This window comes from Somniosus microcephalus, chromosome 2 (assembly GCF_052327205.1).
Source record: "Somniosus microcephalus isolate GS21.2 chromosome 2, FLI_Smic_1.0, whole genome shotgun sequence".
In the NCBI taxonomy this organism is placed as follows: domain Eukaryota; kingdom Metazoa; phylum Chordata; class Chondrichthyes; order Squaliformes; family Somniosidae; genus Somniosus; species Somniosus microcephalus.
This window is the reverse complement of record NC_140988.1, coordinates 201689898-201761986: the sequence shown is the minus strand read 5'-3', so window position 1 is coordinate 201761986 and position 72089 is coordinate 201689898.

Here is a 72089-nt window from a genome sequence, read left to right as displayed (position 1 = left end):
ACCTGATAGGGAGTATCCCAGCATCCGCGACCACTTTCACGGTGCTGGATATTTCCAATGGGTTTTGGTCTATCTCTTTAAGGAGGGAGGATCAGTACAAGTTTGCCTTTACCTTTAAAGGGCAACAGTACACCTGGAACTGCTTGCCACAGGGTTTCCACAACAGCCCCAGCATTTTCCATCAGTGCATGGCAGGGAGTTTAAAGGAGTTCAGCCAGCCCAACCAACTAGTGCAATATGTGGACGACCTGCTCCTGTTCACGGATTTCAGAGAGGAGCACGGCCCACTATTGGCCGAGTTGTTGGAGCTGTTAGGCAGAAAGGGTTTTAAGGTGAACCCGAAGAAGGCACGGATCGGCCAGCAGGAAGTAAAATTCTTGGGTCTGACCATCCGTGCCGGCGAAAGAGCCATAGATAAAGCCAGACGGGAATCGGTGCAAGAACTACCGATCCCCACCACTGTAACAGGTGTGAGGTCCTTTCTGGGACTGACCGGGTATTGCAGAGACTTCATTGAGGACTATCCAGTCACAGCCGCCCCGCTGCTCCGACTCCTACACAAGGGAATGGAGTGGTCCTGGGATGAGGGTTGCCAGGCAGCATTTGAGAAACTCAAAAGAGACTTGCAGACCGCGCCAGCCCTGGGGGCCATAGATGGGGGAGAGGAGTTTTTCCTGGAGGTAGCGGCTAGCGGGGATAGCTTGAGCGCTGTACTGCTTCAAGAGCGACACGGCAAGCTGAGGCCAGTGGTTTATTCCTCCAGGGTGCTCACTGATGTGGAAAGGAGTTTTTCCAATTGCGAGCGGCATCTTCTGGCCATGCATTGGGCTGTGAAAAGGTCTCTGATCTTCACAGGCACCTCTCCCATCACTCTTCTCACCCATCACACACCCACCCGAATGCTTCTAGATGGAAGGATTAAGGATGGGACAGTAAGCAGTGCACGCATTGCACGCTGGACCCTCCTCCTTTCACAGATGGAGCTGAAGGTAAAGGGTCTCTGCGAGCCCAAGCTCGCGGCTAACATGGTATATCCCGGAACAGCCCATCGGTGTTCTGTAGAAGGGGTATGGGAGGTGGACGTAGGTTTACGGGCCGGGATACATCCCACGGGCCACGAGATCTACGTAGACGGTTCCAGCACGGTATCCACTGGCGAATGACTCACAGGATGTGGAGTTTATGACCCCACGGCGGACATTGCCCTGGCGATTAAGCTCCCCAGCACTGTGAGCGCCCAGCAGGCTGAACTGTCTGCAGTGGTGTACGTCGTTACACACCCCGAGATCTTTCCCACCCCATACGCAATTTGCTCGGACAGCATGTTGACATGCAACTTGTGTACGGAGTACCTAGCCATCTGGTCCCGCAGCGGATATACCTCTGCGGATGGGCGACCCTTAACTGTAAAGCCCCTGTTAGAAAAGATCTTAGCCGCGGTGGGAGAGAAAGGGGAAGTCTTTATCCACAAGGTAAAGGCCCATTCCTCCACGGAGCCCCGCGGTGAGGGTAATCAGCAAGCGGATACGCAAGCCAGGGAGGGTGCCCGCACCGGCACTTTCTGGGATCCCTATGGGTCCAAACCCGTGGCAGTGATCCAAGGCAGGAATGGGACTCAGGGAACCACAGGGGTAACACTGCCCCCAGACCTCAAGACCGTCCAAACCCTTGATCCCGCCCTAAAAACAGTCCTCAATGCCATGACTGAGGGCAAGGAAGTAGAGGGTCCATACGGTAGAGCTGCCCTCTCCATCAAGGAAGGCATGCTGTTCCGAGAGGAACAGTGGGTGGTGCCGCAGCAGCACCGGAGGGAATTCCTTCAACTGGCCCATGAGGGTCCAGGAGCAGGACACCCCAGGCCTGAGGTCACCTGGCAACGGGTGGAACAGGCGGGGTGGTGGCCAGGACTTCGGGACGATGTCCGCGAGTTCTGCGCCAATTGCCTAGTGTGCGCTGTGAACAACCCAGACCCCCAGAAAAGGAAGGTGCCTTTGGGACACATCAGGAGAGTAGAGGGACCATGGCAGTCGATACAGATCGACTACATTGGACTCCTGCCCAACTCCCAGGGAGGCTATAAGTACTGCCTTGTCCTGGTGGATGTGTTCACCAAGTGGGTAGAAGCCTTCCCATGCCGAACAGCCACGGCACTTGGTACTGCCAGGATCTTGGTCCGGGAGGTGTTCTTGCGGTGGGGACTACCACGATTTGTGGAGTCTGACCAAGGGGCTCATTTCACTGGCCAAGTGATGCAGGACACCCTCATGCTTTTAGGCACTGAAGGGAAGTGGCACGTGGCCCACAATCCGCAGTCATCTGGGATTGTGGAGCGCATGAACCGCACATTAAAGGAAAAGCTGAGGAAGGAGATGAGGGACTCACCCCAGAAATGGGCGGAGGCCTTGCCCCTAGTCCTCATGGGGATCCGGGCTAGCCAGTCTAAAAGTACGGGGTACTCCCCGCAAGAATTAATGACTGGGAGAGTCATGCGAACCCCCACCCATGTACTAGCCCCGGTGCTCACTGAGGGTCAGCTCCAAGAGGTAAATCGGGACAAGTTTGCCCGAACCCTCTTTGAGTGCCTGAAACAGATTTATGGGCAAACGGCTGGGAACATGGGAAGGCAGCATCAGGGCAACCGATTGCTGCTTGAACCCCGAAAAGCACATGAGTGGGAAGTTGGAGATCAGGTCATGGTGAGAAACTATGCCCGAAGAGGGAGTTTAGAGCCACTGTACATGGGGCCCTACAGCATTGTAGACAAGGCCAGCCCCATGGTATATGCAGTGAAGTTGCCCCGGCGCACTAAATGGTTTCACATCAATCAGTGCAAACTGTTTAAGCCAGGTGCAAGAGTACCAGCAATCGAAGCCAGGCCTGAGGGTAAAGATCCTCAGCCTGAGGCGTACACTCCTGTGAAGCATGTTGGAACATTTTACTATGTTAAAGGTGCTATATAGATGCAAGTTGTTGTTGTTGTATGTTAAAGGTGCTATATAGATGAAAGTTGTTATATGTTAAAGGTGCTATATAAATGCAAGTTGTTGCTGTTTCCAGCCGTACATCAATTCTTCCTTTGGGTGGCCAGAAGGCAACCCCATGGCGACCTTTCTATTAATTTTATCTCCCCCACAGGGAAATACTGTAGCTTTCTGCTGGCACTTTTCCCTCCTACCATGGCTCAGATGGAACTGAGTAGAGATGGGGATCAAACTGGTATTTTACTGCCTCAATGAAGTCTGTGTATTGCTCCAATGTGCATCACCACTGTAATGCTTTTACATATTAATACATTTTAAATTTCTGATTGACTGGAATATCTACTACCTTTAATGATTTGGGTTTTGTTGTCTAAATGGTTAACTTTGTAGAGTTTGTATGCCCCAGCAAAAGCTGCAGCTGTGGCCCTATTTTTTACGTACCACTCCGTATGTATTAACAACTTCTACTGACAGTGAGACAGCATCACTTCTAAATGAAGAACTGTTGCCTGCCATCTCACAAAAATAGAATCCTAGTGCTTTCATTGCTGTCCCCCAGTATAAGAAATTAATGTAGAGTTTTTCTCATATAAGACTGACTGACAGGCAAGTGTGAACGACAGGACACACCATTCTCAGGCTACCAAGCTATCAACAAACATGTTAGTTAAATACCAGCAGGGCCTCTATTCCAAGCAGTAACTGACATCTTCACACATAAGTAATGTTCACAACTATTGTCATTGTACTTCAAACTTGTGGCTATTTGATGTCAGGGTGTCTGCGTTGCCACCAGTCTGACCTCTCTTAAATATTTGGAGGAAATTTGTAGACTAGTCTAAACCCTTTGGGTGTTTGGTTCATAGCAATAAGTAGGATTCAGGCAAGACTGCACTGTACTGTCAGAATCCTACATTTGGCAATGCATTTGGTTCTTTTTAGCTGCTCCTAATTTTCTGCTCTTGCTTTATGTTTAGAAGATTAACCTTTTTTCAGCAACTAATACCACTCAAACTAAACACAGAAAAAGAATTCCCAACGTAGCTTCAAATCTTACATAGTTAATAACATAAAGTGGTGGCTCATGCTGAGTTTAATTTGAGCTATGAAAGCATATTTTACTATTTATTTAATTAATCTTACATTGACTTTTAAGTGAAGTTTGAAAAAATAATTTGGCTTAAAAACTGCATGTAACTAATTAATCCTGATGTATACTGGACTAACGGTGCATAATTCTTCAAAGCCCTCAGTTACATTTCATTATCAGAATTGAAAATCATAGAATTATTGAATGATATAGCACAGAACGGCTCTTTGAAAGAGCTAGCCAATTAATCCCACACTCTGCTCTTTCCCCATAGCCCTACAAATTTTCCTCTTCAAGTATTTATCCAATTCCCTTTTGAAGGTTGCTATCGAATCTGCTTTTCGGCAGTGCATTCCAGACCATAACAACTCGCTGCGTATTTTTTCCCCCCTCATGTCGCCTCTGGTTCTTTTGCCAATTACCTTAAATCTGTGTCCTCTGGTTATTAACCTTTCTGTCACTGGAAACAATTTCTTCTTATTTACGCTATCAAAGCCCTTCATGATTTTGAACACCTCTATCAAATCTCCCCTTAACTTTCTCTGCTCTAAGGAGAACAATCCCAGCTTCTGTAGTCTCTCCAAATAACTGAAGTCCCACATCCCTGGTACCATTCTAATAAATCTCTTCTGAACCCTCTCCAAGGCCTTGATATCCTTTCAAAAGTGTGGTGCCCAGAATTGGCCTCAATACTCCAGCTGGGGCCTAACCAGTGTTTATAAAGCTTTAGCATAACTTCCTTGCTTTTGTACTCTATGCTCTATCCTTTTGTACTTTATGTTTTATAAAGCCAAGGATGCCATATGCTTCTTACCAGCCTTCTCAACTTGTCCTGCCATCTTCAAAGATTTGTGTACATATACCCCCAGGCCTCTCTGTTCCTACACCTGCTTTAAAATTATACCATTTAGCTTATATTGCCTCTTTTTATTCTTCCTACCAAAATAGATCAATATAATACTAAATATGGTGGCATATAATGAATTTAGATATTATATAGTTAAATTCTCATTATAATATTTAGTACTAGAAATATTACAAAATAGATTTTGGGGGGCACGGTGGCATAGTGGTTAGCACTGTTGCCTCACAGCGCCAGGGACCCGGGTTCAAATCTGGCCTCGGGCGACTGTCTGTGTGGAGTTTGCACATTCTCCCTGTGTCTGCGTGGGTTTCCTCCGGGTGCTCCGGTTTCCTCCCACAGTACAAAGATGTGCGGGTTAGGTTGATTTGGCTATGATAAATTGACCCTTAGTGTTAGGGGATTAAATACGTGGGGTTACGGGGATAGGGTGGGATATGTGTCGGTGCAGGCTCGATGGGCCGAAATGGCCTCTATCTGCACTGTAGATTCTGTGATTCTGTGATTCTGTGAGATTTGCAGACATTACATAATATGACAGGTATCCATGTTTTGAAAACCAAAATGTCCTTTCATTTTTGAATGCTTAATCAATACAGAATTTATAGTGTAAAACGCAAGTTCCCAACAGAATTCATTGTCAGTAAAAACTGTAGCTGTAGCCCCATAAACTCTAATAGCCAGCACATTGCAATATTAGGGCATGGATTCTCGAACCAAATATCACCTGTTTCTCGGCAGTACAGGTACGTAAGATGGAGGAAAATGGGGCAGGGAGGCCCCACCACTAAGAATGCTTGCACTTGCCCAGTCCCACCCTGTCATGTGTAAATGATGGCAGGAAGGTAGGCTTCATCTGGCAACCCATTTTCCTTAATCACCGCTGCAGCTCCCCCTGCATGAAAGGGGCATCCAGGGTCTTTTGGTGACGAGAGCCAAACAGTAAGGTTGATAATAAGGGCTATCTTCCACTTTCTGATGTTCTTTTGTTGCTTACTGACCCTGCTAATAAGTACTAATTGAAACAGAGCAGCACGCAAATCAATTCTAGAGATCAGGGTCTAGAAATGTGGTCGTGCTCGAGAAAGGGGTGAGCAGGGGGCAGGGCGCAGCATATGCCTGTTCACGTGGGCGCAAAGATAATGTGAAGTTTGTGCAGGCTGCTCAGTATAATGCATCAGGCATGCAGCCAGCTGCTTATTGACTTGGTGCCTATTTGAGAGGGTGGGAAATCCGGCTTTATTGACACCACTTAAAGATAGCCAGCGCCTCTTAAAGGGAGGCGCACTGTAACTGCAGACAGCAGGAAACCTCAGGGAAATTTCACAATTACAGAAATAGTTGCAAGAGGTCCAGAGAGAGCACCTAGGTTCTCTGATATAGAGTAAGAGGCCCTGGTCAAGGTGGTGGACAGGAGAATGGAGATGTTGTTCCCCTCAGGGGTGGCAGGGCAGAAAACCTTCCAGGCAATACATTCAATGCCAGTGGGAAGAGGTCTCTAAGGAGGTCAACACCAAGAGCTTAGTTCCCAATATAATGGCTGCAATGTCGGTAAAAGTTCAGTGACCTCACCAGAATTGTCAAGGTAAGAATCTTACCTCTCACATCAATTACTCCCTCCTCACACCTGCACGACCAGCAGCCTCGCTATTTATCCCACTCCCCTTCCCCACTTCCCTTCACTCTCCTACAATCACTGCACCACACTTCACTCCACCTCCTTCTCCTATTCACACACACTACACTTCCTACTCTCATGACTATTGCAACCTCACTTCCCCACAACTAACATCTTGCAAATAACAGCTGCACTATTTGACCATGACAGACACATTCTCAAAATAACTCATAAGTTTGTCACGAACGCAATCCATTCTTTCTAGCAGGAGAAGATCGTGCACAACATGACTGAGTTCGATAGATTTTTGTTAGGTAAGGGTATCAAGGGATATGGATCAAAGTTGAGTAAATAAAGTTGAGGTACAGATCAGCCATGATCTGTGAATGGCGGAACAGGCTATAGGGGCTGAATGGCCTGCTCCTGTTCTTATGTTCCTACGCACTGGGCAATTTCACAAAATGGTCCGACAACAAGTGTAGGGCCCTTATTTAAACATTATAATGAGCTTCAGACACCTACAGAGGAGCACAATCCAATATGGTAGGCCACTCACTTTTGAAATGGAATGAAACCATGCATGTGGCCTTTCAAATTGGGCCATTAGGTACCCAGTTAACACATGTAAAACGGACATAAGAAATAGGAGCAGGAGTGCGACATACAGCCCTTTGAGCCTGCTCCATCATTCAGTAAGATCACGGCTGATCTTTGACCTCAACTCCACTTTCCCACCAGATCCCCATATCCCTTGATTCCCTTAGACCCCAAAAATCTATCTATCTTAGCCTTGAATATATTTAATAACTCAGCATTCACAACCCTCTGGGGTAGAGAATTCCAAAGATTTACAACCCTCTAAGTGAAGAAATTTCTCCTCAGCTAATGCCTAAATGGCCGACCCCTTATCCTGAGACTATGCCCCCGAGTTATAGGCTCTCCAGCCAGGGGAAACAGCCTCTCAGCATCTAGCCTGTCAATCCCCTTCAGAATCTTATAAGTTTCAATGGGATTGCCTCACATTCTTTTAAACTCCAGAGAGTATAGGTCCATTCCACTCAATCTCTCCTCATAGGACAACCCTCTCATCCCTGGGATCAACCTAGTGAACCTTCGTTGCAGCCCCTCTAAGGCAAGTATGTACTTCCTTAGGAACAGAAACCAAAATTGTGCACAGTACTCTAGGTGTGGTCTCACCAACGCCCTATACAATTGTAGTAAGACTTCCTTACTCTCGTACTCGCAATAAAGGCCAACATACCATTTGCCTTCCTAACTGCTTGCTGTAACTGCATGTTAACTTTCTGTATTGCGTGTACAAGGACACCCAAATCCCTCTGAACACCAACATTTAATAGTTTCTCACCATTTAAAAAATATTCTGTTTTTCTATTCTTCCTACCTGTTGTGTCTGGGTATAATAAGACACAGACTGCAGGAGAAACGGTACAACAGGTGTTTACTCAACGTGGCTCACAGTGGAACTGCCTGTACAGATTATAATTGCAAAATACTGCGGATGCTGGAAATCTGAAATAACAACAGAAAATGCTGGAAATACTCAGCGGGCCAGGCAGCATCCGTGGAGAGAGAAACAGAGTTAACGTTTCAGAACTGATGAAGGGTCCCAGACCTGAAACGTTAACTCTGTTTCTCTCTCCACGGATGCTGCCTGGCCCGCTGAGTATTTCCAGCATTTTCTGTTGTTATGACTGTACAGATTACTACTCAGTGCTATATACAGGTGTGGTCCGTGCCGGTACTACAGTATATATGAACTGCAAAAAGTAGATCCCCCCTTAAAGGTACATACATTACAATTCCTGCCCTTTTAGATTAACAGTACCATAACACTCATTTAACAATTAAATATCAAACTAATTACAATTAACACTTTTAACATGCAACATTAGCTGAAAATAGTCTATTTATATATTCAGTCTTTGGGGAGGCTTCCTGATCCTTTCTGGATAGCGCCTTTCCTGAGTGTCTTGCTCTTGGTGCGGAGGCAATTCTGGCCCCCTGTCGTCGGTTGGTTCATCAGCTTCCGATGCCACTGTTTCTGGGGTAGATGCGACCTGTACGTCGGGTTCATCACCAGGTACGTATGGGCGAGGCATGGGGTTGGCTTGTTCCTGTGACTCTAGGATCTGGTCAGCATGGCATCTCACGATGCTCTCCCCAACGTCCACTGTGTACATTAGTGGGCCCTGCCATGTGCATATCGTTCCTGGCTGCCATTTTTCTGTTCGGTAGTCGCGGGCCAAGACTGGTTGCCCTACATTGAAGCTCCTTGTTGGCTTCTCATGGATGTGCTGGATTGCTTACTCTCAACATCTCTTCGTACGTTTGGTCTGAGCAAATCCAGGCGAGATCTTAACCTTCGGTTAAAGAACATCATGGCTGGGGCCTGTTGGTGACTGCATGTGTCGCATCCCAGTAGGCGAACAGGAAATTGTCCACCTTGTGCTGCAGCGGAATGTTGTCATTGTACATAGCCTTTATTGCCTTCTTAAAGGTTTGTACGAACCTCTCAGCCAATCCATTTGTGGCTGGATGATACGGGGCGGATGTGCAATGCCTTACCCCATTCTTTTTCAAGAACCTCCGGAACTCTTCGGACACAAACTGTGGTCTATTGTCGGAGCAAATCTGTCCTGGCAAGCCATTCCTGGCAAAAATGGTCCGTAGCACTGCAATAGTTTTCTCCGTGGTGGTGGAGGACATTTTGATGACCTCAGGCCATTTCGAGTGCGCATCCACGGCTATTAAAACATTGAGTCCATGAATGGACCAGCAAAATCAATATGCACCCGTTGCCATGGAGGTGAGGGCCACTCCCATGGGTGTAGAAACATTGACATAGAAACATAGAAGACAGGAGCAGGAGTAGGCCATTCGGCCCTTCGAGCCTGCTCCGCCATTCAATGAGATCATGGCTGATCATCCAAATTCAGTACCCTGTCCCTGCCTTCTCCCCATATCCCTTGATTACTTTAGCCTCAAGAAATATATCCAACTCTTTCTTGAATATATTTAATGAACTGGCCTCCACCGCCCGCTGTGGCAGAGAATTCCACAGGTTCACCGCTCTCTGGGTGAAGAAATTCTTCCTCATTTCAGTCCTAAATGGCTTACCCCTTATCCTTAGACTATGACCCCTGGTTCTGGACTCCCCAGCCATCAGAAACATCCTTTCTGCATCTAGTCTGTCCAGACCTAACAGAATTTTATAGGTTTCGATGAGATCCCCTCTCAATCTTCTAAACTCCAGTGAGTATAAGGCCAATTGACACAATCTCTCCTCGTACGTCATTCCTGCCATCCCAGGTATCAGCCTGGTGAACTTTTGCTGCACTCCCTCCATGGCAAGAACGTCCTTCCTCAGGTAAGGTGACCAAAACTGCACACAATACTCAAGGTGCGGTCTCACCAAGGCCCTGTACAACTGCAGCAAGACATCCTTGTTCTTGTACTCGAACCCTCTTGCTACGAAGGCCAACATACCATTTGCCTTCTTAACCGCCTGCTGCACCTGCATGCTTACCTTCAGTGACTGGTGCAGAAGAACACCCAGGTCTCTTTGCACTTCCCCTTTTACAATCTATTGCCATTCAAATAATAATCTGCCTTCCTGTTTTTGCCACCAAAGTGGATAACCTCACATTTATCCACATTATAGTGCATTTGCCATGTTTCTGCCCAATCACCCAACCTGTCCAAATCGTACTGGAGTTTCATGACATCCTCCTCACAGCATACCCTCCCACCCAGCTTTTTGTCATCTGCAAATTTGGAGATATTACATCCAATTCCCTCGTCCAGAACATTAATATATATTGTGAACAGCTGGGGTCCTAGGACCGATCCTTGTGGTACCCCACTAGTCACTGCCTGCCACTCAGAAAACGACCCATTTATTCCAAATCTTTGCTTTCTGTCCACCAACCAGTTCTCTATCCAAGTCAATACCTTGCCCCCAATCCCATGTGCTTCTCCCTTATCTATTTTACCAGTTACATCCTCAAAAAATTCCAGTAGACTAGTCAAGCATGATTTACCTTTTGTAAATCCATGTTGACTTTGTCTGATCCTGTCACTGCTTTCCAAGTGCTCTGCTATTACATCCTTTATAATGGACTCTAGCATTTTCCCCACTACCGATGTCAGGCTTACCGGTCTATTATTCCCCACTTTTTCTCTGCCACCTTTTTTGAATAGTGGGGTAACATTAGCTACCCTCCAATCCATGGGTTCTGTTCCAGAGTCTATCGAGTTCTGGAAGATGACCAGCAATGTATCTACTATTTCTAGGGCCACTTCCTTAAGTACCCTGGGATGTAGATTATCAGGCCCTGGGGATTTATCGGCCTTCAGTCCCATCAATTTTCCTAACACCATTTCCCTACAAATACTGATTTATTTCAGTTCCACCCTTTCATCAGACCCAATGTTCCGCGGTATTTCTGGGAGGTTATTTATGTCCTCCTTTGTGAAGACAGAACCAAAATATGTATTTAGTTGGTTGCCATTTCTTTGCTCCCCATTATAAATTCCCCCGATTCTGACTGCAAGGGACCTATGCTTGACTTCACCAATCTTTTCCTCTTTACATATCTATAAAAGCTTTTACAGTCAGTTTTTATGTTCCCTGAAAGCTTACTCTCATATTCTATTTTCCCTTTCTTAATTAATCCCTTTGTCCTCCTTTGTTGAATCCTAAACTGCTCCTAATCCTCAGGATTATTGCTTTTTCTGGCCAATTTGTATGTCCTCTCCTTGGATCTTATGCTATCCCTAATTTCCCTTGTTAGCCACGGTTGAGTCACCTTTTTTGTTTTATTTTTATGCCAAACTGAGATAAACAACTTCTGTCATTCATCCATTTGGTCTTTGAATGTTTGCCATTGCCGATCCACCGTCAACCCTTTGAGTGCCATTCCCCAATCAATCCTACTCAACTCGCTCCTCAGACCATCGTAGTTTCCTTTATTTAAATTGAGGACCCTAGTTTCTGAGTCAACTACTTCATTCTCCATCTTAATGAAGAATTCGATCATATTATGATCGCTCCGACCCAAGGGGCCTCATACAACAAGATTGCTAATTAATCCTTTCTTGTTACATAATACCCAGTCTAAGATGGCCTGATCTCTGGTTGGTTCCTCGACATATTGGTCCAGGAAACCATCCCGTAAACACTCCAGGAATTCCTCCTCCACAGTATTGTTACTAATTTGGTTAGCCCAATCTATATGCAGATTAAAGTCACCCATGATGACTGCTGTGCCCTTATTGCACACTTCTTTAATTTCCCTTTTAATGCCATCCCCAACCTCCGCCTTACCACTCCCATTAATGTTTTTTTCCCCTTAGTATTTCTCAATTCTACCCATACAGATTCCGCCTCATCAGAGCTAATATCCTTCATTACAATTGTGTTAATCCCTTCTTTAACCAGTAATGCTACCCCTCCTCCCTTTCCTTTTTGCCTATCTTTCCTGAATATCGAATACCCATGGATGTTGAGTTCCCAGTCTTGGCCGTCCTTGAGCCACGTTTCCGTAATCCCAACCAAATCATATTCGTTTACCTCTATTTGCGCAGCCAATTCATCCACCTTATTACAAATGCTCCTCGCATTAAGACACAAAGCCTTCAGGCTTGTTTTTAACGCTCTAAGACCTATTAGAATTATTATTTACTGTGGCCACGTTTGCTTTAAACTGTTGATTTCTCTGACTGCCACTTTTGTTTTTCTCCTTCCTATCTTTTGCTTTTATCCTTGTTTCCCTTTCCTCTGTCTCCCTGCTTAGGTTCCCAACCCCCTTCCATTTTAGTTTAAACCCTCCCCCACAGCACTAGCAGACACTCCCCCTAGGACATCGGTTCCAGCCCTGCCCAGGTGCAGACCGTCCGGTTTGAACTGGTCCCACCTTCCCCAGAACCGGTTCCAATGTCCCAGGAACTTGAATCCCTCCCGCCGGCTCCATTCCTCTAGCCACGTATTCATCTGAAGTATCCTTCTATTTCTACTCTGACTAGCATGTGGCAGTGGTAGCAATCCTGAGATTACTACCTTTGGGGTCCTGTTTTTTTAATTTACCTCCTAACTCCCTATATTCCACTTTTAGGACCTCATCCCGCTTTTTACCTATATCGTTGGTGCCTATATGCACCATGACAACTGGCTGTTCGCCCTCCCCTTCCAAGATGTTCTGCAGCCGCTCAGAGACATCCTTGACCCTTGCACCAGGGAGGCAACACACCATCCTGGAGTCTCGTTTGCAGCCGCAGAAACGCCTATCTATTCCCCTTACAATTGAATCCCCTATTACTATAGCTCTACCACTCTTTTTCCTTCCATTCTGTGCAGCAGAGCCACCCCTGGTGCCAGGATGTTGGCTGCTGCTGCCTTCCTCTGATAAGCCATCCCCCCCAACAGTACTCAAAGTTGTATATCTGTTGGAGAGGGCGATGGCCACAGGGGACCCCTGCACTACCTGCCTGCGCCTAGTACTCTGCCTGTTGGTCACCCGTTCCCTTTCTTCCTGTCCAACCTCTACCTGCGGTGTGTCCAACTCCGTAAACGTGCTATTCACGATGTCCCGAGCATCGTGAACGCTCCAGTATGCATCCAATCGCAGCTCCAGCGCCGCAATGCGGTCTGTCAGTAGCTGCAGCTGGGTGCACTTCCTGCACACGTAGTTGTCAGGGACACAGGAAGTGTCCCTGTGTTCCCACATCTCGCAGGAGGAGCAGATCACAGGGCCGGGCTGTCCTGCCATGACTTACCCTTAAGTAATTGAGTTTAAATTAAATCAATCAATCCCACTAATTACACTACAGTTAAATAGTTTACCAACAGTCCCCGCTACACCAGAGAGACCTTAGAAACTATAAAACAGAGTTAAAGTTTTAAAAAAGAGAGAAATATTCACCAACCAATCACTTACCTGCATCCTGCTGACGTCACACTTGGATTACTTTTTACCTCTCTCGCGGAACCTGGATTGGTCGGGCCTCTGGTGATCCCTCGCAGGTCCGCTGCCTCTCCGGTCTCGGGGCTCTGGGCCTCGCTGCCTCGGGCTGCTCTTTAAGTAGCTCCGCCACCTCTGGTGATCCCTCACAGGTCTGCTGCCTCTCCGGGGCCTGTGGTGGTGCATTTTGGACTCTCTGGCATCCTGAGCAGCTCTTGGTCAGGTCCTTGATTTGTTTATCGATTCCCAGCCACCACACATAAGCCCTGGCTAGGCTTTTCATTTTTACCCCTCCCAGATGACCCTCATGAAGCGCATTGAGCACTCTATACCTTAACTTGGGTGGAATTACCACTCAGGATCCACACATCAAGGTCCCCCGGCACACTGACAGCTGTTCTCTCCTTGTCGAGAATGCTGGCAACAGTGAGTCGCCATGTGCTGGCCATCCCTTCACCGTCAAATCATATACCCGAGACTGTGTCGGGTCATTTCGGGTTTCCTTTTCGATACAAGCGTTCGTTACCGGTAAGTATTCAACTATAGTCGAATGGAATATTTTGACAGGATCCACTGCTGGTGCTTCCTCCGCAGTAGGCAGTGGCAGGCGTGATAGCCCATTAGCATTTCCATGCTGTTTCGTGCCCTTATATTCAATCTCATAGTGGTGCGTCCCTAGAAGAAGTGACCATCTTTGTAGTCGTTGCGCAGTCATCACTGGAACGCCCTTCTTCAGATTAAAAATGGAGACAAGAGGCTGGTGATCAGTCAGCAAGGTGAATTTCTGCCCGTGCAGATAGTGATTGAACTTTTTCACTCCCCACACTAGGCTGAGGGCTTCCCTGTCAATCTGGGCATAGTTACGCTCGGCTGAGGTTAGTGATTGTGACACAAAGGCAATTGGCCTCTCTGAGCCGTCTGAGAATTTGTGCAACAGCACCGCTCCAATGCCGTAGGGTGATGCATCACATGCCAACCGAATTGGTAATGCCGGGTTGTAATGGGCCAATACCTCTTTCGATGTGATTAGTGTTTTGCTCTTCTGGAAAGCTCATCTACATTTGTCACTCTACTTACATGGCACCCCAGTTTGCAGTAGGGTGTTCAGTGGGTGCAGTATTGTAGACAAATTTGGCAAGAACTTATGGTAGTAGTTTACCAGCCTGAGGAACAAACTCAGTTGTGATACATTTTCCGGTGCTGGAGCCTTGACTACTGCCTCAATCTTCTCTGGGGACTTATGTAACCCCTCTTTATCGATAACATGGCCACAATACGAGATCTGTTTTCTAAAAAACTCGCATTTGGGGCGGTTAGCTCGGAGCCCATATTCCTGCAATCTAGTGAGCACCTGCTCCAGGTTGGCAAGGTGATCACTGTCATTTTCGCCCGTGACCAGGATGTCGTCCAAATAACACTGGGTCCCTGGGATCCCTTGCAGGACTTGATCCATTGCCCTCTGCCAAATAGCCGGAGCTGATGCTACCCCGAATACCAGCCGGTTGTATTGGCAGAGACCTTTATGGGTGTTGATTGTTGATTGTTAGGCATTTTTTTGATGCTTCTTCTACCTCCATTTGCCGATACGCCTGGGCCAGATCAATCTTAGTGAAGCATTTCCCTACAGATAGCGAGGTGAAAAAATCTTCAATCCGCAGAAGTGGATATTGTATGGTGTGAAGGACCGGGTTCACTGTTACCTTAAAGTCCCCACAGATGCGAACCTTCCTTGGTTCCCCAGGCATGCTGCTCAATGACTTTTTCATCACAGGGACGATAGGTGTAGCCCACTCGCTCCAGTCTACCTTGGACAGTACACCTGAACATTCCAGACTCTCCAGCTCTGCTTCGACGGCTGGGTGGATCGCATAAGGTACCGGTCTGGCCTTAAAAAATTTTGGGCTTGCGATTTCTTCAATTTTAATCGTCGCTGTCATGCCTTTTAGTGTTCCGAGTCCTTGCTGGAACACTTCTTTCACGTCAGTTAGGATCTTTGACAGTCGTCCATGTGTGACGTCGTCATCCTTTTTGTCAGCCACAGTCCGTGCCTGTATGGAATGCCAATCCAGTTGTATTTTCCGGATCCATTCACGTTCCAGTAATGGTGGTCCTCCATCTTGCAATACATACAGGTCTAGTTTTGGTGTTTCCTTACTGTTATATATAACAGTCATCCTTATTTTTCCTTTGGGGTAGACTTTTTTGCCCCGTGTATGTCTTCAAAATAATTTTTGTGTCTCTCAAGGGTATGTGTGAGAATAGCCGCTCGTAGTCCCGTAGGTTTATGACTGTTACGGCTGATCCTGTGTCCAATTCCATCTTTACCTGGACTCCTGCTATTTTGAGAGTGACCCAAATGGTTTGGTGATCCTCGGTTGTGATCTCATTATGTAGTTTCAGACAACTCAGTTCCCTGCTTTCGGAGTTGTTATCACTCTTTTGTTCATCTGAACTATTCCCCGTCATCTTATGTACCTTCTTGTACTTTTCTTTGGTAGGTTTCTTATTGCTGGTTTTCTTTCCTGGCCTGCAGACTCGTGCTATGTGTCCTACTTTTCCACACTCTCTGCACACTTTGTCTTTGAACCAGCAATCATTCTGGTCATGTGTTGTTCTGCCGCAGCGACAGCACTTCTCTGTTCTATATGACATTTCGTTTGTGCCATATTCTTGCGGCCTCTGTTGTATCTCTGCAGCGCCCCGTGCTGCTGCTTCATGTGATACCGCAATGCTGAAAGCCTTTTTCCAGCGTAAGGTCCTTTTCAGATAAAAGCCATTTCTGGGTTCCTTCACTTTGAAGCCCACACACAAAGTTGTCCCTTAAGGTATCTGCCAGTCCCGCTCCAAACTGGCAGTGTTTCGATAGTTTGCGCAGTTCTGTTAAATAATCAGCATTGCTTTCATCCTTTTGCTGGTTCCATTTGTGAAATTTGAATCTTTCTGCTATCAGCAGCGGTGTGGGGTTTAAATGTTCCTGTAGTATCGTTACTGTTAAGTCTGTGGGTTGTATTATAAATAATCACAGACTCCACTGTTAACAAAATAAAACACGTCTTTACTATTCAGAGGCTCGGGCGATTCTGCCCTAGTTAACGTATCACAACCCTTATATACTGGTGTGGTCACTATCGGTATTACAGTATACATGAGCCAATAGATAGTGCCACCCTAAAGTAGTGCTCTTAAAGGCGAACGGTTACATTCTATAGTTCCCTTAAAGGTAAACGGTTACATACACAACACTCCTCCCTTCCTAGCTTATTACTTACAGAATCCCGTTAAACATACAATCTTCAACTTTATATAAACAGTTTGCAGATATACTCTCGATGGAGTCAACGTCATATAACAATTTACAGATATACTCTCAATGGAGTCAACGTCATATAACAGTTTACAAACATACTCTCAGTGGAATCAGTTTACAGGTTCAGTCTCTGTGGGAACAGTTCATAAATTCAGTCTCTGGTATTAATTCGTTCCAGACAGCATCCTCCATAGCCTTTGTTTTTTTTTTAACAGCTTGTACTTTCGTCCTGTTGAACCAGCAGTGTGGACTTATACAACCCACTGGCTGTCTTGATAATGTCCCTGGATTTTTTTTTACAAATTTAGCACCTTTCGTAGTGTTCGGACTGAGGTAGTAGAAGTAATAATATTTTAAACAGTTATTATTTTCTGCTTCTTCTTTTTCTTTTCTGCCTTTTTGAAACTCTCCGAGCTCTTTTCCCGGCTGCCATCTGTAGCGCCACCAACTCTCTATGTTCCTTAGACCTTAAGTGCTTCCTCAGGATTTCAGCACTTTGGGAGTTCCCATCACAATTTGGGCAGACCACATCCTCATAACATTCGGTGTCACTCAACAGGTCAAAACCCTTCTTCAAGCAATCATATTCATCCTGCTCTTCCTCGGATGTCTGCCCTTCCTTCCCTCCTGGCCTCATTTGTGCGTTCAATCCTTTCCCTTCCTTCAGGGATTTCGTTATCAGGCTATTTAATCCTTCTACTGAAGTAGCTGTTTCCCCATTCTCCTGTTCCCCTGGACGTAATTCAGCGTACTCCTCCATTTCATCCATCATTTTCTCCAATGCTTTCATCTTCTCTTCCTCTTGTACTTTGGCTTCCAGTGCTTGGAGAAGTTGCGCCTCGATGCTCTCTAGCTCATGTTCAGGGCCCATTCCCAGTTGAAACTGTTCTTCAAGTCGGTCAACCTCGGTAATTGCCGCCTCATATTTGTCTTGGGCTTCCTTCCATATTTTTATGAGTTCTGCCATGTCTTTCACCTCTACATCCTCATCTATGTATGGAACTTCTACCGATGAGTCTGTCTTGGCCCTGAGCTCCTCAAGAATTTCCTGCAGCCTTTGGACTTCTTGCTCATGTTCAACCTTTAGTTGCTCATATACTTCCAACGAAACTAGCTTTTCGGAGGTTGCTGAGTTAACCCCCTCCAGAATTGTAGTCTGGGCCTGTTCATACTGTTTTTTCAACTTCTCGCACTCTGCTTGTAAGGAGTCGTAGAGAAGAACTGGAATAAAATCCTGGCTTCCTGAAGATTCCTCTTCATTTGTTTCTTTCGCAATTTCCTGTTGGAGTTCAGCCAAGGCTGCTATGCTATCTGCCTCTCGAAGTCTCACTGCCATCAACTCTTCTTTATTCTTGCAGTCCATCTCAGCCATTTCCCGTTTACTTTCATTTAACTGAGTGAGTAGTCCCTTATTTTGGGCTGAGAGATATTGCACCTTCTCATGTAGACCCTTGCACTCCTTCTCTGCTTGACATAGCTGATTACCGCTGATTTGGTTCTGCGTTTCAAGTTCCAACATCCTTTGCTTAGCTTCTTTCAGTTTCGCCCCTATAAGCTCCTCTTGCAACATGGCCACATTATTCTCATCAGGTAAAGAAGCGTTTCTCTTTTCCATGTCCAAGATTTGTTTCTGCATCTCCTTAAGAGCACCCTGTGATTCAACTTCTCTTAACTTTGCCTGCACTAGCTCCGTCTCTAATTGCAGAACAAAATCCTCAGTGCAGCGTGATTTGCCCTTCTGTTGTATCTCTAGATCATGCAAATATTCTAACCCCTGAACATCATCAGGGAGATGTGATCGGTAATTGGTCACGATGGCTCTATGGTCGCTCTCTGCTTGAGCCAGTAGGTTCTGTTGTCTTTCCAGACTCTCCCATTCGGTGTCATAATACTTTTTCATTGTTTTCATCTCTTGTACGAGGCGGTAACTTAATTGTTCTAATTGTTGTTGTACTTTGAAATAGCGTTGAGTTCGAGCCCGGTGTTCCTCCGTAATGCATATGTCTGTAGCTTGAACAGACTCAGAATTCTCTGTCTTTATGCACGCCATCGATTTTCCAACCTTAGTCTGTGAGTTAATGTTAACCTTGTTTTTCATACATAAGCTGGACTTATCGTCTTCCGGCTCAGAGTCTGAGCTGCTTGTCTGCACCGAGTCCTCACTCGTCATTGCTTGTCGGTAGTGCCATTCCATGTCTATTTTCTTGATCCACTCCCGTCCTAGAAGTGGTGGTCCTCCCTCAGGTAGTACGTACAAATTCATTCTTGGGTGTACTTTACCCCTATCTCTCACCTTGACTCTTATTTTCCCCATGGGGTATACGCGATGCCCCGTGTATGTCTGTAATACGAACTTGGTATTTCTTAAGGGTATGTGAGAGAATAGTCGGTGGTAGTCCTTTTGGTTGATGACTGATACAGCTGATCCCGTGTCCAGCTCCATTCGTACTTGGACTCCAGCTATTTTTAGTGTGACCCAGATCGTCTGTAGATCAGTTACTTTACCCACATTGTGGATTCTCAGACCATCCAACTCCTGGCTGTTTGGGTCTGAGTCTGAATTTTGTTCGTCTGAACTCTTTTCAGCCACCTGATGCACCTTGTTGTACTTTTCTTGTGGTGGTGGCTTCCTTTGTTTGTTGGTCTTCTTTCTGGACCTGCATACCTTCGCGATGTGACCCAGTTTGCCACATTTCCTGCACTCTTGATTCTTAAACCAGCACTGATTCTGGTCGTGCTTTGTCTTTCCACAACGGTAGCATTTGGAAATGCTTGCAGTCATTTGGTCCACCCCGAGTGCCGCCGCCTTTAGCTGCATTTCCGCCGTTCCTTTCACTGCGGCTTCGTGCGATGAAGCTATGAGGACAGCCCTGTCCAGTGTGAAGTCGTTTTCCTCCAGGAGTCGCTTCTGCGTTCCTTCTTTGGCCAAGCCGCATACGAGCTTGTCCCGCAGCGCCTCTGTCAAATTCCCTCCAAACTGGCGGTATTTCGCTAGCTTACGCAGTTCGACTAAGTATTCCGCATTGCTTTCATCTTGCCTCTGGGTTCTGGCGTAAAATTTAAATCGTTCAGCCAGCATCAACGGTGTGGGGTTCAAGTGATCCTTCAGCACTGCTACGATCTCTTCGAAGGTCTGGTCCACTGGTTTAACTGGTGCTATTAGATGTTTCAAAAACCCGTATGTTTTTGCTCCCATCGAATTTAACAAAGTTATTGCCTTGTCGTCATCCTCAATGTCGTTGGCTACGCAATATATTTCTATGTGTTCCACATACGTGGCCCAGTCTTCTATTTCAGCATTAAAGTCATTAATATTTCCTCGCTTAGGCATCTTCTTCTCTTTTCGAGTACAGTACAAGTATTACTTTACTTATTATTAATTTTCTTCTCTCTTCTTGAGAACACCACAAGTATTGCTGTACTTATACTTATTTTCCCTCTCTTCTTGAGAACACACCAGCCTTTCTGAAAAATCTTATTACTTTCCTGAAATTCTTAATAATTTCCAAGATGGCGGTTTCCCGCTTCTTCCTTCTTCTTCAGCGGTTTCCCCGCGAAAAATGGCGGCTTTCCCGCGCTTCTCGCTCTCCCCGCCCACTTCGATGGCGGTTTTCCCGCGCTTCTCGGCGCTCTCCGCCCACTTCAATGGCGGTTATCACCCGTTCCCCGACGCTGACTTTCAGCCCGAGTGCGGCTCTTATCAGCGGATGCGATCGATGGCCCGGCTGCGCCTCGCACTTGAAAGCGGGCCCCGGCCTCTGGCTCACCCGCTCGCGCGGATCTTGCTTGCTCCCTCCCGGGCTCTGGCTTACCCGCTCGCGCGTTTCACCGCGGCTCTTATCAGGGATTGCGATCGCCCTTATCTCCCGATCGGTGGCACTGTCTTTGCAGCCAACGCTGCGGCTTACCCACGAGGTTATGGAGGCTTCAGGGTCCTAATGCCTGTCGCTTCCAGCCTGTCGGTTCCAGACTGGTGAGGATTGAAACCTCTCTTCAACGTCCTGTCTTCGGACGAAGCCGCCGTGGAACAACTGCCGCAGGGTTCGAATCCTGACTCGTCGCCAATGTTAAGTCTGTGGGTTGTATTATAAATAATCACAGACTCCACTGTTAACAAAATAAAACACGTCTTTACTATTCAGAGGCTCGGGTGATTCTGCCCTAGTTAACGTATCACAACCCTTATATACTGGTGTGGTCACTATCGGTATTACAGTATACATGAGCCAATAGATAGTGCCACCCTAAAGTAGTGCTCTTAAAGGCGAACGGTTACATTCTATAGTTCCCTTAAAGGTAAACGGTTACATACACAACAGTTACTATGTATTCAAAATTCTTTTCCATTGACTTCGTTGGGGTTACTAGATTTCGTAATAAACCATACGTCTTTGCACCCATTAAATTTAACAATACCGACGCTTTCTTGTCATCTGACGCCTCATTTGCCTTGCATTACACCTCTATTCATTCGACATATGTAGTCCAATCTTCGACTTCATTGTCAAATGCGTTGATACTGCCACTCTTCGGCATTTTGGGTGTAGTTTAAAATGGCGTCTCCCGCACTTTCCTTCCTCCCCTGCTGCTGCCAACGCCGCTCCCGGTAGCTCTCGTGGCAATGGCGGTGCCCTGTAGGTTTCTGCGCGTCTCTCTCTCCCTCTCTTCGACGCTGCTTGGCCCCTGAACACTGGCTGCGCCCTGTGCACTCTGCCCTCTCTCTCTCTCCCCCATCGACGCTGCTCGGCCCTTTACTGTGCCGCTCGGTCGGGCTCTAGCCCGCCGCTGTCCGGGAAGGGTCTGCGCACTACCTGTTGCCAGCCCTTTTTGCTGGACCACCTTGACTGGAAAGCCAAGCCTGGCTTTCGACAGCCTCCCCCACAATTCTTGAGTCTCTGCTGGATGACTGGGCGGTTGCCCGTGGTTGACGCCCGAGTCTCTGGCCTTGACCTCCAATCCACTGATCTCCAGGAACGAATCCCCGGGAGGTGATGCAGAGTTGCAGGTAGGTTCGAACTTGCCTTGTCGCCAATGTTGTGTCTGGGTATAATAAGACACAGACTGCAGGAGAAACGGTACAACAGGTGTTTACTCAACGTGGCTCACAGTGGAACTGCCTGTACAGATTACTACTCAGTGCTACATACAGGTGTGGTCACTGCCGGTACTACAGTATACATGAGCTGTAAAAAGTAGTTCCCCCTTAAAGGTACATACATTACACTACCAATGTGAATAAACTCACATTTCCCACATTATACTCCGTCTGCCACCTTCTGTCCACTCACTTAACCTTTGCAGATTCTTTGGCCTCGAAATCCAAACATTTAGCGCTGGCCATTAAGGCCGGTTTTGAAGAAAAAATGGCGGTTGCCTCGCTGTCGCTCATCTCCGGCGTGGAACGCGATGGCAGCCATATTACATAATACATAAAAAGTATTTTAGTTACCAGGAGCATGACGTTAATCGGCGTGCAACACCGAATTGACACACGCTCATTGATTTTGGATATCACCGATCCTCTTACTGCCCTCTCCAAAGCACGCCTGTGCGTGCAACTGTCGACAGCTCATAGAGCCAGGAGAAGGCAACGGTGAGCTATACCCTGTACAGTAAACAGCTACTGAGATAACTTGTAACTATGGAGAACTCAGACTATGTAATTGGAGTGAAAACTGCTTCCATGAGATGCATCAAATCTCCCCTCGGTCAGTCAAACATTACAGGTAGCAAATACTTTAAAAATAAATTATACTGTACTACAGTTGTAAGAACCTCAGGAAAAATCAAAGCTGCTTTTCCTTAAATTTTATACAATGGCCCAGAAATTCGAGTCTCCACAGGTGAGTACGCACGGGGTACTCACCCGTAGGCCCAATGGAAGTGCCGGTTTTCTGCATGCACTGCGCATGCGCGGGAAACCGGCACTTCCGTTCCCCTGAATGAAGAGATTCAGAGGTCGAACGCGTGCGCAGAGGAGGCTGCGCGTGCGCTGTGAACTTAGGTTTCTTTTACAGGTTTCTCCGGGATCGTAAGCCTGCAGTATTTAGAAATGTAAAAGGCAGGCGTAAGGCCTGCTTTTTTACAAGGTAAGTGGTCAATTAATTAAAATTAAAACATTTTTTCCACAGGTTTATTATTTTTAAATACTTTAAAGCAAGGTAAGTTTATTTTTAGCCCCGTTAGAATATAAAATTATTTTTTTCAAAAATTTAAATTATTGTTTAAAATAGTTATTTAATGTAATTTATAGTTTATTTAAAAAGTGTGATTTAAAAAAAAATTTATTTGAAGGTTTACTGCTATTTTGGGGCCGTAGTATTCATAAGTTTTGACAGGTCTTCCTGTCAGACTTATGAATGGGCTTTTCCCTCCTTCGATTGGCTGCCCATGGCCCACGTGATCCCAGGGGACACATCGAACTAACTGCGCCCCTGGGATACGCAAGCACAGCGCGCCAGCAGCTGGGCCAGGCCCCGGAGCGGAATTCCACGGGGCCCTACAGCTCAACGGCCGGCGCGCTAGGTAAGTGCAGGTCGGGGGCTTGCACCCGCGGGAATCGCCCGACCCGAATTTCTGGGCCATTGAGTTTTCTAGTTTAGTAACTGATAAAATAATATGTAAAGTTTTGAAGTCTGTTTTTAAAAGGCCAAGAATTAAGGAAAATTTAACACCATATTTTCACCAAGAATTCTTCAAAAGTCTGTTGTTGTTAAAAATTTAATTGAACTCTCCTCTGCACAATTTACACCAGTAAACTCCTAACCAAGAGTTTCATGTTTCCCTTTTATTAAAATTTATTTTAATTGATTTCTCATGCAACGGTTTAACGACGTCTATGCCACAGTCTTTCACTATTAATAGGTGACTGTCCGAAAATGCCGCACCGACCCTTTAGCCGTGACCTTACCACTGGAAAGAGCATGTTGCATGGGAGCTTCTGTGCTCCACTCATTTATACCAGCATGCAGCACCAAATTACCAATGCTGCCTGCGCTCTATTTGCAGGCAGCTATTAACCTTGGCTCATGGTGGCACCACCTGTTTTTGGGCTTAATCAAATTTCTAGGTCTTTGTGTCCTCACAGCTTACTTTCCCACCTAACTTTGTATTGTGAGCAAACTTGGATTCATTACACTCGGTCCCTTCATCTAAGTCATTAATATAGATTGTAAATAGCTGAGGCCCATTAATAAGTCATAAATATAGATTGTAAGTAGTGGACGCAGCACGTTTGAATTTCTAGGCCTACATGTCTAATTCTTCTTAGTTCACATTTCAGTTAAATTTTCAATTAAAGATCATGAAATTCTACATCATTATGCTGGGATTAGGGTTAATTGAATTTTTGGCCCTGAATTTGTGTTCGGTGTGATGGCACACTCTCAGAGTACGCCATCCTAGCGCCTTTGAAATTGACCACACGTTTGGGATTTCTGCATGTGCTTCTGAATAGACAAATGATCCACTGCCACTTTCAAGTCCTCATTGAAATGCTGTGCTGGCGAAAAGTTGGGCTAATTGCCCACCTACTGTGTGTCAATTACACTGGAAAATTTTACGGCAGATGCAAACAGTCGCAGAGCTTGTTTGCACAGCATAAGGGGAGGGGGGATGAGAAAATTGTATAATAATTAAAAACAAACACATAAAAGGATCTACCAGGCAGCTGTAAAGGCTCGGTTTGAGGGATGAGATTGTTTTAATTTTTTTTAAATCTTGCAGCGTTGTCCAGTAAATAACTATACTTACTTCAAAGTATTCCCTGTGCTTGTCAAATAAATATAATAAGTACCACACCATTTAATTTATAAGTTCTTTGATGTCAAGTTGAAATGTTTCCTGATTGACTAGTGTAAGGAGCACCACCCCCTCGCCATGGGATCCCATGTTTGCTTACGCACAATGGTGCATCCCTGGAATTCATGGGCCACTATGCTGTGCACAACTCTGCAGTGTTTCAAAGCAACTTCTCGAAGGGGGTTTTGCCGCAATTAAGTGCGAATTCCGTTCAGAAGTCTGCGGTGTACTCCTTAACTACGCCACAGACCACGCATTCAGGGCCAAAGAAAGAAGCACGAGACAGTTACTTGAGTAATTTTAGTTATATTATTGTGAAATATATAAATCTTTGCTTTTTTAATTTTGTTTAAAATCTTATTTTGGACATTAATAATTTTTGATACTGAGAAAAATGTGGCTTACAATTTTTTTTCACAAAGCATTTCAGCCTAGAAATTGGCTCACTTACCACCATGACTTTTTACTGCAATCTGGTCTATAAATGGCGCTCTTCTGTGGCACGGGACTCAGCGGCCGCCATTTTGATGAGGGCCGTAGCACTGCCAATAGCAGCGCTAGTCCTGGAGATGTAAATTAAGGGTGATGTTACGCCAACTTAATGTCACCTCAGCCAATTTGAACCTTAGCGCTGAGTTCAGCAGACTGACAGAGGTGCTGTCAGCACCTCTTACAGGGGCACACACATCTTTCATTTAAGCATTTCGATTGGATTTCTTTGATTTCATTGAAGTAGTGGCTTGGTGAAATACATGTTTATCATTTTTTAAGAGTGCAGGGCATGCTGCTGGATGCTTGCAAGGCCTCAGATGGTAAAGGAAGGCCTCTGATAAGATAGAACATGTTGGAAATACTCAGCAGATCAGGCAACATCCGTGGAGAGAAAAACAGAGTTCATGTCTCAGGGCGAGATGCTGGGGATGGTTTAAACTAGCTTGGCAGGGGGATGGGAACCTAAGAATAGAGTCAGTAGGGAGGGAAGAAAAACTGGAATTGGAAAACAAAAACATAGAAAGTAAATTGGAAGGACAGAGGAATCAAGGGGTAGATAGTAGTCAACAAGGAGGTTTGCCTGTACTAAATGGTATATACTTCAATGCAAGGAGTATAGCAAACAAGACAGATGAGCTGAGGGCACAGGTAGATACTTGGGACTATGATATTATAGCTAGTACAGAGACGTGGCTGAAAGAGAGGCAGGTATGGCAGCTCAACATTCCTGGTTACAGGATTTTCAGACGGGATAGAGAGGGAAGTAAAAACGGAGGGGGGGTCACAGTATTGAATAAAGAAACTATTACAGCTGTGAGAAGGGACAATATATTGGAGGGATCATCAAACGAGGCCATATGGGTTGAATTGAAAAACAAAAAAGGGGTGATCACACTGCTGGGAGTGCAATACAGGCCCCCAAACAGTGAGAGGGAGATAGAAGAACAAATATATAGACACATTTCTGAGAAGTGCAAAAACTATAGGGCAGTAATAGTAGGAGATTTCAACTAGCCCAATATTAACTGGGATAAAGTTAGTGTGAAGGGTATAGAGGGTGCAGAATTCCTAAAATGCATCCAGGAGAACTTTTTTAGCCAGTATGTAGCAAGCCCAACAAGGGAGGTGGCGGTTCTAGACTTAGATTTAGGGAATGAAGCTGTGAAGGTAGAAGGCGTATCAGTGGGGGAGCATTTTGATGTCGTGAACATAAATCAGTTAGATTTAAGGTAGTTATGGAAAAGGACAAGGATAGACCAGGAATAAAAATTCTAAATTGGGGAAAGGCAAATGTTGCTAAACTCAGAGGGGGTTTAGCCATAGTGGACTAGAAACAGCTACTTGAAGGTAAATCAGTGTCAGAGCAGTGGGAAGCATTCAAGGAGGAGATCCGGAGGGTTCAGGCCAAATATGTGCCCTTAAACAAAAAAGGTGGGACTAACAAATCTAGAGCCCCCTGGATGTCTAGGGACATACAGGGTAGGATAAAGAAAAAAGGGAGGTGTATGACAGATACCAAGGGCTAAGTACTGCAGAATCTTTAGAGGAGCGCAGAAAGTGCAGGGGTGCAATTAAAAATGATATTAGGAAAGCAAAGAGAGAGCATGAAAAATCTTTATTTAGAAAGACATAGATTAATCAAGGATAGTCAGCACGGATTTGTTAAGCGAAGGCCATGTCTGACAAACTTGATTGAATTTATTGAGGAGCTAACAAGGAGGGTAGATGAGGGTAGTGCATTTGATGCAGTGTATATGGACTTCAGCAAGACTTTTGATAAGGTTCCACATGGCAGACTGGTCATGAATTTAAAAGACCATGGGATCCAGGGAAAAGTGTCAAGTTGGATTCAAAACTGGCTCGGAGGCAGGAAGCAGAGGGTAATGGTTGATGGGTGTTTTTTGTGACTGGAAGGCTGTTTCCAGTGGGGTTCTGCAGGGCTCAGTACTAGGTCCCTTGCTTTTTGTGGTATATATCAATGATCTAGACTTGAATATAAGGGTAAGAAGTCACACAACAACAGGTTATTGTCCAACAGCTTTATTTGAAATCACAAGCTTTTGGAGCGCTGCTCCTTCATCAGGTGAAGTGGAGAGATGCATAAAGACACAACTTATATAGTCAGAGAATAATGCCAGATGATTACAGGTAATCTTTCTAACTGCCATTTATCACACCTCGGCAGAGAGATAATCACAGCAATCAAAGGTGTGAATGGTGTCCAAACACGTTAGTCAGGAAAACATTACATCAAAGAACAATGAGGTGGGGTCACAAGGCGTCAAATGTTGCAGATGCTGGGGTCTGTATGAAATACAAAAAAAAAACAAAAAAACATTTTTTTTGCTTGAAATCACAGCAGGTCCGGCCACATCTGTGTAGAGAGAACAAGCCAACGACGACTCGAGTCTGGATGACCCTACATCAGGTGGGGTTACATGTAGCGTGACATGAACCCAAGATCCCGGTTGAGGCCATCCTCATGAGTGCGGAACTTGGCTATCAGTTTCTGATCTACGATTTTGCGTTGTCGTGTGTCTCGAAGGCCGCCTTGGAGAATGCTTACCTGAAGATCGAAGGCTGAATGTCCTTGACTGCTGAAGTGTTCCCCGACTGGGAGGGAACACTCCTGCCTGGCAATTGTTGCAGTGTCTGTTCATCCGTTGTCGCAGTGTCTGCATGGTCTTGCCGATGTACCATGCTCCGGGGCATCCTTTCCTGCAATGTATGTGGTAGACAACATTGGCCGAGTCACATGAGTATGTACCATGTACCTGGTGGGTGGTGTCCTCAAGTGTGATGATGGTATCTGTGTTGATGATCTGGTATGTCTTGCAGAGGTTGCCGTGGCAGGGTTGTGTGGTGTCATGGTCGCTGTTCTCCTGAAGGCTGGGTAATTTGCTGCGAACGATGGTCTGTTTGAGGTTAGGCGGCTGTTTGAAGGGGAGTAGTGGAGGTGTGGGGATGGCCTTAGTGAGGTGTTCATCGTCATCGATGACATGTTGAAGGCTGCGAAGGACATGGCGTAGTTTCTCCACTCCGGGGAAGTACTGGACGACGAAGGGTACTCTGTTGGTTGTGTCCTGTGTTTGTCTTCTGAGGAGGTCTATGCGATTTTTTGCTGTGGCCCGTCGGAACTGTCGATCGACGAGTCGAGCATCATATCCCGTTCTTACGAGGGCGTCTCTCAGCGTCTGTAGGTGTCCATCGCGTTCCTCCTCGTCTGAGCAGATCCTGTGTTTTCGCAGGGCTTGTCCATAGGTGATGACTTCTTCAACATGGTTAGGGTGGAAGCTGGAGAAATGGAGCATCCTGAGGTTGTCCGTGGGCTTGCGGTAGAGTGAACTGCTGAGGTGTCTGTCTTTGATGGAGATTCGTGTGTCCAAGAATGAAACCGATTCTGAGGAGTAGTCCATGGTGAGTTTGATGGTGGGATGGAAATTGTTGATGTTATCGTGTAGTCTTTTCAGTGATTCTTCGCCGTGGGTCCATAGGAAGAAAATGTTGTTGATGTATCTGGTGTATAGCATTGGTTGGAGATCCTGTGCAGTGAAGAAGTCTCGCTCGAACTTGTGCATGAAGATGTTGGCATATTGGGGTGCAAATTTGGTCCCCATTGCTGTTCTGTGTGTTTGGGTAAAGAATTGGTTGTCGAAGGTGAAGACATTGTGGTCAAGGATGAAGCGGATGAGTTGTAAGATGGCGTCTGGAGATTGGCTGTTGTTGGTGTTGAGTACTGAGGCTGTCGCAGTGATGCCGTCATCGTGGGGGATACTGGTGTAGAGTGCCGAGACGTCCATCATGAATATAAGGGGTGTGATTAAGAAGTTTGCAGATGATACTTAAATCGGCTGTGTGGTTGACATTGAAGAAGGAAGCTGTGGACTGCAGGAAGATATCAATAAATTGGTCAGGTGGGCAGAACAGTGGCAAATGGTTGAATTCCATATTCAATTAGAGGGTGAGAAGGTTGGATCTCAAACAAGCGTGCTGAGCTTGAATAAAGGAGACTATGAAGGTATGAGAGTGGAATTAATTAGAGTGGACTGGGAAAATAGATTAAAGGGTAAGACGGTACATGATCAGTGGTGTACATTTAAGGAGTTATTTTACAACTTCCAAAAAAAATATATTCCACTGAGGAAAAAAGGGTGTAAAAGAAAAGATAGCCATCCGTGGCTAAGTAAAGTAATTAAGGATAGTATCCGACTAAAAACAAGGGCATATAAGGTAGCCAAATCTAGTGGGAGGATGGAAGATTGGGAAGTCTTTAAAAGACAGCAAAAAATAACAAAAAGTTTGATTAAGAAAGGGCAGATAGATTATGAAAGTAAATTAGCAAAAAATATAAAAACAGACAGTAAAAGTTTCTATAGTTATATAAAAAGAAAAAAGGGTGGCTAAAGTAAATGTTGGTCCCTTAGAGGATGGGACCGGGAAATTAATGGTGGGAAACATGGAGATGGCAAAAACACTGAACAATTATTTTGTATCAGTCTTTACAGTAGAGGACACTAAGAATATCCCAACACTGGACAAACAGGGGGCTCTGGGGGGGAGGAACTAAATACGATTAAAATCACTAAGGAAGTGGTACTTGGTAAAATAATGGGAATCAAGGTGGATAAATCCCCTGGACCTGATGGCTTGCATCCTAGGGTCTTGAGGGAAGTAGCGGTAGGGATTTTGGATGCATTGGTAATAATTTTCCAAAACTCACTGGACTCAGCAAAGGTCCCAGCAGATAGGAAAACTGCCAATGTAACACTCTTATTTAAAAAGGGTAGTAGGCAGAAGGCTGGAAACTATAGACCTGTTAGCCTAACATCTGTGGTTGGTAAAATGTTAGAGTCCATTATTAAGGAGACAGTAACGGGACATTTGGATAAACATAATTTAATAGGACAAACTCAGCATGGTTTCATGAAGGGGAAGTCATGTTTGACAAATTTGCTTGAATTTTCTGAGGAAGTAACATGCAGGGTGGATAAAGGGGAACCAGTGGACGTAGTGTATTTAGACTTCCAAAAGGCATTTGACAAGGTGCCACACAAAAGGTTATTGCTCAAGATAAAAAATCACGGGATTGGGGGTAATATTCTGGCGTGGGTGGAGGATTGGCTCTCTAACAGAAAGCAGAGAGTTGGGATAGATGGTTCGTTCTCAGATTGGCAACCAGTAACTAGTGGTGTTCCGCAGGGGTCAGTGCTGGGTCCCCAACTCTTTACAATCTATATTAGCGATTTGGAGGAGGGGACCGAGTGTAACATATCAAAGTTTGCAGATGATACAAAGATGGGACGGAAAGTAGTGAGTGAGGAGGACATAAAAAACCTGCAAAGGGACATAGACAGGCTAAGTAAGTGGGCAGAGATTTGGCAGATGGAATACAATACTGGAAAGTGTGAGGTTATGCACTTTGGCAGGAAAAATCATAGAGCAAGTTATTATCTTAATGGCAAGAAACTGGAAAGTACTGTAGTACAAAGGGATCTGGGGATCCTGGTGCACGAAACTCAAAAGGTTAGTATGCAGGTGCAGCAAGTGATTAAGAAGGCCAATGGAATGTTGGCTTTTATTGCTAGGGGGTTGGAATATAAAAACAGGGAGGTATTGCTGCAGTTGTACAAGGTATTGGTGAGACCGCACCTGGAATACTGCATACAGTTTTGGTGTCCATACTTAAGAAAAGACATACTTGCTCTCGAGTCAGTACAAAGAAGGTTCACTCGGTTAATCCCAGGGATGAGGGGGTGGTCATATGAGGAGAGGTTGAGTAGATTGGGACTCTACTCATTGGAGTTCAGAAGAATGAGAGGCGATCTTATTGAAACATATAAGATTGTGAAGGGGCATGATCGGGTGGATGCGGTGAGGATGTTCCCAATGATGGGTGAAACTAGAACTAGGGGGCATAATCTTAAAATAAGGGGCTGCTCTTTCAAAACTGAGATGAGGAGAAACTTCTTCACTCAGAGGGTGGTAGGTTTGTGGAATTTGCTGCCCCAGAAAGCTGTGGAAGCTGCATCATTAAATAAATTAAAACAGAAATAGATAGTTTCCTAGAAGTAAAGGGAATTAAGGGTTACGGGGAGCGGGCAGGAAATTGGACATGAGTCTAGGTTCGGAATGGTCATGGCCCTGTGGGTAGTGGAGTGGGCCCAGGGGCCGTGTAGCCTTGTTCTGCTCCTACTGTGTTCTAATTCTGTGTTAGATTTCAGGAGATGGTTTATTCCTGTTCCTGGCTGGGGTGGAGATCGCCTTTACAGAAGGTAAGTACTGTAGAAAATATAGGGACAGAGTGATCTCCTGGAAGAATTTCGATCGCCTAGATGGGTCGGAGAGGAATTTCCCAGATTTTTTTCTCCCAAATTGGCCATTGGGTCTTTATCTGGTTTTTCGCCTCTCCCGGGAGATCACATGGGTTCGGGTGGATGCAGAGTGATAGAAGATTTGAGGTTAGGATCAGATCAGCCATGATCTTATTGAATGGTGGAGCAGGCTCGAGGGGCCGATTGGCCTACTCCTGCTCCTATTTCTTATGTTCTTATGTTCTAAGTGTGAGGTAATGCATTTGGGGAGGGCTAACAAGGAAAGGGAATACACATTGGCCTAGAAATTCAGTGCCCTTAGCACCGATTTTGCGGCGCTAGAGGGCCTAGCGCTGCAATTGGCGCCGGTTCCTAAATTGCCTGGGGCCCTTCCGCGGCGGTAGACCGGTAGCGCTGCGCCGGCACCGATGACGTCATCGGTGTGCGCAGCGTCCCGGTTGCCGTGGTAACCCGGCCCCAAGCCGAAATTCAGTTGCGGCCGCCTCGCCAGTGGCAGCCGCAACTAAGACTCCGGCAAACGAGTGTTGCCGGAGTCTGCGCCGGCGCTTTAAGGAGGCGCGGCGGCCGGCCGCTTTCCCGCCGGCCGCCTGCCCGCAGCTCCCTCCCCGGACTTCTCCCCCCCCCCCGGAACAGATGCAAGCCCGGCACTTGTCCGAGGTGCCGGGCTCATTTTTGAGGAGATTTGCGCGGGCCGCGGCCGGGTGCAGGCAGCTCCTCCTTAACGGAAGGAGGAGGCCTGCACTTCCCGAGCCTGCCGCACCGCAGCGGGCGCCGCAGTGCCGGAATAGCGCCGCAATGCGGCGCGTTGCGCCAGTTTTCAGGCGCTAAAACCCTTCAGTAGCGCCGGCAGCCGTTTGGGCGCGGCGCTACTGAATTTTTGGCGCGCGCAAAGGGACTTAGCGCCGGCGCTAACTTCCGGTGCTAAAGCCCTGGCGCAGCGCAAACTCAATTTCTAGGCCATTAAATGGTGGGACACTGAGTAGTGTAGAGGAACAAAGGGACCTTGGAGTGCATGTCCACAGATCCCTGAAGGTAGATGGGGTTGTTAAGAAGGCATATGGAATACTTGCCTTTATTAGCTGTGGCATAGAATACAAGAGCAGGGGGGTTATGCTTCAACTGTATAAAACACTAGTTAGGCCTCAGCTAGAGTACTGCATGCAGTTCTGGTCACCACATTGCAGGAGAGATGTGATTGCACTAGAGAGGGTACAGAGGAGTTGCCGGGCATAGAGAATCTTAGCTGTGAGGGTGCCAGTCAGTTCCTTTTTGTAACCTCTAGATGGCACCTTCACTTGTCACTGTTCCTTTGTTAATTGTTTCTCGTTCTCTGGTGTTAATTGTTCCTAACCCTGTTAGTTTTTAATCAGCCTGTTAGCTGTTTATGGGTGGCACCTGGTTTTCTTGGTATATAAGTTCTGTTGTTGTTTCACTCAGTGCTCAGTCCTCACTAGGGTGTTAGTCTTGACAATGGTCCTTGTCTTGACTAGGTTCTCTGTGACTAGCCTTTCCTCTATGGCAGCTTGCCTTCACAAGCTGGCTGCCATAGTTCTCTTGAGCTATGTATCTAAGTCTGTGCCATAGTTCTCTCGAGTTATGTATCTAAGTCTGTGCCATAGTTCTCTCGAGTTATGTATCTAAGTCTGTGCCATAGTTCTCTCGAGTTATGTATCTAAGTCTGTGTCATAGTTCTCTTGAGCTATGTATCTAAGTTTGTGTTCTAGTTCTCTCGAGCTATGTATCTAAGTCTGTGTTCTTGTCTCTGGATTTAAGATGTATTTAAGTCTTGTTCTGTTGAGCTGCTTGTCTTGGTAAGGTGCTGTTTGGACTAGCGTGTTGCTATGTGGGAGCCGTTGGGATCTTGTCTTGAGCCTTGCATTGATAAGCCGATTACCCTCGGGGTAGCTTGTCTGGAGTTGTGCCTCGGCAAGCCGGTTGCCCCTTGTGGTAGCTTGTTGCAAGCTCAGTATAGACAAGTGGGCTTCCTCATGGAAGCTGTCCTGAGTTCCTATCTTGACTAGCTGTCTTGTAACTTGTCTCTAGTTCTCTTGTCTCTAGTTCTTATGTATATTGCTGTGTCCCTTGTGTTAATCTGGTTATGTGTGAATTTAGTAAAGTTCAAACAAAGTATTGTATATTTGTCTCTTGTCTGGTTTCTGCACTTGGGTCCAGAACCTACCTTTGCCCGGAGAGCACGGCCTTGTATTTATACGGCCCCGTGGCTCCCCAACCCTGACAGTAGGACTGAGCCATACATGGACCCAGCAGAAACCAACCGGCTAATGTTTGAAACTCTCGAGTTAAAATTTCAAGTTCTCTTAGGCGATATAAATTCTCGAGTTAAATTTTTTAGTTCTCTTGGGCAATTTTTTGAGTCTCCTAGGAGTAAGACCCCACTGTGTTAAAATTTCAAGTCTCCTGTGTTTAAATTTTAGTAAATTTTCAAGTCTCTTGGGCCTCTACTGTTAGACCCCCAAGTAAATTCTCAAGCTTCCTGGGCCTTCTGTGTTAAATCCCAAGTAAATTTTCAAGCTTCTTGAGTCTCTACTGTGTTAGAATTTTCGAGAACTTTCAGGTCTCCTATGTTAAATTCAAGTGAATTTTTAAGGCTACTGGACCATTACTGTGTTAAACTTTCAAGCTTTTCCTGGGCCTTCTGTGTTAAATCCCAAGTAAATTCTCAAGCTTCCTGGGCAAATTAAGTTTTCAAGCTCTCTGGGGCAAATGACTCCCCCCTTGTGTTTTTGTGTTTAATTCTCGAGTTCCCTAGGAAGAAGACTCTGTTGTGTTTTGTTATTCTCCTGGACAAATGAAACTTTCGAGCTCTGCTGGATAAGACATTCTCGAGTTCTCCTGGACAATTGAATTCTCAAGCTCTCTTGGACAAGTTAAATTCTCGAGTCTTTGCCTTTCTTGCATCCCTTCGGAATATAATTCATTGAGCGTGCTAACTCTGGAGAATGATGACTTCGTTGCTTATAAAGATTTTGGTCATATGATTGCCATGATATGTCCATGCCGCTAGTGGATGAAGAGGATGATTTCGTCTCGTGATTTCTGAACATCTGCAGTTCGTGAAAAGTTGGAATGGGAGATATCATTGCTTGAGAAGCTAAGAGGATTCGCCATGTGTATTAAAACAGACTTTCAGTTTTTTGACTTGGTTCTAAATGCCCTGGAGGGTGTGTGGCTGCCTCTGTTTTACACGTGTGACTTCGGCTTGATCTAGCTTAAGCCTTTAAGTCTTTTCCCCCCACTTGGGTATCTATACCACTAATTCAGAAGTTTAGAGAATTTAAGTATTTTGCCCTATGTTCATTTAAATGAGCGCCCAGTGTCTTAGCGCCCAGTGTTTTAGCGCCCAGTGTCTTAGCGCCCAGTGTCTTAGCGCCCAGTGTCTTTCGTGTCCTGTGCGTCTCTCGAGCCCTGTGTTTGGAACGTCAGGAGCCGTTCCTTGGGGAGGGGGTCCTGTGAGGGTGCCAGTCAGTTCCTTTTTGTAACCTCTAGATGGCACCTTCACTTGTCACTGTTCCTTTGTTAATTGTTTCTCGTTCTCTGGTGTTAATTGTTCCTAACCCTGTTAGTTTTTAATCAGCCTGTTAGCTGTTTATGGGTGGCACCTGGTTTTCTTGGTATATAAGTTCTGTTGTTGTTTCGCTCAGTCCTCACTAGGGTGTTAGTCTTGACAATGGTCCTTGTCTTGACTAGGTTCTCTGTGACTAGCCTTTCCTCTATGGCAGCTTGCCTTCACAAGCTGGCTGCCATAGTTCTCTTGAGCTATGTATCTAAGTCTGTGCCATAGTTCTCTCGAGTTATGTATCTAAGTCTGTGCCATAGTTCTCTCGAGTTATGTATCTAAGTCTGTGTCATAGTTCTCTTGAGCTATGTATCTAAGTTTGTGTTCTAGTTCTCTCGAGTTATGTATCTAAGTCTGTGTCATAGTTCTCTTGAGCTATGTATCTAAGTTTGTGTTCTAGTTCTCTCGAGCTATGTATCTAAGTCTGTGTTCTTGTCTCTGGATTTAAGATGTATTTAAGTCTTGTTCTGTTGAGCTGCTTGTCTTGGTAAGGTGCTGTTTGGACTAGCGTGTTGCTATGTGGGAGCCGTTGGGATCTTGTCTTGAGCCTTGCATTGATAAGCCGATTACCCTCGGGGTAGCTTGTCTGGAGTTGTGCCTCGGCAAGCCGGTTGCCCCTTGTGGTAGCTTGTTGCAAGCTCAGTATAGACAAGTGGGCTTCCTCATGGAAGCTGTCCTGAGTTCCTATCTTGACTAGCTGTCTTGTAACTTGTCTCTAGTTCTCTTGTCTCTAGTTCTTATGTATATTGCTGTGTCCCTTGTGTTAATCTGGTTATGTGTGAATTTAGTAAAGTTCAAACAAAGTATTGTATATTTGTCTCTTGTCTGGTTTCTGCACTTGGGTCCAGAACCTACCTTTGCCCGGAGAGCACGGCCTTGTATTTATACGGCCCTGTGGCTCCCCAACCCTGACACTTAGCTATGAGGAGAACTGGATAGGCTAGGTTTGTTTTCCTTGGAACAGAGGAGGCTGAGGGGAGATCTTATTGAGGTGTATAAAATTATGAGGGGCCTAGATAAAGTGGATAGAAAGGACCTATTTCCCTTAGCAGATGGGTCAAAAACCAGGGGGGACATTTAAAGTAATTGGTGGAAGGTTTAGAGGGGATTTGAGGGGGAATTTCTTCACCCAGAGGGTTGTAGGGGTCTGGAACTCATTGCCTGAAAGGGTGGTAGAAGCAGGAACCCTAACCACATTTAAAAAGTACTTGGATGTGCACTTGTGATGCGGTAACCTGCAGGGCTATGGACCAAGAGCTGGGAAGTGGGATTAGGCTGGATAGCTCTTTGTTGGCCGGTGCGAACACGATGGGCCGAATTGGCCTCCTTCTGTGCTGTAACTTTCTATGATTCTATTCTATGATTCTACGATTCTGACCTGCTGAGTATGTCCTGCATTTTATGCTGTCATTTCAGATTTACAGCATCTGCTCACAGAGGGAGGAGGATGAAGCAGAAGAGGAGGACACAGAAAAGGAGAAAGCTGAAGTGGGGGAAGCAGAAGGAAGCATGCAACCCAAACAGCCCCTTTCTGGCCAGGATATCAGGGATGGAATCATCCACCTGTGGTACCAGTGACCACAATCCCAATTCCCCTTTCAACATTTGTATCACACCTTACTTTTCCTCTGTTACTGACCATCACAGTGTCCTCTTGGCCACAATGCTGAAATAAAGGCCACCACAAAGCAAACTTTCCAATCCAACTTTATACAACTGTCTAGCCAATATGACATGAAGAAATCAACTCATTACCTTTATGCATTCCCTTAGTGACTGTCTTATGTGTGCGTTGGCCTATTCTACTGATGTCATGCAGTGCTACCCCAGTGGCTGCAGCATGGCTGGGGGAAGACTGCTGACTTTCAATGGGGACACTGCAAATGACCAAGAGGAGCGGGTGGCTGGGGGTGTGAAATCGAGTGACGGTTCCTCCTCCTCCTCCTCCTCCCCCTACCCCTCCCCCTCCTCCTCCTCCTCCTCCCCTCGCCCCGCCCTCCTCCTCCTCCTGCTCCCCCTCCCCATCCTGTAAGATTTGCAAAATTTGTGCATTTCCCCGAAGGTTATTATCGATAAAAGGGACCTTGCGTGGACATTTTTGAATTAAAAAGGGTACCCAAGATGGCGTCCGTGCCTTCTGGCAGAAAGCTTACGGGTCTCCAAAATGGATTCTGCAGCGCAAACAGCTTGGGGGAAATCGAAATTAAGGCTGCAGGTTTTCTGTGAAAAAAACTTTGTGTTTTGGGACTCAGACAAAACTGAATTATGTATTAGACAGAATTGGAGACAGATCTAAATTCAAGGGGGCCTATAGTTAAAGCCATCAAACAGTCTGCATACATAATCAAAAACAGATTAAGCACATCCATCGAGGCTGGACAAGCCCATCAAGTACTTACAGGACAATACGAGTCAATTATCGGGCCGATAGATGCAATTATCGGCCATCTAAAAACCATCAGTATAGATTGCTACCAATACTTTAACTAGCCCGCCAAAATTAAAACAAAGAACTAACCTGATTTGGCGCGCAGATAAGGGTTTTTCGACGAAGGTATAATTGAAGGCCCCCAGGTAGCAATCGGTGAACTCCTGCTCTGCTCTCCTGCTGCTCCGCTGCTGTGTTGGTGCTGGTGCTGCCGCTCCCCGGCTCTTCGGCCCCTCGCCCTTGTGCCTGCCGCTCTTCCCCCATCCCGCGCTTACCCCCTGGCCTTGCCCGTGCCCTCTCCCAGTCTACCTGGACTTGCCCCGACACCGGATCGGGCGAACACGGGCAATTCAGGCCAGGCGAAGCGGGACGCGACGAGGGGAGGAGGAGAGAAGACCACCGGAGGGAAGGCCAACTGAGGGTAGGCTTCGAATCAGCGGGCCTTCAGCCCCAGATGACCTGCGACTACCTTCATGCAAACTCAAGCTGTCGATGAAGGACCATCCCTGCAAGGCAAAGTACCCAAGCAGAGACTTTAACTTCGGGGTATTTGAACCTGGACAACGCCCTTGCAGCACCCGGAGCCCATGTGACGACGGCAGGCTCCAGAGAACACCAAGAGCAAACCCCGAACCCAACCGCTGTTTTGAGTCTAACAAACCCTTTTGATTGGTGAGCATGAATTCTGACCCCTCATAGCTTAACCTAGTTAGGTATAGGGGGTGGGATAAGGTTAAGGGGATTGTTAAGATAATTGTTTTCCCTTGATGTGCCATGCATTCCCCATTTCCCTGTATATAGCATTATTATGAATCTCTTGAAATTTTTGCCTGTAGAAGTGTACACTAGTGATTTTCCATAAGATTTTATTAAGTTTTCCTCTTCAATAAAAATCTTGGTTTTGTTTGCATCCAACCACCTGTCTACTCGAGTCTTCTCTGTATCGCTGCCTGTATCTAATTCTGGTGTCTCGAACCCAGGGGGCGAGCGATTCGAACCGCTCAAGGAAGGTAGTCAAAGGTAAAGCTGACTGACCCAAACACGCCTGTGCAAAACCCCCTACACTCCCCTTCCCCCTCCTCCTCCTCCTCCTCCTCTTCCCCCTCCTCCTCCTCCCCCTCCTCCTCCTCCTCCTCTTCCCCCTCCCCCTCCTCCTCCTCCCCCTCCTCCGCCTCCTCCTCATCCTCCTCCTCCTTTTCTTGGGTGTGTGTTAGGTTCTTGCTGGCAGCGATGGCCTTAGTAATGCTTTCCCACATCATTCTTTCTGGAGGGCCTCCTGGCCCCTGTGGGTAGAGGACCTCTCTTGCAGTGTTGATCCCCTGCACAAAGCTGGAGTGCTGCATGTGAGACCCTGGGTGCCCCTTCCCTGACATGTTGAGCCATTTGTGTTAGTGCTGAAGCACCTTTTGCATTTTATCAGTTGTGGAAGGTAATGCTTTAGTGTATGTACCTTTAAGAGAGAATTACTTTTATAGCTACTATATACTGTAGTACCGGCAGTGACCACACCTGTATATAAGCCATGAGCATGCCTCTGTACTGTTAGTCTTTAGACTACCCTCCTCCAGTAAACACCTGTTGATTGTTAATTTACAGCCTCCGTCTAGTTATTGGAAAACATCATACTTTAAGAATCACGGATTCAACAGTGGCGACGAGGTCGATTTGAATCTACCTGCAACTCTGCATTTCCTTTCAAGGATTCACTCCGGGAGGACGGTGGAAGAAAGTCGAGGCCAGAAGCACGGGCGTCGACCACGAGCAACCGCCCAGTCATCCGGCAGAGAGTGAACATCGCAGGGGAGGCTGTTGAGAGCTGGGCTTGTTTCTCCAGCCACGACGATCCAGCAACAGACTGGCAACAGGTACAGCGCAGACCCTTCCCGGACAGCGGCGGCTGGAGCCGACCAATGGCACAGAAAAGGCCGAGCAGCATCGACGGGGTAAGAGAGAGGGTGAAGTGCACAGGGCGCAGCCGGGGGTTGAAAACCGAGCGGCGTCGACGGAAAACAAAAAGAGAGAGAGGGTAAAGCAGCAGCCGGGTTCAGGACCGAGCGGCTGCAATGAGAGAGGTGCACAGGAGAATGCGCAGAGCACAGCCAGGGCTCAAGGGCTGAACAGCATCCGCGGGGGAAAGAAAGGAAGCGCAGGAGACGCCATTTAGCCGCGGAGAAGAAGGGAAAGCGCGGGAGACGCCATTTTAGAAGCCGCAGCGGAGAAGAAGGGCGAGCGCGGGAAGAAAGGAAAGCGCGGGAGATGCCATTTTGTGCCAGCGGAGAAGAAGGGAGAGCGCGGGAGACGCCATTTTAGACAGTTTAATCACACCCAGGGATGCCGAAGAGTGGCAGTATCACTGCGTTCGACAGTGAAGTCGAAGATTGGGTGACATATGTGGAACGAATTGAGGTGTACTGCAAGGCGAATGAAGTGCCAGATGCTAGGAAAGCACTGGTTTTGTTGAATTCCATGGGTGCAAATACTTATGGCTTACTGTGAAACCTAATAACCCCAGAGAAGCCAGTGGATAAGAATTTCGAAAACATAGTGGAAATCCTACACGACCACTTAAACTCCACACCACTGCTGATAGCAGAAAGATTTAAGTTCCACAAAAGGAACCAGCATAAAGATGAAAGTAATGCTGAGAACTTAACGGAACTGCACAAGCTATCGAAACACTGCCAGTTTGGATTGGGACTAGCAGATACGTTAAGGGACAAGTTCGTGTGTGGGCTTCAAAGTGAAGGAACCCAGAAACGGCTTCTATCAGAAAAGGACCTTACGCTGGACAAGGCTTTCAGCATGGCAGTATCACACGAAGCAGCCACACAGGGTGCTGCAGAGATACAACGGAGACCACAAGAATATGGCACCAATGAAATGTCATATGGAGCAGGGAAGTGTTATCGCTGCGGCAGAACAACACACGACCAGAAGGACCACACCTGCATATAAGCCTTGAGCATGCCTCTGTACTGTTAGTCTTTAGACTACCCTCCTCCAGTAAACACCTGTTGATTGTTAATTTACAGCCTCCGTCTAGTTATTGGAAAACATCATACTTTAAGAATCACGGATTCAACAAATTCAGCTTTAAGAGCTGAAGACGTCCATTTGGAAAAAAAATTATCGTTAATTTTTTTCTCAGAAGGCAGTTGAGCTGTAAGGGCTAAAAACTGCATATTTTTGCATCATTTTTATTTTTATCATTTCTGAAGGCATTGCCCTTTTAAAAAAACAACAATGCATTGTCCTTTTAAGATCCCACAATGCTTTGCAAAATCACAACCTCATTTTCAGAGGTTATTGAAGCAGCAATGCTGCATGGGCATGCCACATTGGGGCCTGATGCCAGGACAAACACCACCAGGAGGACATTACATGGTGAATTTTTCACGGGGCCAGTCCCCAGCACCAATTTTTCTGTCCTGCCAGCACCATCATTTTTGGCGGCCATTAACCACTAGCTTCGGTGGCACCAGCGATTTTTGTGGCGACCACAAATTTCTGGGTCTTTGACTGGTTCAATTGGTTAATTAACAAATCGTGAGAGCCAAATGCTTACATACAGTTTTTCTGTTCTAAAATCTTAACAAGAGCCCGCCCAATTTTTTCTTCCATTTATATTAAGGTATCTTCAAATAAAACAATATGCTGTCCTTTTTAAATGTGTAATAGCAGCCGACAAAATTGCTCACCTTCTCCCCATGCCAATTAAGAAAATTTGCCTCATTATGTTAGTATTATTTTTACATATTAGGGTAGATATTTGGAGTCCTTACATGCAGCGAGGTACCTCGTTCAAGCTGTGCGAGCTATGTTGCCGCCTTTGTGAACTCGTAAAATTTACCCTATTATTATGTCAATGTAGCATTCAATTGGAGCTGCCAAATATAAATTTAGTATCACAAGGACATAGGAATGTATTAGGCTAGAAAACACCATTACAGTGCACGGCTCCACTCTCAAAGATAGATTACAATGGATCTGGGTGAAAAAAAATGGTGCAGTTGTTTAACCAGGATGCAGTCCAGTTCTTTTAAAATATTTTTTTGCTAGTAATTCAATAAAAGTTTTATTTTGAGCTGTACTGGCGTATATACAGTAAAGTATTTCCAAGAAATCTAAGACTCCAAATCCTTCACAGTGTTCACAGCCTTAGTGGTTTTTTTATTTATTTGCTGGCAGCTTTTGAAAATGATTAATATTCTGAATGGAGCAAACGTCGACAGGCATGAGAAAGTGCCCCGCAGCTACACTTTACTGAAATCTTTCGTTACAGTGCATAGAAAATTAGAGATGTTGTAGGTAATGTTACTGCAAATGCCTCAAATATGGTTGTCAGGCTGAAAGATTTATTTGTAATTGAGGAATAATGCACTCAAAGTTCCTGAAATTATGTGCTGAACAAAACATTGGTTGGAATGCATTACTCTAATGTTAGGAATAGATTTTCAGCAGAGGGAATTTTAAGTCTCTAAAGCATTGTTGAACTCGTTCACCAACTAGTTTTTTTTTATTGAGAAGTCAAGGTAAAGAGCCACAGTAAACCACCAAGGCGGAGGTGGGCTGGATTTTCCTGGGTTAGCGGTGGGGCAGGACCAATGTCTGCCCATGTGACTCCACTGTTAATCCACTCCAATTTCTTCCAAGGGCACTCATTTGGCATGCAGAGCAAGTTTGGAGCAATAATATTGCTTCTGATAGGTTTACCACTATTGGTGGGGGGAGTGCAATTCAGAGTTACACTGTTAAAATGCTGTAGCAATTTAAACAGATGCCTGTCTTTCAGCAGTGGCCAAAATGTTTGAAAATACAATAGCCTCGAGGGTGTCAGCAGCTGAAAGATCCCCCAGACTCTTACATGTATCTGCGGTAGTCCCTTTGGCAGAAGTGACCCCATGAACTTAAGCAGGATCAGCAGCGGAGGTCTGGGGCAGACCACCTTGGCATTTACAACAAAATGCTCTGCCCTACAGATTTTCAGGACCAAAGGGGGAAAAAGTCAGTTAGTTTGCACCTTCCGTTAGTGCCCTACGGCGCTAATGGGGCGCAAAGCAACTAGCGCTTGGGTGCGGTGATATTTGCGCCGCTTGCGAAATGAGCTAGAGTTTTTGCGGCGGCGCAAAATTTTACCACCCTGATCTCCTGCGCCCGCAGATCACGACGTCAGTTGAGCGTGCAATGCCCTGGTGGTGCCCCGGACCAGATATTGAGTGGCGCCCCCCGTCCTTTGTGCCTGGCACAAGCAACGACAGGGAGACTGGAACATTTCCCAGTCAGTGAGGGGCTGGGGGGTGTTATTTAAAGGCGCCCTCTTCCTGGCTTTTTCAGTGGTAGTCATTTTTGCATGACTAATTCTGATAATGTAAGGCTCGCAAAATTATACAAATTCCCCCAAAGTAAGAAAGAAGAGATATTGGACTGTTTGAAATAATATTGGGCCAAAGGGGACCCAAAATCAAAACCCCAGGAAGATTTGGCTAGTTTAAAAGGCATGTTCATGCCTGTGGAAAAGGCTGCCACAAAAAGGAATGGGTGGGACAGACAGTTTGAGTATTGGAAAGGCCAGATTGTCTGGGAATGTTCTGGGCCATCCCAGTCATGCTACATAAAGACAATAAGCCCACGGAAAAGACTGTACCCGCTGAAACTCACAGGGCCACCAAGAACATGAATAATACAATACATGCCAACAACCAACAAAAGAGAACCTGGCCCCAGCAGGAAGAAAACAACCAAACAACAGTTTAAAACCACTCAGAACAATTTCCAAAACACTTTGCACCTTTTTAAACTGAATTCAAGGCAATCCTGAAACCAGTTAAAAGCCAATTAAAAATAGATGGGACCATCCCCGAAACTCGGTCAGAATTTAAACATATTAAAATTAACGAGCCCACCAAAAGTAACAAAGGACCAGAGGAGATTTGGCAGTCAGATAAGCCAGGCCTCAAAACAGTATAATTGAGGCCTGCTTGTTCAGTGAAACACAGTACAGTACAGTTCACACAGTTGAGGACACAGCTCAAGAAGGTTTAAGTACAGGAGAGAGAAAGTACGGTTCAGAAAAAGATATCATCATTACCGTACTTAGTCGGAGGATCGGAGACTTGAGGAAAGAAGAACGAAATGGAAGGAAAAGGAAATCGCGGCAACCAAAGGCCTCAAGAAACCAACAACGAACAATATTACCACCAACCAGGTAATATTGGGCCACCGCGACCAACAAGAAACCAACCAACAGGAAGTCAAAAATCCACAAACTTGTTTCCACTCTACAAGCTAGTCTGGCTTACCCCTGGGTAAGGTTTGACATGAAAGACTCTAAAAACTATACCTAAACAAAGGAAATTTGGTACTCACCCGATAAATCCAACTACGCATCCAACCGCATCAGCGGACAGGCGAAGACTGAAAACCCAACGCAGGTGCAGTCTTCCACCACGTCCGGGGTATGGCAGGCCCCAGCTGCCACAACTAAACAGAATTCTGAAATCGCGAACTTCTACAATCTGTCAAGAATGTCGTTTGGTGAGCATTTCCTGGTGCTCTGGAGTTCAACCTAGTTAGGATAGTGGGATTGGGAGGGTAAGACATTTTGTCTATTGCAATTCTCCCTTGCATATTCCAAAGTGTTCCCCCTTTTAGAGTATAAGATTTATTGTATTGTATATTTTCCTGTCTCAAAATAAAAATCTCAATTCTTTTGACCAACTCAGGTGTCTGTTGCAATTTCATTACAACCCCCAAATAAGTCCAAAGTCTAGAACCAAGGGAGTCAGAGGTGAAGCTGACTACACACACCACCCCTTACAACAGAGAGAGATTCTGAGAGAGAGAAAGACAGGCTTCTGCATAGAATCATTGCTGTGTGAAGTAGTTTTGACTACTGAGCATCACTTTGCACATACTTTTGGATTTAACCTTCATTACTTCGATTGCCAAGAGACTTTGGAGGCTGCACTGTTTCGGGGCATTGTCCTGCGCCTGCAGAATCGGAGACAACAGAGACCAGAGAGAGAATGCCAATCATTGCCAGATGGAGGAGGGCCAACAGGCATCTGCACAGGAAACCTTACCCTCCCAGGGTATTCCGGTAACAATTCTCCTACATTAATTTGTCTGGGGAGCAGTGTTTGCACAGGCTGCACTTCAGCAAGGAGGTGGTTACTGAGCTCTGCCATCTGCTGCAGCCAGATCTGCAGCCTCTACTGAGGACCAGGACGTCTCTGTCGGTGGCGGTGAAGGTAACAGTGGCTCTGAACTTTTATGCAACCGGGGAAATGTATCTGAACCAGTGACACTGGCAGCAGTCAGTGCTTGTGTGGCCTCAATCTTAGTCTACATGAGACCAGTCTGAGATTGGATCACAGCAGGCAGTGACTGAATTGCAGCACCAAGCATTTGTGTGGCATTCGCCTGAGCTACAGCGAAGTGCTCCACACTCCTTGCCAGTGCATCAATGTATTCGGGCGCCCTTCCCACTGCACCCATGAGCTGACTGTGCATGCCCACTGCTTGGGTGTTCATTTCAGCTTTGAGCTGCTCCCCCTCTGCGTCCAGTGCAGCAGGACTCGCTGGGCTACTCTCCCTCTGGGGAGAAGGCCCCCGAGCTTCCTAGCCACATCGCGTTGCTGCAGCCCGCTGGATCCCGGAGCTTCACCGTCATCAGACCCTTCCCCCCTGCTCCCCTCCAGGGAAGGCGTGTTCCCAGTGTGGGCATGGGCTTCCTCAGGAGAGAGTGGAACTGATGCTCCAGCTTCCTCTTCCTCCTCGCCTGCAGCTTCGCTCCCACTGGCAGCTTGAGGGCCCATCTCCTCAGCTGGTGAATCACCATCTGAAAGCCAGCAGGTACAAGAGTGGCTTTAGCGTCGGGACAGGGGGTCAGTAAGGGAGGAAGGAGTGGAGCAATTTAGTAAGTTGGATTGAAAGAGTCAAAGGCTGGTGTTGTGAGGGACAAGTGGAATGAGAGAGGAGAGAAAGCTGATGACCTTACCATTGCTGTCCCGAATGGGGTCGACCTCTCCAGGGGCGACGGGTCCGATCAACTGGCTTGCCACAATCCTGTGGACGTGTGCCTCAAAGTTGCTGAGGGGTTGCAGCTGAGGCCGCCCTCCACCCGTCCATTGCTGCTATCTCCTGTTATGAGATAGCTTGGCCTGCAAGAAAAAGGACAGCGTCTGAGTAAATATACAGTCATGGTCTTGCCTGATGTACATCCCATAATTGAATAGCCCTTACTGTATGCAGCCATGGTCTTGCCTGATGTGCCTCCCATAGCTGAATAGCCCTTACTGTATGCAAGGTGTGGAAGGTGCATGTGTGTTTCATGAGAGGGACATAGGTGTTGGATGAGTGTTGGGCATTGGGAATTTAAGACCCTTTGGCCATAGAGTGAGGTTGAAATGGAGGGAGGGAGAGGTATTGAAAAAAAGCCACTCACCCTGACGACCCGAGTGAGGTCGTTGAACTTTTTGCGACATTGAGTATGGGTCCTGGGCACCATGCTCCTGGAGGAGACGCTCTGAGCCACCTCCCTCTACACTCTTCTGTACTCGCGCGGCAAGGGCCTCCTGCCACTCTCAGGGTACAGTATAGATCTTTTGCGCTCCACCGCACCAACCAGAGCCTCCAAGGCCCGCTCGCTGAAGCGCTGTGTTCATTCTCTCAACCTTTCCATAGTGCTTGGATGGAAAATGTAGTCACAGGTCTCTCCAGGCCAAGGTTCAAGGCTCCAATGAGCAAGGTGTGGCTGGAGAGCAAGATCGACCCTTCCCTTTAAAAACTGTCCGGCGCCAGTGTATCTGTGCTCCATCGCTAACTGACAGCACCTGCAATGCGCCCGTGCTGAGTTAACGTCTCGCTCCTTGGCCTTTGCGCTTTAAGACAGGTGTGCAATGCCTGATTTAGCACTCCAATCACCTCCAGGGGCGATAACAGCCAAGTTTGCAGTCAGAGGCGATAATTAGCGCCAGGCGCTAAACTTTGCACCCGGCCGATAATTGCGCCCCAAACTGGGCGAATTTCTCCCCCAAAGTGTTTTGGAGTCCTAAAAGCTTTTTTCCATAATTTGCTGACTTAGCCCTTTGATAACTTTTATCCAAGTGCTCACTTCAGTACTTTGGTGTTCTTTCTCACAATTGTGATGTGGAAATACAGTTCAACAGGGTGAATGAAGCATCCTCGGAGTGTTACCTGAGATAATTATGACACTCTGGTGATCCTTTGAACTGGAATCCAACATCTTTGAAGAAGCTTACAGTTCTTTCTATAACTGTAATTATAGTACTAATTATTTCTAGCAGTCAGATAGATACACTGCTATCCACATCCCCATCGTAGTCTTGAAATATTTTCTGCGCCATGTCTGAAGTAAGATCTTTTGATATTTAACTCTGACATAGCAACTCCATAATGGTTTTGTAAATCAGAGGCAATGTGCTCTGTTTTTTCTCACAATGGCAAAATAATCTTGATTTGATGAGGGTTGCCTACTGGCAATGACATGACTGGAGGTTGGCCAATCTTACAGTTAATGTGAGAGAGCAAAGCTGGGGTGAGGTTTGGGGCAAGAAGTGGAAGATAGTTATTGCAGGCTAGATCAGAAGCTAGCTATCTATAGAGTAGGTAAAGAGAAGTCCAATCTTTCTAATGTTTTAATTTTAATGGAGCTCTTGTAGGGGTTGCAAAATATCCCCTATTTCCCTGAAGATTGAAAATATTGGTCCACATCGTGGACAAAGAATTGGGTGATGTGACTGCTCTACAGTGTTTTAAAATGTGCCTAGAACTGCAAAAAAAGACTGTTCTGAGATGGAAAGAACATGGACAACACGGGAGTCGAGGAATTCTGTGGAAAATATTCACACACCTTGAGACAGTACATCTTAATAAAGTCGTTCCCTGGAGTTTGGGCAATCACAAAAGGTTTTAAAATGGCCACAGAAAGCATGGCAAAAGGAGCAGCAAGCAGCTCGAGTTGCCTGTGTGTATAAGTGGGAGGATACAGTGGCTGTGAGTCAGACCTGCCAATCAAAGGGAGTTTCCCTCTCAGCACTTGAAGTTGTTTATTGACATAAGCAATTGCCCACTTGAGAATGCAGGACAATCGATTTGTAACTGCTATGTTTACACAGCAATTCAAGGCACTCAGTCAATGAGACATTGAAACCATGGAACCGGATCTTGAATAGGAACCGTTTAAGCATTGAATGTGTTTAAATCACCCATCATTCTGGACAATAGGGCTCTTGCATTCTCTTTTGTTTCAGCCCAGGTAAACTCCGGATGTGGGCAGGAATATTTTGGCCCCACAGTGCAGACACACTAACCCAGTCCAACCACTTTGAGTTAGCCAATCACAGCTTTTCTCTTGTGGATTGGAAATTTTTGGGCGTGAATTTTCCAGACAGGCAAACAGCAGAGGGGGGGGGCTCACAAGGTATATATGATAGCTCCTGAGAAGCTTTCGCTCTTTCTTTACTTCCTGGGACCGCAGGTGAGCCTCTCTCTCTCTCTCTCTCACTTCGCTGGACCACATGTGAGCAGAGTTTCTGACTCCTCAGCAAAGCAACCTAGTAAGGAGTTGGGGGGTGGTAATTAAGGGGATGTTGCTAAGATTGTTTAATCAACATTGTAGTCACTTACCCCTCGTTTTTACCATCTGCATTCCCCCATTTAAGCAATTTTACTGTAATTACTGTGTTCGTGTGGTATAGTTCGATATTTGATAATAGTTTCTTGTAGAAAATAAAACTTGATTTTTCCCTCATCCAAACCACGTGTCCATTTTAATATCATTAATTATAAGTCCTGCAGTCAGAACTGGAAGGTGGGGTAGCGATTCGAAACCGCTGTTTTAAAATTGGTTTATTTGGAATTGGTGAGAGTGCAGGCAAAGGCTGCAGACCAAGTGAATTACCTTAAACCAGTTAAAAGAAGCCCCCCCTACAAAATGGCGACCGCGGCAGGACTGCAGGCCGTTTTTGATATAAGTGGTCTGGATCTGGAGAAAGTACCAGCTCTTGTTTCTCTCATTTTCAGTATGTGGGTAGCCCTGCGAATTTTAGCAGCAGCGTGTTGGCTGACCTATCATGGTACAGGTGGCTGGATTAAGAAGGGTGAGATGAGGGAGCAGGAGGAGGTTAAAGAGACCAAGAATCCAGAGTCCCAGTTTGAAAAATGCCAGGCATTTATATAGCACCTGGTGCAGGAAGTCACTGAGGCCAGAGAAAGTGAGATGAGACTGCGGGATGAGAGTGCCCACCTCATCTCAGAAGTAAAAGAGCAGGAGGAAAGATTTAGGGAAGTAAAGGCAGCCTATAAGCTGGCCTGCACCAAAAGGTGTAGTGAAGCAGATCATGGCCCCTGTAGGGCAGAGATAGAAAGCCTTAACATGGCTTTAAAACCTGCTAAGGGGACGATTTGTGTGATCAGCCCAAGGGCTGCCAGTAAAATCCAGCTGACCTGCCTAAGTAAAACCATCCCACAGGTAGCACCCAGAAAGGTGCTGGATAGGGAATTCGATAAACCTGGGGCTCCATATCTGAAAGAGTGGCACCAGGAGGGGAACAGTCCCTCCCAGTCTAGGTTAAATTGCTATGGGTGTGGGAAAGATGGTCACTGGAGAAAAGAGTGTAAGAATCCCTGGAAGGATAGCAAGGGAAAGAATCCCACAGCCCCAGTCCAAAGGGTGGAGACAGGAATTTCCCCCGCCAAGTCGAGTTGCTACTGGAAGCAATGCGGTCTCTCCTGACCAATCAGGGAAAGGGGGCAGCCATCAGTGGTGCTGCAGCCCCCTCGCCCACCTCTGCCACCTCACAAGGACTGGAAGGAAAGGGGTTTAAAGTCAATCCCAACCAGGCAGCTGGGAGTGAGCCTGAGAATAGGAATCCTCAGCCCACTGTAGGTACAAGTTCACAGGCAAATGTGGTGGCTTGTGTGGGGGGAGGAGCCATTCCTGGGCAGAGTAAGCTGTTAAAGCCAAGGGAACATGGAAGGAGAGTTCTGGTAATCCTGCAGAGCAGGTCCAGTAGCAGAAATCTGGGACAAGGGAGGCACAAAGGGGATAGTTTTGGCCCCAGACCAGAGGCAGATCCAAGCCCAAAATTCCCCATTTAAAGCCACCCAGGTAAGAGGACATGAGTTTGCCCACCAGACAAGTTCAAGTTCACAGGCTGTAAGGACAGGCACTGTGGCTTGTTCCCAGGGAAAAGTTGTCCAGCCCACAAATTGGGACACTTCCCTACCCCAGTGGGACCCTAGTTTTGCCCAAAGTTTAAATTTGAGCAAGTTAGGTGGCTCAGAAATGGAGAAACAGCAGCCTGGGATTAAAAATCAGCAGGCTGCTGCCCATCCATTCACAGAAACTGCTCGCACAGACACGGTTCCCCAGCCCGTACCACCAGCAGATCTTCTTTACTCTCCTCACACAGGCGCAGTAGCGCGCCTGAGGGAAAAGTTTCCCCTCATCGGGTTCGCGCAGGCGCTGTCGCGGACCCGGAACTCCGAGAGGCTCTTACGCAGTTTTCCCGCGCAGGCGTGGTCGCGTGCCTGAGGGAAGACTTTTGCCAACAGATGTACAGAGACACTGAAGGAGACACCGGAGTTGTAGTTGCTGAGACAGTTGGGGACAGCTACACTCAGAAACACATGACCGAGTGGCAGTGGGTGAAGAGGAGTCGCTTCGGAAGAAACATAGAAACATAGAGATAGGAACAGGAGTAGGCCATTCGGCCCTTTGAGCCTGCTCCGCCATTCAATGAGATCATGGCTGATCTTCGTCTGAGATCATAGCTGATCTTACCAGTTCAGTACCCCGTCCCCGCCTTTTCTCCGTAACCCTTAATCCCCTTAGCCTTCAGAAATATATCCAATTCTCTCTTGAAAATATTTATTGAATTAGCCTTCACAGCCCTCTGTGGCAGGGAATTCCACAGGCTCACCACTCTTTGAGTGAAGAAATTCTTCCTCATCTCTGTTTTAAATTATTTGCCCGCTATTTTTAGACTGTGGCCCCTGGTTCTGTGCTCCCCGGCCATTGGAAACATTCTCTCTGAATTCAGCCTGTCCAGGCCTGCCATAATTTTATATGTTTCGATGAGATCCCCTCTCAATCTTCTAAACTCCAGAGAGTACAAGCCCAAACTATTTAATCTCTCTTCGTAGGTCATTCCCGCCATTCCAGGTATCAGCCTGGTGAATCGCCGCTGCACTCTTTCCATGGCAAGAACATCCTTCCGCAGATGGGGCGACCAAAACTGTACACAATACTCCAGATGCGTTCTCACCAGCACCTTGTACAGCTGTAGTAAGGTATCCCTATTCCTATACTCGAACCCCCTTGATATGAAGGCCAACATACCATTTGCCTTCTTAATCGCCTGTTGCACCTGCATGCTCTCCTTCAGTGACTGGTGCACAAGAACACCCAGGTCCCTCTGCACTTCCCCATCTCCCAATCTATTGCCATTTAGATAATAATCTACCCTCCTGTTTTTACCCCCAAAGTGGATAACCTCGCATTTATCCACATTATAGTGCATCTGCCACGTATCCGCCCATTCCCCCAACCTGTCCAAATCGCACTGTAGCCTCCTGACATCCTCATCAGAGCCCACCCCTCCTCCTAGTTTAGTGTCGTCAGCGAATTTGGAAATATTGCATCCAATTCTCTGATCCAGATCATTTATATATATTGTGAACAGCTGGGGTCCCAGGACAGATCCTTGCGGCACCCCGCTGGTCACTGCCTGCCACTCCAAAAACGAGCCGTTTATTCCAACTCTCTGTTTTCTATCCGCCAGCCAGTTCTCTATCCACGTTAATACTTTGCCCCCAATCCCATGAGCCTTAATTTTGCATGATAATCTTTTGTGTGGAACCTTATCGAAGGCTTTCTGGAAGTCAAGGTACACCACATCCACTGGCTCTCCCCCATCTATTTTACCAGTTACTTCCTCAAAAAATTCCAGCAGATTAGTCAAACACGATTTACCCTTTGTAAATCCATGTTGACTCTGTCCGATCCTTTCCCCATTTGTCAAGTGCTCCGCTATTTTATCCTTAATAATGGACTCTAGCATTTTGCCCACAACCGATGTAAGGCTTACTGGTCTATAATTCCCTGCTTTCTCTCTACCCCCCTTTTTAAATATTGGGGTAACATTAGCTACCCTCCAATCCACGGGTACTGTTCCCGAGTCAATGGAGTTCCGGAAGATGATCCTTAGAGCATCTGCTATCTCCAGGGCCACCTCCTTAAGTACCCTAGGATGTAGTTTATCAGGCCCCGGGGATTTGTCGGCCTTCAGTCCCCTCAACTTACCCAACACCATATCCCTAGAGATACTAATTTCTGTCAGCTCCTCCCTCTCATTAGTCCCTATGTTTGCCGATATTCCTGGGAGGTTATTTGTGTCCTCCTTTGTGAATACAGAACCAAAGTATGAGTTTAATTGGTCTGCCATTTCCTTATTCTCCATTATATATTCTCCCGAATCGGACTGCAAGGGACCGACTTGGGATTTTACCAGTCTTTTCCTCCTGATATACCGATAAAAGCTTTTGCAGTCTGTCTTTATGTTTGCTGCAAGTTTACTTTCGTATTCTATTTTCCCCTTCCTGATTAATCCCTTTGTCCTCTTTTGCTGTATCCTGTACTGCCCCCAATCTTCCGGTCTGGTGCTTTTTTTTGCCAGTTGATATGCCCTTTTTTTTGATTTTATGCTGTCCCTAATTTCCCTCGTTATCCACGGTTGAGTCACCTTTTTAGGTTTATTTTGATGCCAAACCGGTATAAACATGTTCTGGAATTCTTCCATTCTATCTTTGAATGCTTGCCATTGTCTATCCACTGTCAATCCCCCCAGAAACACCACCCAATCAATCTTACCCAATTCCCATCTCATACCCTCGTAATTCCCTTTATTTAAGTTTCCTCACTCTCCATCTCGACTGAGAGCTCGATCATATTATGATCGCTCTGACCCAAGGGGCCTCGTACAAGAAGATTGCTGATAAGTCCCTTCTCATTGCACAATACCCAGTCTAAAATGGCCTGATCTCGAGTCGGCTCCTCGACATATTGGTCCAGATAACCGTCCCGAAAACATTCCAGGAATTCCTCCTCCTCAGAATTTTTACTAATTTGGGTAGTCCAATCAATATGTAAATTAAAGTCACCCATGATGACAGCTGTGCTCTTATCGCACGCTTCTCTAATTTCCCTTTTTATGCCTTCCCTCACCTCCATATTACTATTTGGAGGCCTATATATCACACCCACTAACGTTTTCCTCCCCTTGCTATTTCTCATTTCTACCCATACAGATTCCGTTTCATCCGAGTTAATATCCTTCCTTTCCATTGCATTAATCCCCTCCTTTACCAGCAATGCTACCCCACCTCCCCTACCTTTTTGCCGATCCTTCCTAAATATTGTATATCCCTGGATGTTAAGTTCCCAGCCTTGCCCACCCTGCAGCCACGTTTCTGTAATCCCAATCAAATCATACTTGTTTACCTCTATTTCCACAACTAATTCATCCACCTTGTTCCTAATGCTTCTAGCATTAAGATACAAAGCCTTCAGGCTTGCTTTTTTCACACTCTCATTATGAATTAGTTTGGCCCTTTGTGTTTCTCTCCTTTGCTTATTGCTTCTCACCTTTCTACCATCTATTTCTGACTTCATATGACTTCCCTCTTTTCCACTACCTAGGTTCCCATCCCCCTGCCAAATTAGTTTAAATCCTCCCGAACCGCCCTAGAAAATATTACCCCGAGGACATCGGCTCCCTCACAGTTCAGGTGTAGACCGTCCCCTTGGTACAGGTCACTCCTCCCCAAGAACTGGTTCCAATGCCTCAAGAATTTAAATCCCTCTCCCTTGCACCACTGCTCAAGCCACGTATTTAGCTTATCTATCTTACTCTCTCTAAACTTATTAGCTCGTGGCACTGGTAGCAATCCAGAGATTACTACCTTTGAGGTCCTACTTTTCAATTTAGCTCATAACTCCCTAAATTCAGCTTGTAGGACCTCCTCCCTCTTTTTACCTACATCGTTGGTACCTACATGTACCACGACAACTGGCTGATCCCCCTCCCCCTTCAGAATGCTCTGCACCCGCTCCGAGACATCCTTGACCCTTGCACCAGGGAGGCAACATACCATCTTGGAGTCTCGGTCTCAGCCACAGAAACTCCTATCTATCCCCCTTACAATTGAATCCCCTATCACTATAGCCCTATCCCTCTTTTTCCCGCCCTTCTGTGCAGCAGAGCCAGTCATGGTGCCCTGAACCTGGCTGCTGGTGCCTTCCCCTGATAAGTCATCTCCCCCAACAGTACCCAAAACGGTAAACCTGTTTTGGAGGGAGATGACCGCAGGTGACTCCTGCACTACCTTCCTGCCTTTACCCTGCCTTTTGGTCACCCATTTACTGTCTGAGCTAGCCTTTACCTGCGGTGTGACCAACTCACTGAATGTGCTATCCACAACATCCTCAGCATCGCGTATGCTCCAGAGTGAGTCCATTCGCAGCTCCAGCGCCGCCATGCGGTCCGCTAGGAGCTGCAGCTGGACACACTTCCTGCACACATAGTTGTCAGGGACAGTGTCCCTGATTTCCCACATGGCACAGGAGGAGCATGACACGGGTCCGAGCTGCCCTTCCATGACTTAACCCTTACAATACCCTTTTATTTACTACGATTTAGCTTAATTATTGAATTCTACTTAGAATAAGTTTGTGAAAGTACTCACCAACCAGTCACCTACCTGTTTTCTGGTGTTGTATTTTCACTGCCGCCTCCTGTCCTGGAACCTTTTCCACCTAGGTTAGGCTCCTGAATATAAAATAAATTGAACCTACCTTTTCAACTTCCCCTAACCCCTAAAAGGTTAGAGGAGGTGGAAGGGTGGGAGACACTACACTGTAGTGTTTCGGGTTTAGCAACAGCTCCACCTATATAAGAGTTACTGGCCTCCTGCTCTCCCGACTGCACCAGCTGTGAAAGAAAAAGCCCGCGAAAGGTGAGCTTTTAAACTCACCAGTTACTGGCCTCCTGCTCTCCCGACTGCCCCAGCTGTGAAAGAAAAAGCCCCCGAAAGGTGAGCTTTTAAACTCACCAGTTACTGGCCTCCTGCTCGCCCGACTGCACCAGCTGTGAAAGAAAAAGCCCGCGAAAGGTGAGCTTTTAAACTCACCAGTTACTGGCCTCCTGCTCTCCCGACTGCCCCAGCTGTGAAAGAAAAAGCCCCCGAAAGGTGAGCTTTTAAACTCACCAGTTACTGGCCTCCTGCTCTCCCGACTGCACCAGCTGTGAAAGAAAAAGCCCGCGAAAGGTGAGCTTTTAAACTCACCAGTTACTGGCCTCCTGCTCTCCCGACTGCCCCAGCTGTGAAAGAAAAAGCCCCCGAAAGGTGAGCTTTTAAACTCACCAGTTACTGGCCTCCTGCTCTCCTGACTGCCCCAGCTGTGAAAGAAAAAGCCCGCGAAAGGTGAGCTTTTAAACTCACCAGTTACTGGCCTCCTGCTCTCCCAACTGCCCCAGCTGTGAAAGAAAAAGCCCCCGAAAGGTGAGCTTTTAAACTCACCAGTTACTGGCCTCCTGCTCTCCCGACTGCACCAGCTGTGAAAGAAAAAGCCCCCGAAAGGTGAGCTTTTAAACTCACCAGTTACTGGCCTCCTGCTCTCCCGACTGCACCAGCTGTGAAAGAAAAAGCCCGCGAAAGGTGAGCTTTTAAACTCACCAGTTACTGGCCTCCTGCTCTCCCGACTGCCCCAGATCAGCAAACTCCTCTCCACCACTGGAGGAGGAAGAAGAATTAAGCCAACATCAGGAAGGCAGTTTGAAACCGACGTTCCACCCCGGGGAAACACATCGGGAGACCATCGACCATCCCCGGGCCATTGCCAAAATGAGAGGCCATCGAACCAACTCGGGAGAAGAGACAAAAATGAACCGAAGAAACGATGGGAGCCAGCCCAAGGCTCCTCTGACTGGGGTCGAGCCGAAGATCCCTGACCCCGCTGACAGCCAGAACCAGCCGGTGTCCAGCTGCCCCCGACCCCCACCTCAGGAGAGAGGTGTGGCGCAGCTCGCTGGGGCTCCACGGTCCACGTGGAGACAGAACTCCTGAAAGGATCAAACGCAGACTGGTTCAAAACCTTGCACTTCCTAGTGGGATTGGTGAGCATGTTTCTGGCCCTTCACAATCAGATCTAGATAGGTTTAATAAGGGGGTGGATTTAAGGGTACAATTAACATGAGTTGTTGTCCCTCGATGTTCCGTGTGTTTCCTTATTTCATGATGATTTTTGTAGAGTATAAGATGCCTGTCTTGCCTTAGTTAGTACTGTGTCGTTATGATTTGTTTGTGTTTTTCCCTCCCATTTACTCTCTTATCTGCTGGCATTTAATTTGATATTTTTCCTTATGCAATAAAATTTCATTTTGTATCATCAAACTTGGCCTACAAGAGTTTTCTCTACATTGTAGTTCCTGCCCCAAAGTCCAGAGTATAGAATCTAAGGGGCGAGTGGGTCGAACCACTTAAGGTTTTACTGTGCAAGAGAGAGAGGCCTCTAGAGAGAGAAACCTCGGAGACATCACTCAGGAAAACCCCTTACAGAAAATGGCGACTGCGGCAGGACTCTGGCAGCAGGATTGCAATGTAATAGATCCAACTTTGAATGGTCGAAATGCAATGGATGAGAGGATAGCGGATTATGTCTTTGGCAAGGCAAATCTCACTAAACAGTGGATTTCCGATCTCTTGCTGGATGGGCGTCCGGTGGACGCAGCCATCAGGTGGAGAGAGAGCAAAGAGCATAAGAAGTCAGTGGAGAAGGCAGTGTGGCTGATGTGTTACAAGAAGCAGGTCCAGATCTTGGACCAGGTCATTGCAGCACAGGCAGCCAAGATCACAACCTAGGCAGCAGAGATAGAGGAAAAGGCCATGGTGGGGAAAAACTCATCACAGCGCTTCACGCGCTGAATCAGGAACACCAAGTGGTAGCTAGTCAACATCAGGCTAGGATAGATTACCTGGAGTGCGAGGTTACTGAGACAAAGATAAATGAAACAAGGATACGGGAGAAAAACGCCCGCCTCGCACAACAGCTAAGAGCGCAGGAGGAGAGAGTAGTGGAGGTTAAGGCAGCTTACAAGCTAGCCCTCGAGCACGGGTTTGAGAGCGCAGACCACGGCCCCTGCCAAAAGGCCATAGAGTATCTAAGAACGGCCCTGGTAAAGGCAAAAGGCATGGTGTGTCTCGTCAGCCCAAAAGCTAGTCACATGGTCTTTTTAAAGGAATCAAAACAGCCGATTCCAGCTGAGGTAATTGTGGTACCAGCCACTGAGCCCTCAGCACCGCCGAGCTAGAGTGAGACTTGGCAGGAAAAGGAGGGGGTAGCGAATGAGGAGGTAGCCGAGGTGGAGTGTGAGGAAGAACCACTGGTCGCAAAGCCGGGACCGGCACCAATGTGTCCCGCTCAGCACCAGAGGTTTGGTCCCAACGCTGCCGATGGCAGTGTCGGACCCCACCAGAACCAGCTCGTGGTGCCCTACGCTGGCCCGCAATTAATGTCCATGGTGAGCCACCTTGCATGACTCACAGTAAAGGGAGATCCCTCGCTTCATTTCAGGGAGATAGAAGAAACAGAAACCATTAATGACTGTGATGATCAGGTACAGGCGAAACTGTTGCTTTTCTCCCTGGATTGCACAATCCTTCAGTGCCTCTCCGAGGATAGTAAGAGGGGACGGAAAGGGTATGCGGATCTCAGGGAGGAAGTTTTAGAAGTAATGGGAGTGGATGACGGTAGTCCGTTCGACCGTGTGGAAGGGACCGTGCAGCTATCTGGAGAACCCCCACGGCTTTTCGCAGAAAGGCTGTGGCCAGTGTATCGACGCAGCTGTCTGGGCATGCCTGAATGGGTTGCAATGAATGACGAACAGAGGGTTCATTGACTCCGTTGCTTGGTTACCAACACTTTGCCGCAGATACGGGCCCTAGCCAGATCTTGGTTTGATCCCCAAGGTCCCGTTGTCACGGAGGAGATGGTGCTTCATCAGCTCAATGTGGCGTACAAGAATTGTAGAGGTCAGGAAACACCTCCCCAGAAGGGAAAAGTGCATGAGGCAAAACCCGCAGCCCCAAGCAAAAAGGAGTGGCGTCAGGAGGGGAATCGCCCTGTCCAAGCCAAGCTCAATTGCTATGGGTGTGGGAAGGGTGGACATTGGCGCAAGGACTGTAGAAATCCGTGGAAGGATAATAAAGGGAGATGTCCCGCAGCCCAAGTCCAAGCCCAGACCGCCGCCTCAGCACCATCCCAAACCCAAGCCATAGCTCCTGCCCCAGCACAAGGAGCTGGTGCAGTTATGGATCCCGCTGCGATTGAATCAATTTTAGAGACAATGCGGTCTCTGATGATTTTGCAGGGGAAAATAGCCGTCACCACTGGTCATGTCGCTCCCGAAACCCCGACCGCTGTGCCCAAGTGACTAGAGTCGGCGCAGCCCGTCTACCTGTGTGCGCTGCGATATGATGTATGGAGACGACCCCTCGTGGAGATGGAAGTAGAGGAGGTGAAAGGGACCTATCTGTTGGATACGGGAGCATCGTGCACCGTAATCCATGCAGATAACCCCACCACCTCGCCACTGTCCACTGGGGTCCCATACCTTCTGTCGGGCTTTACGGGCGAAGAACAGGCAGGCGCACATTCCCTTCCCCTCTCCATTCATTTAGGACCACTCCGCACCACGTGGAAGTGTACACTAACGAAGTGGGAGGTTGGTGGTGGAACGGGAGTCCTGGGGTCTGATTTTTTGGTGGCCCACGGGATCCACGTGGACATGAGAAAGCATTGTCTCTGGGGAGCGGGTACGAGTGTGAAGGAGATAGAGAGTGTTAAGGAAAATCCTACGAAGGCGCGGGTTGGCTGGCGAGCAGTAAAATTCTTGGGTCTAACCCTGTGCACTGGTGAGAGAGCCGTAGACCAGGAGGATAAATCAGAATTGGTGGAAAATCTACCGGTCGACGCCACTCGCACAGTGGAGGTGTCCCGATGCAACAAGTGGTTTCGCATGAAGAGGTGCAAACTGTTTAAACCGGGTGCAAGAGCATCAGCAACCGAAGCCAGGTCTGAGGGTAAAGATCCTCAGCCTGAGGCGCGCGATGAATCACAGACCACACAAGCTGGCATTGTAGCCTGCTTGGAAGGAGAAGCTGTTCCGCCCACCGGCGGGGAGCTTTCCCCGATGGCCGGGGACTCGGGCGAGGAGGGGCCCGAACAACAATGTCCCGCCCTCGACACAATTCTGGAGGAGGCAGAGTTGGAGGACGGAGGTCCCGCCCTCGACTCAAGCGTGGGGGTGCTAGAAATTGGGGGCAGAGATTCTCCACCTGTCGGGACAGGTGAGGAGGAGCCATCTGCAACAGGCCCAATTCCCGAAGGGGCGGAGCTTGAGGGGAGGAAGCCGATGCCCACAGTCGTGGAAGATCCACGGGCTGTGAGAGCTAAAGTCCCACCCGAAGGTCCACTCGCCAAGGGAGCCTGCCCGATTCCCGAGGGGGCAGAGCCTGAGGGGAGGGAGCCGAAGCCCACAGTCATGGAAGAGCCACGGGCTGTGAGAGCTAAAGTCTCGCCCGAAGGTCCACTTGCCAAGGGAGACTGCCCGAATCCCAAAGGGGCGGAGCCTGAGGGGAGGGAGCCGAAGCCCAGAGTCATGGAAAAGCCACGGACTGTGGGAGCTAAGGTCCCACCCGAAGGTCCACTCGCTAAGGGAGCCACGCCCAAAGTACCTTTTCGCAGGTCGACTCGAACGCCTCAGCCAGTAAAATCTTGGCCCGAGTCCCCCGCTCCCAGTAAACGCCGACCTGAGAAATCCATGACAAAACGCAGTCCCCGATTAACAGCAAAAGGCTGCGGGGAACCCAAGCCACAGGCCACTGCAGCCCCGCCACAGGGAGCGGCGAGCTGCAGTCCAATCAGGGATTAGGTAAGCCGCCCGGGGACGGGCGGCACTGTACATAAGTTTAGGTTTAAGTTTAAGGTGTGTAAATATTAAAATGATTAGAGTTTAAGTAGTTTTAAATCTGCCCAGTATGTGTGTTTTTTTCGATCGAGGTCGAAAGACCCGATCATGCCGTCACCTAAGCCAGAATCTCTCGGGAGCCTGTCTATATTGTGTGATTTGTTGCAGGAACCAGGATTAAGATGAGAGGGATCATCATCATGTTCATGACGATCGGGTGGATCTGGGCATATCGGGGCCGCACTAAGGACTCCACCATCTACCGATGCTCTAGCAACAGAGTCCCCACCGCGACTGACGGAACCGGCCCACAGGACACTGAAGAGACTGCTGCCTACTTCCATGAAGGAAGATGGCCAGGCTGGCTGGGGTCAAACTCTACTGAATACTCCAGCCAGACGGGGTTTGCGTACAGAGAGACATCCCTGATGTGCCCCAGGGTGCGGATCATTGCACCAAGGATCAGTGTCACCGTGGGAAAGATGATTTGCTTGAACCGTCTGGGACATGTACCTTTGGATCATTGGTGGTGGCTGCACAAGTTGAGCAGCATCATGAAGAACTCCACTGTGGAGTGGGAGAGATTGGGTAACAACAGCCATCGGACGATTACGGACCTCATGGGGGGTTGAGTGTCTGTTGGGACAAATGGTGGGAACCAGATGAGGGGATCTACATCTGTATGTGGGGGTCAGAACGCACTTGCCCCACAGGCATCTTCATCTTTTTCCAAAGACAGTGGCAGGATGCTGGACAAGGAATGAGGTGGGAAGTCAGCACATGGGCGTGCGGAGTCCCATACTCTCAGATCCCAGTAAACGCCACTGAGCTCATCACCCGACCCCGCAAGCCCCTGCCCACAATTCCAGTAGCTAAAGCCTTCAAGGTAGGGTGCCCCAATACGACAAAGGGACCCGGGAACGGATTGGTATTGGTACCCACAGGTCAGGTGCTGGTCAGGGATCAATACGCGGTGGCTTCGGCGATATTAAACCTCACCGAGGTACAATTGCCAGAGTGGTGCCCCAGGGAAATGGAACAATGATAGCAGGTCCTGTTAACAAACATGTTTAAACAGTTTTACGAATTCGACTTTGCCGATGTCGACAGAGCTGAATTGTACACCACAACACATGAGGTCTTGGACAGAGTAGGGAGACAAAGAAGGGGTGCAGTAAATGATATTTTCACAGCTTTTAATATAGGAACTTCTGTCATCAACACACTGGATGATGTGGAGCTGCAAACCCAGATCCATGGTTTAAAAACACAGTTAATGAAGATACTGACTGATGAGAATAAGGTAATGGGTTCTGAGTAACATGATGACCAGGCCTTGACACTACACTTAAAAGAGATTATAGCTGAGCTGGAGAAACACGCCAGAACGGTAAATGCCCTCATTAGGGAGGATCGGAAAGCGTCCGATCAGGCTTCGCAGAACGAAGCTTGTGTGCTATACGGGGCGTGGTTACTTTGCAAGGGCCGCAGTAATCTGGAGGATTTAAAGCAAGGTTTAGTCCCTCCTGGATCAGCAACAAGCACCTCGCAGCCCTCCACCCTTTTGAGAATACATTGAGTCCATGCCAGCTCAGACTAGCTTCAGAGGCCTACCCAGTCCCATTGGACTGTGGACGGTCTAATCACACCATTATCGGTATAGTGGTAAGAATGCCGGTGATGGGAAAGACAGCAAAACCCATCCCGGTATACAGGGTGGGGAATATTGGAGTCATTCACGGGGGTGCGCATATTCGCTACACAGGCGTCCCACCTTACATCATTCGATTGGAGCATGCAATGACGGCACCGACCTCTCGGGGTGCCGGAGCCGGGGAGCACAAATCATCCTGTGTCCCCAGCACTTGAATGCCCATTCAAAACCACAGTGCACATTCAGAACTGCTGGCGAGAAGCCTATAAATTGCACCATGGAGGCAATGGCACAAGGCCATGTGCCCCCGCAGGTGGCATATATAGGAGGTGGGACATAATATGTCACCACTGCAGCGGCCCACTACCAGCATGGACAGCACGGTTGGTGTCCGGTCAGTGACAGCAGCTTCTGTTTCAAGCCCAGGGCAGAAGTTCAAGTGGCCCAGAAGTGAATTGTCCCCATTCCTGAACCTTTCACTGTTCACATCACTGTTAAAGGGAATTTCACCGATCTGCAGTGATTCGTTGCACATTTTGGATATATCATTTCCCCTCTCCCTGAACACCTCACCAAGATATTAAAAGCCGTTGTTGTTTCACAGAACACTTCTACACACTGGAGCAGAAGACTTTAGAGATAGGGGCAGACATATTGGACATAGTGACCCCACCGTGGTGGGACCTGTTCACTTATATAGAAGTCCCTTCATGGATTAGGATAGCCTCCCACATTCTTGTAGTGTGCCAGGTTGTCATTGTAGTTTATTTGCTGTTTGTACACTGTAAAAAGGTCAAACATTCGCAGAACTATGAGAATAGAGGGGAATGGAGGGAGCATTATGTGCGGGTAGAAGAAGAGACACCCATTTAGATTTTGCTGCTTTGTATAAAGATAAAACTTTCCCTCCCTCCTCTGTATTATTTTTGATATGTATTCATGTGCATTTTGATTTTTCGTGTGTGTATTTTATTTTATTATTGAAGTCTTATTAGATGTGATGTTATTATTAGAAGCTAATAAGTATGCACTAGGTGATGTAATGGTATAAGGCCCCCCTCCACGCCTGGAAGTAAGTTGTTAGATTTTTAACTCCAAGGTATTGCCATCTATAGATGCTTAACGTGCACTAGATTTTTTTCTCAAAAGGGAAATGCAGGTGTCGTGGGGTCATAGATAGGTAAATACTGGGGATGGTTAGATTGTGGAAAGTCAGAAAATTTTGCTCACCCAGAATATGATACTTCAAGCAAGTTACAGTATCATCAGTGGGGAGTGTAGGATTCACAAAATTGAACTTTACATTAATAAGGGTCAAATGGCAGAAGAGGCCATGAATTTAAAGACTGTTTTAAAAGAAGCCCAGAAAACGGGGCATACATAATGGCTGCCATACCATGTGACCCGCTTATTGGGACATTTTAAAATGGTTCCTGTGAATCCTCAGACAGCTTTGTGGATTCAACCCACAGAAAGTTCTGGAAGCCGTTTCTGAGAGAACGAAACCAGACCCACACATATACATATGGATTAGATGCAGATCCAGTCAAGATCGGCCTGGAGACAGAGTCCATCTAAATATTGACCCAGGCAAAAAGGGACAATTTCATGTTCAGGAGAACAGCACCAAGGACTAGATAACAAGAGCAGCAGGACATTAAAAACAATGAAGGTCATTCCAGACCAGAGATGGGCCTTTACCGGCCATCTAAAACATTTTAAAATATAATAACTACCCCGCTGTGCTCCCAGCCTGCCAAAAGTTAAACAAAGACTAACCTGATTTTTGGTGGGAAGTGGAGACTCCTGAAGAAAAGGTATAACTGGAGGAGTTGGAGTTGTACAGAGACACTGAAGGAGACACCGCAGTTGTAGTTGTGGAGACAGTTGGAGACAGCTACACTCAGAAACACACGACCGAGTGGCAGCAGGTGATGAGGAGTCGCTTCAGTAGAAGATCAGCAATCTCCTCTCCACCACCGGAGGAGGAAGAAGAATTAAGCCAACATCAGGAAGGTCGTTCGAATCCGGCGTCCCGCCCCGGGGAAACACATCGGGGGATCATCGACCATCCCCGAGCCATTGCAGAAACAAGAGGCCATCGACCCAACTTGGGAGAAGAGACAAAAACGAACTGAAGAAATGATGGGAGCCAGCCCAAGGCTCCTCTGACTGGGGTCGAGCCAACGATCCCCGCGCCGACAGCCAGAACCAGCCGGTGTCCAGCCGCCCCCGACCCCCACCTCAGGAGAGAGGTGTGGCGCAGCTCGCTGGAGCTCCACGATCCACGTGGAGTAGAACGCCTAAAAGGATCAAACGCAGACTCGTTCAAAACCTTGCACTTCCTAGTAGGATTGGTGAGCATGTTTCTGGCCCTTCACAATCAGACCTAGATAGGTTTAATAAGGGGGTGGATTTAAGGGAACAATTAACATGAATTGTTGTCCTTTGATGTTCCATGTGTTTCCTTATTTCATGATGATTTTTGTAGAGTATAAGAGGCCTGTATTTGCCTTAGTTAGTATTGTGTCGTTATGATTTGTTTGTGTTTTTCCCTCCCATGTACTCTCTTATCTGCTTGCATTTGATTTGATATTTTTCCTTATGCAATAAAATTTCATTTTGTTTCATCAAACTTGGTCTACAAGAGTTTTCTCTACATTGTAGTTCCTGCCCCAAAGTCCAGAGTTTAGAATCTAAGGGGCGAGTGGGTCGAATCACTTAAGGTTTACTGTGCAAGAGAGAGAGGCCTCTAGAGAGAGAAACCTCGGAGACATCTCTCAGGAAAACCCCTTACAGAAAATGGCGACCGCGGCAGGACTCTGGCAGCAGGATTGCAATGTAGTGGATCCAAGTTTCAATGGTCGAAATGCAATGGATGAGAGGATAGCGGACTATGGCCTAGAAATTCAGTTGGGCGCGCCAGCCGTTAGTGCCTTAGGAGGAGTAGATCTCGAGCACTAGGCGCTTATCGCCCGGGCACAGCGCGATCTGCGCCTCTCCCCAACTTCAGGACACATTTAGCGCCGGCGCAAAGTCTTAGCGCACGCCCTGCTGCGCGCGCAGATCATGACGTCATTTAATAGTGCAACGCCCTTTGTGCGCCCCAAACCGGAACTTCACTCGCGCCGGCCCATTGTGCGCTGGGCGGCCCGAGCGACTGTGAAGTGGAACGGTACACAGCCCAGCCGGGCCGCGGGGAGCGCTAATTAAAGGGCACTTACCCAGCAGTATAAAGGCCAGCCATTTTGCAGCATTCACTCTTGTGCAACGGTTTTTTGGACAGAGACCAAGGAGGAGAGTTTACTGGTTTGGACCAACACTTGGACAGGTATTTTTGGCTCAGGCCAGAGCTTACCAATTATCTTTGCCTTCATTCAGAGCTCAGTGTTTGCCAGCATATAATGGGGGCTGCATTGGGTGGCAACGCTGAATTTCAGCCTTATGCCAGAAGGGCTTACAGACGCCGTGAGAGAGTGGCAGCCCTGGCTAGACGCAGAGGGGGCAACAGGCATCGCCAACTGAGGCTTTACCCACACAGGGTATACCACCAGCAGACCTCCTATCTGACCATGTCTGCCGCGATGTGTGTTAGGAGGCTGCGATTCCGAAGGGAGGTGGTTGCAGACATCTGCCGGCTGCTTCAGAGAGATCTGCAGCCACAGCTGATGCGCAGGACGTCTCTGTCGGTGGCAGTGAAGGTGACGGTGGCTCTCAAATTCTATGCCTCCGGCTCCTTCCAATCCGCTACTGGGGACATCGCTAACATCTCCCAGTTCGCCGTGCACTGCTGCATCCGCCAGGTGACCGAAGCCCTTTTCAGAAGGAGACATCAATTCATCTCCTTCCCCATGACCCTGGACAAGCAGCAGCAGCATGCAGTGGGGTTTGCAAGAATACCGGGCTTCCCCATGGTGCAGAGCGCCATTGACTGCACGCATGTGGCTTTGCTGGCACCTCTTGAGCATGCCGAGGATTAACGCAACCGGAAGGGCTACCATTCCCTCAATGTACAGCTGGTGTCTGACCACAGGCAGCGCATCCTAGCTGTCAATGCCCGCTTTCCAGGCAGCAGCCACGATGCCTTTATCCTGCGACAGACAACTGTGGCTGACATGTTCCAGGCACAGCCTCCCCCAAGAGGATGGCTTATCGGGGACAAAGGCTATCCTTTGTGTACCTGGCTCATGACCCCGCTCCGCGCGCCCACGACCCCTGCTGAAGAGGCATACAACGAGACCCATCAAGCGACGAGGAACCTCATAGAACAAACAATCGGCGTGCTCAAGCAATGGTTCCGCTGTCTCGATCGCTCCGGGGGAGCCCTCCAGTATTCGCAGGATCGAGTCTCCCAATTCGTCGTCGTTTGCTGCATGCTGCACAACTTGGCTATCCACAGGACTCAGGCACTGCCACATCACGTTGGACCACCACCTCAGGAGGAGGAGCAGGAGGAGCATGAGGATGACGAGGACGAGGAGTACCAGCCCAGGAGGGACGCACAAGGTCCAAGGGCCGCCCATCGGCGGCTTATTGAACGTCACTTCTAGGCCCCCTTTCAGGGAATGGCTTGTGCCAATGATAGAACATGATTGCAGCCGCTCCGCAAGCCCTCAGCCGGTTAAGGCAACAAACACTTCAAAGATCAAACATGGACAATGTGAATAAATAAAATGCTTTATTGTACAAACTCTGGGCCTTTCCCACATGAAAACCAAAAACAGACGAAACCCCCAAAAAACACTCAAACACATTACTCGCTCCCACAACCTGGAGAGGATTAACAAAATAGGGCAACTAAAATGGCCGTCATTCTCGGCCTTCGTCAAAAACAAACATCACATCATCGACCTTCAAAAAACAAACATCCAATTCTCGGCCTCAAGAAACAAACACAAATGGCCACACATTCGACTATTTGGCCCGCTAGGGTGATGCCTTGGCCATCTTTGGGTGGCCCCTGCCCGCCCTGCTGCTCCGCCTCAAAGTAAGGCCATTGGCTGCTGCAAGGCTGGGGGCAGGCTCCTGAGGGGCACATGTCATGATGGCAGATGCCCTTGGGGGTCGGCCTAGTCGAGGTCTGGCCGTCGAGTGGGCGGCTGTTGATTGCTGCAGCTGTGGCTGGCCAGCGTCAGTCACTGCAGCAGCTCCTGGCAGCTCCACTGGTGGAGTGGCAGTGGCGGCTGGAGGAATGGCGGCAAGCTGGCGGATGGCAGGCGCTCGCTGGTCGCCTGAGACACTGGCACTCGCCCGGGCCAGTACTGCAGCATGCGCACCAATCTGCCGAGGGATAGACCGCTGTGCTGCTGCAGCGCGCCGGGTGCCCTGGCGATGCCTGGCTGACACAGCGAGTGTGGCAGCAGTGAGTGCCCGTGTTGACCTGTTCACTGACTGCATCAGAGCAGCCAGTAACTGGACGGCACCACTGATCACCTGGCCAGTCGCTGACAGAGCTGCCCCGAATTCCGCCCGACTCGCTGCCTGATCTGCCCGGTATTCCGCCTGACTGGTGGCCTCTGAGGCCCCGAACTCAGCCACACTCCGAGAGAGGGAATCGATGGACTCAGGCAACCGTGCCACTGCCGCCATGAGCTCCGTGTGCCGGCGCTCCGAGTCCGCGGACAAGTCTTCGAGGCGTTCCATCTCCTCGGCGAAGAGCATCTCCTGACTGGAGGCCGGACTCTCCCTCTGGGGAGAAGGCCGCCGAGCTGGCCGACCCTTCCTGCGTTGCTGGAGGCCGCTGGGCCCAGCAATTGGACTCCCCTCCGACGCATCCCCCCTCTGGGGAGAAGGCCGCCGAGCTTCCACCCCCCTCCCGCCTTTCTGCAGCACGCAGGTCCCAGGAGCTCCCCTCCCCTTCGACACTTCCGCCACGCTGCCATCCAGGGAAGAAGTGTCCCCTACATTGGCCTGGGTGGCCACGGCTGAGGGTTCCCCTGATGGGCCGCCTTCCTCTTGCTCCTCCTCCTGCTCCTCCTCGGAGGGTCTGTCACTGGCAAGTTGAGGGACCTCCTCTTGACCATCTGAAAGCAGGAAGGCACAAGAGTAGCTTTAGAGTGAGGAGAGGGCGTCAGTGCAGGATGCATGAGTGGTGGCATTCAGCGCATTGGTCGGACAGTGGCAAAGGATGTAGATCTGATGCGCAAGTGGGAGGAGAGTGGTGCAAAAGGTGATGTCCTTACCATTGCTGCCCAGAACAGGGTCGGCATCTCCACATGCAATGGGCCCAATCATCCGGCCACCCATGAGGCGCTCCACGCGATGTTGCAGGTCGGTGAGTGGCTGGATATGGGGTCGGCCTCCCCCGGTCGCAGTCCGGCTCTTGTGATTATTCGCCAGCTTGGCCTGCAAGAGAAAGGACGGCCTCTAAGTACAGTGAGTCGCCATGATCTTGTGTGCACTGCCTCCCATGGTGGAATAGCCAGGCCAGTGTGTCGCCATGATCTGGTGTGCAATGCCTCCCATGGTGGAATAGCCAGGCCAGTGTGTCGCCATGATCTGGTGTGCACTGCCTCCCATGGTGGAATAGCCTGGCCAGTGTGTCGCCATGATCTGGTGTGCAATGCCTCCCATGGTGGAATAGCTTGGCCAGTGTGTTAAGTGCAGAATGTGCAATTGATGCTCATGCCTGTCCCATAGCTGCTGGATGAAGGCTGGCCATTAGAGCTTTCAGGTCCCTTTGCCCATAAAGTGAGGTGCACATGCAAGGGTGAGGAGGTCATTGGAAAGGGTACTCACCCTGACAATGCGTGTGAGGTCATTTAACTTTTTGCGGCATTGGGCACCGGTCCTGGGGACGTCGCTGTTGGCTGACAGCTTGCTGGCGACATGCCTCCAGGCTCTCCTGTGGACGCGGACCGTCGCCTTCTTGCCATTGTCCGGGTACAAAATATGGCGCCTCTTCTCCACAGCAGCAAGCAGCACACTCAGATCACGCTCTGAGAAGCGCTGCGCACGTTCATGGGCCTTCTCCATGTCTTCAGGCGCTATTTGGGTCCAGCAGCAGTGTTCAGGCCTAGCTGGAGGGCTCCACTATCCAGGGCGTGGCAGCAGACACAGTCGACCCTTCCCCCTTAAGAGCTGGCCGGTGCCAGGGTGTCTGCTGTCAATCACGAGATAGCCGCACCTGCGCTGCGCCTGGCCTCGACGCTATCGATCACCACCTCCGGCTTAGCGCCCAAAGAGAGGCGTCCAGCAGCAGTTTTAGCGCTCGCCCGAACTCGTAGGGCGAAGCTAATGAATATCGGAGAAGTGGCATCGATTTGGCGGCGGCCGCAAACTTTAGCGGACGCCCCACTTTAGCGCCCCAAAAGTGGCGTCAATGAATTTCTAGGCCTATGTCTTTTGCAAGGTAAATCTCACTAAACAGTGGATTTCCGATCTCTTGCTGGATGGGCATCCGGGGGACGCAGCCATCAGGTGGACATCGAGCAAAAAGCATAAGAAGTCAGTCGAGAAGGCAGTGTGGCTGATGTGTTACAAGAAGCAGGTCCAGATCTTGGACCGGGTCGTTGCAGCACAGGCAGCCAAGATCACAACCCAGGCAGCAGAGATAGAGGAAAAGGCCATGGGTGGGGAAAAACTCATCACAGCGCTTCACGCGCTGAATCTTGAACGCCAAGTGGTAGCTAGTCAACATCAGGCTAGGATAGAGTACCTGGAGTGCCAGGTTACTGAGGCAAAGATCAATGAAACAAGGATGCGGGAGAAAAACGCCCGCCTCGCACAACAGCTAAGAGCGCAGGAGGAGAGAGTAGTGGAGGTTAAGACACCTTACAAGCTAGCCCTCGAGCACGGGTTTGAGAGCACAGACCACGGCCCCTGCCAAAAGACCATAGAGGAACTAAGAATGGCCCTGGTAAAGGCAAAAGGCATGGTGTGTCTCGTCAGCCCGAAAGCTGGTCACATGGACTTTTAAAGGAATCAAAGCAGCCGATTCCAGCTGAGGTAATTGTGGTACCAGCCACCGAGCCCTCAGCACCGCTGAGCTATAGTAAGACTTGGCCGGAAAAGGAGGGGGTAGTGAATGAGTAGGTAGCCGAGGTGGAGTGTGAGGAAGAACCACTGGTCGCAAAGCCGGGACCGGCACCAATGTGTCCCGCTCGGCACCAGAGGTTCGGTTCCAACGCTGCCGATGGCAGTATTGGACCCCACCAGGAGCAGCTCGTGGTGCCCTACGGTGGCCCGCAATTAAGGTCCATGGTGAGCCACCTCGCACGACTCACAGTAAAGGGAGATCCCTCGCTTCATTTCAGGGAGATAGAGGAAACAGCAGCCATTAATGGCTGTGATGATCAGGAACAGGTGAAACTGTTGCTTTTCTCCCTGGATTGCACAATCCTTCAGTGCCTCTCAGAGGATAGGAAGAGGGGCAGAAAGGGCATGCGGATCTCAGGGAGGAAGTTTTAGAAGTAATGGGAGTGGACGACGGTAGTCCGTTCGACCGTGTGGAAGGGACCGTGCAGCTATCTGGAGAACCCCCAAGGGTTTTCGCAGAAAGGCTGTGGCCAGTGTATCGACGCAGCTGTCCGGGCATGCCTGAACGGGTTGCAATGAACGACGAACAGCGGGTTCATTGGCTCCGTTGCTTGGTTACCAACACTTTGCCGCAGATATGGGCCCTAGCCAGATCTTGGTTTGATCCCCAAGGTCCCGGTGTCACGGAGGAGATGGTGCTCCGTCAGCTCAATGTGGCGTACAAGAATTGTAGAGGTCAGGAAACACCTCCCCAGAAGGGAAAAGTGCATGAGGACAAACACGCAGCCCCAAGCAAAAAGGAGTGGCATCAGGAGGGGAATCGCCCTGTCCAAGCCAAGCTCAATTGTTACGGGTGTGGGAAGGATGGACATTGGCGCAAGGACTGTAGAAATCCATGGAAGGATATTAAAGGGAGATTTCCCACAGCCCAAGCCCAAGCCCAGACCGCTGCCCCAGCACCAGCCCAAACACAAGCCGTAGCTCCTGCCCCAGCACAAGGAGCTTGTGCTGTTATGGATCCCGCTGCGATTGAATCAATTTTAGAGACAATGCGGTCTCTGATGATTTCGCAGGGGAAAATAGCTGTAACCACTGATCTTGTCACTCCCGAAACCCCGACCGCTGTGCCCAAGTGACTAGAGTCGGCGCAGCCCATCTACCTGTGTGCGCTGCGATATGATGTATGGAAATGACCCCTCGTGGAGATGGAAGTGGAGGAGGTGAAAGGGACCTTTCTGTTGGATACGGGAGCTTCGTGCACCGTAATCCACGCAGATAACCCCACAGCATCGCCTCTGTCCACCGGGGTCCCATACCTTCTGTCGGGCTTCACGGGCGAAGAACAGGCTGGCGCACATTCCCTTCCCCTCTCCATTCGTTTAGGACCACTCCGCAACACGTGGAAGTGTACACTAATGAAGTGGGAGGTGGGAGGTGGAACAGGAGTCCTGGGGTCTGATTTTTTGGTGGCCCACGGGATCCACGTGGACCTGAGAAATCATTGTCTCTGGGGAGCGGGTACGAGTGTGAAGGAGATAGAGAGTGTTAAGGAAAATCCTACGAAGGCGCGGGTTGGCCGGCGAGCAGTAAAATTCTTTGGTCTAATCCTATGCACTGGCGAGAGAGCCGTAGACCAGGAGGATAGACCGGAATCGGCGGAAAATCCACCGGTCTACGCCATTCGCACAGTGGAGGTGTCCCAACGCAACAAGTGGTTTCGCATGAAGCGGTGCAAACTGTTTAAACCGGGTGCAAGAGCATCAGCAACCGAAGCCAGGTCTGAGGGTAAAGATCCTCAGCCTGAGGCGCGCGATGAGTCACATACCACACAAGCTGGCGTTGTAGCCTGCTTGGAAGGAGAAGCTGTCCCGCCCACCGGGGGGAGCTTTCCCCGATGGCCGGGGACTCGGACGAGGAGGTGCCCGAACAGCAAGGTCCTGCCCTCGACATGATTCTGGAGGAGGTGGAGTCGGAGGACGGAGGTCCCGCCCTCGACTCAAGCGTGGGGGAGCTAGAAATTGGGGGCAGAGATTCTCCACCTGTTGGGACAGGTGAGGAGGAGCCATCTGCCACAGGCCCAATTCCCGAAGGGGCGGAGCCAGAGGGGAGGGAGCCGAAGCCCACAGTCGTGGAAGAGCCACGGGCTGTGAGAGCTAAAGTCCCATCCGAAGGTCCACTCGCTAAGGGAGCCACGCCCAAAGTACCTTTTCGCAGGTCGACTCGAACCCCTCAGCCAGTAAAACCTTGGCCTGAGTCCCCCGCTCCCAGTAAACGCCGACCTGAGAAACCCTTGACAAAACGCAGTCCCCAATTAACAGCAAAAGGCTGCGGGGAACCCAAGCCACAGGCCACTGCAGCCCTGCCACATGGAGCAGCGAGCTGCAGTCCAATCAGGGATTAGGTAAGCCGCCCGGGGACAGGCGGCGCTGTACATAAGTTCAGGTTTAAGTTTAAGGTGTGTAAATATTAAAATGATTAGAGTTTAAGTAGTTTTAAATCTGCCCAGTATTTGTGTTGTTTTGGATCGAGGTCGAAAGACCCGATCATGCCGTCACCTAAGCCAGAATCTCTCGGGAGCCTGGCTATATTGTGTGATTTGTTGCAGGAACCAGGAGAAAGATGAGAGGGATCCTCGTTGCATTCGTGACGATTGGGTGGAGCTGGGCCTATCGGGGCCGCACTAAGGACTCTACCATCTACGGGTGCTCTGGCAACAGAGGCCCCATCGCGACTGACGGAACCGGCCCACAGGACACTGAAGAGACTGCTGCCTACTTCCATGAAGGAAGATGGCCAGGCTGGCTGGGGTCGACTTCTACTGAATACTCCAGCCAGACGGGGTTTGCGTACAGAGAGACATCCCTGATGTGCCCCAGGGTGCGGATCATTGCAGCCAGGATCAGCGTCACCGTGGGAAAGAAGATTTGCTTGAACTGTCA